This window comes from Pinus tabuliformis, chromosome 8 (genome assembly GCF_031772625.1).
Source record: "Pinus tabuliformis cultivar Carrire ecotype Pingquan chromosome 8, CPIR1, whole genome shotgun sequence".
In the NCBI taxonomy this organism is placed as follows: Eukaryota; Viridiplantae; Streptophyta; class Pinopsida; order Pinales; family Pinaceae; genus Pinus; species Pinus tabuliformis.
Window position 1 is genome coordinate 63206983 of NC_142294.1, and position 62809 is coordinate 63269791.

The following is a 62809-nucleotide window of genomic DNA, read 5'->3' on the forward strand; positions in this document are numbered from 1 at the left end:
GTTTGCCAAGTTGCTCATCAGTGTTCTTAATATAACATTTGCTCCCAAAGATTTTGAAATGCTTCACGGAAGGAGTTTTACCACTCCAAAGCTCATGAGGTGTTTGAGTGCTGTTTACTCGGACATTTGTTTTGTTAAGAATGATAACAGCAGCATGTGCGGCTTCTCCCCAGAAGGTTGCAGGAGTACCTGATTCATCGAGCATAGCACGAGCCATTTGTTGGATAGTTCTGTTCATTCTTTCCACAACCCCATTTTGCTGAGGAGTTCTAGCTGTAGAGAATTCTCTTCTTATCCCATGTTCATCGCAGAAATCAAAAAATTCATTTGATGTGAACTCCCCACCTCTGTCAGATCTGAGGCACTTGATTTTGTGTCCTGATTCATTTTCGGCCAATGCTTTGAAGGATTTGAATTTTTCGAATGCTTCATCTTTGTGCTTCATAAGCCCTAACCAAACAAACCTTGAGAAATCATCAATGAATAATATCAGATATTCTTCTCCTCGAGGTGACCTTTTCCTAAATGGACCACATACATCTGTATGGACTAGCTCAAGAGGCAAGCTAGCTGACCCTTCCTTCTCTGGAAAGTTAGTTCTGGTCTGCTTTCCAAACTGACAAGATTTGCATATGGTGTTGTCTGGAATTTTGATATCTGGAAGATCGCGAACTGCCTGATATTTGCATGCTTTCCTTATTTGTGAGAAGCTTAGATGTCCCAACCTTCGATGCCATAACCAGTGCTCTTCATCCTTGCTAAGATAGCATTGTTGTTGTTCTTCTTCAAATATGTACAGATTATTTGGAGTTCTTTTGCCTTTGAGAACTGTTTTACCTGTATCAAGATCACGAACAAGACATCCATTCGATCTGAAAATAACCTCTGTTTTTTGATCACACATTTGGCTGACACTTAGAAGATTATGTTTCAATCCATCAACATACAAAACATTTCCAGCCTTGACCTTTTCTTTTAAAGGAGCAATACCTTTTCCTTTTATAGTAGCAGGAGTATCATTTCCAAAAGAGACTTTCTTTCCCTTTTCTAAAGTAGAATAAGATTCAAGTTTTTCTTTATCACCTGTCATATGTTTCGAACATCCACTGTCAATGTACCATAGATTTTCCTGTCCTTCTGCATAAAATGCTATCCCACATCTTTCTGTTTGAGGTTCCTTTATTCTCCATGTTTTGGTGCTTGTGGCTTGTTCCTTTTTCTCCTGAAACCTGCTCCTGCATTCAGAGTCTTTATGACCAAAATTATTGCAAATAGAACATTCAACTTCATTTTCAAGCACCGAAAAGTTGTTATAGGTCCTTTTTGTAATCCCTGTCATACTTCTTTGTTTTTGAGCTTCCCTAGTCATGATTGTTTTATATGCAACACATTGAGCTGCTCTGTGACCAAAGTTGTGGCAAGAAAAGCATTGTCCATTGAAGAAGCTTCTGCGGTTATTGAATCTACCAGCCAACTGATTGTAATTTCTATTTTCATCTGTTCTTGAGCCAAACTGAGAAGATTTTACCTGTGGTTGGTTGTAGCTTTTGTTCATCCTTAAGGAGGATTGTCCCTGATAGTTTCTGTTTGTAACTCGTCCCTGCTTTACCTAATTATCTTCATTGTTCTTCCGCTCATTTCTCTTGCTGCATCAAGATAATTTTTTGAGGTGGATGCTTGAGAGGTTTCTCCATTATAGCCCAAACCTGTTTTGTTTAGAGGAGACCGCTGCACACTAATAATCTCATCCAAGGTTTCAGATCCTTTGACAAATTTAAGATTAATAGTTTTTGTTTTCTCAATTTCTTTTCTGAGACCAACAATTTCACCTTCTAGTTTTTCAAGATGTTTTTCCTTTTCATCAATTTGAAATTGCAAAGTATCAATAATCACATTCCTTTCTTCTATGCTTCTCTTGAGTCTAGTGATTTCATTATAGAGATTATCCACATCTATAGCATCCTCATAATCATCATCTTCAAATGCCATTAACAGCTTATATTTATTACCTTGTTCATCTTCATCACTGTTTGATAAGCCATCACTATCTTCATGGGTGTAGTAGCTTTTCCTATTTGCACTTTGTTTCTTGTTCCATCTAGCAGGTTCTTTTCCTTTATCCTTATAAGGACATTTTGCAGCATAATGACCTACTTTCCCACAAGCAAAACATTTGAAAGGTAGCTTACCTCTGAACCTTCCAGAACCCCTTTGAAGATTTCTGACAAAATTTGATTCTTCTTCCTCTTCTTCTGGAACATGGCTTGCTTCATAGTAATCTTCTTTTCCTGATGCCTTAAAAGCAGCTTCCCTTCTGTCAGATGGACCTCCCTTTCTCATTTCATAAGCGGTTAGAATTCCATGTAGCTGAGACATAGTGAGAACACGGAGATTTTCCTTTTCTTCTATTGCAGATACTTTAGATTCAAACTTGGGGGATAAAGATCTTAGAACCTTTTGAACTACTATAGTTTCTCTTATTTCTTCACCCAAGTTTTTCATACAATTAACAATCTCATCTACCCGGAGAAAATAATTAGCCACACTTTCATCATTATACATCCTGAGAGTCTCATATTGAATCCTGAGTGTTTGAAGTTTAGCTTCCTTTACCTGTTCATCTCCTTCATAGCTAGTGATCATTTTGTCCCATATTTCTTTTGCTGATTTGAAGTGCATGACCTTCATGAATTCTGTTTGAGATATACTTCCTAATAGGGTAGCGACTGCTTTTGCATTTGTTTCATATGCCTTTTTTTCATCTGGATCTGTAGGAGTAGCTGAAGGAAAAACATAGCCTTTTTCTACAATGTCCCAAACTTCTGTACCAAGAGATTGAAGATATGCAGTAACTCTTACCTTCCAATAATTGAAATTTGTTCCATCAAAACCGGTGGCCTGATTGATGCTTCTTTCTCGTAGTTGCTCATGATGAATGATCTTCCTTCAAGCGATCAAGCTTCTCTGAAGGACCTGCTCCGATACCAATTGTTGGAAATAATACTGAGAGGGGGGGTGAATCAGTATTATCAGATTAATCAAACTTTTCAAATGCTCAAAACATATACGCTACTTCAGTTAAGTGAACCAGCGTGTACACGCTACTGTGACGAAGTAAAACAGCGTATAAGCAGAAAACTCACAATTTAGTTGGCTTATTCTTCAATTAAGTGCATCAGGACATTATTCATCATATTAACAGTAAACATGTGCAGTATAACAGAACAGATAAAAAGCCACACACATGAACACCAAGATATAAGGTGGAAACCCAATGTGGGTGAAAACCACCTGCTGCAAGTTGTCTCTATCTTTCTTAATATGAAACTTCAGTTTACAATCTTTTGTACTGGTGCAGCCTTATACCAGTACGCAGGCTACAACCTGCAGAAGGCTTCAACCTTCTCTCGTTCTCCAAACTTCCTTGGAAGGGAGCTCCAACCCCTTTTGCTTTTGTACTAGCCAAGATACTAGTACGTAGGTGCTGACCTACAATCTTCCTTCTTCCAGGTATCACTTTTCATACATTTTCAGACTTGGATATTCCTGAAGCACAACATTACAATCTGAAGACCACAATTCATTCAATTTTCACAACAGATCATTGAAGCATAAAACAACCAACTTTGAATCACTGAACCACTGAACCCTGTCAATCACCAGTTACCAGAACACAGAGCAGACTACAGAACTCTGTAATAACAGTCAGATCCCACTGTAAACCCAAATCAAGCTTCAAAAGATATACGCTACTTTAATGAGCAGAAACCGCGTATACACGCGCTTTTACCGAAGCCAACCTGCGTACAGATCTAAAAATAAACTTTCTCAACTTGCAGCTGTACCAGATATTAGTTAGACTCAGAACGTAACATTGCGACAATATGCAGATCTAGAAATACGCATAATCAACCATAACATGATAGTGCATTTCAAACCATTTGATCCCGATCTCTCCTTAGATCTAGTTCTCCATCAACCGATGAGATCTCTCCTTAGCTCAGATCAACCAACTCAGAACCTGCATATCAGATCTCTTTCTCTCTTAGATATTCATGCCTTGTCGAAAGATGATTTTTGTCTAATGATCTTCTTCTCCTTATATAGCCTTAGGCCTTTCTCAATACCAAGAGCCAAAACCATAGTAACACAATACCATCAACTTTAAAACTAGGGATCGACACGACCGTCGAGACATAATGGTCCGAAATCATAGGCACAACTTCCAAGGTCTAACCACCATGAACCAAAGGAACCTTTCCACATACACGCGCTTTTTCTGAATCGAACTTGCGTGTACACGCGACTTGGGCTTAACGAAACAGCGTGTATGAGCTTTCTTGCCATGCTGTACTGAGATCTGTCTTCTGATTAAGTTGCCATCACCTGTACTAACCTTTGAGCACCTGTACCATCCACTGAGTGAGTTGCCATCAAGGACAACACTTGAACCATAATGCCAACAGTATATTTATGTGTTTTAGAATTCGTATGCAGGTAATTTCTGTATGGGGTTAAAACCTACACTAGTAAAGTTTTGGCTCACCATGAAGGAGTCAAACTTCATGTACCATGGTCTAGGAGACTGCCTCAAGCCTTACAATGATTTCTGGAGCTTGCAAACTATTCTTCTCTTGTGACCTTGTACAAAACCTTTAGGTTGTTCCATATAAATCTCTTCATCCAAATCTCCATGAAGAAAAGTTGTTTTAACATCTAATTTTTCTAACTCAAGATCAAGTAATGCAATTAGTGCTAACATAATTCAAATAGAAATAAGTTTTACAACTAGTGAAAAAATCTCATGAAAGTCAATACCTTCAACCTGAGAATACCCTTTTGCTACCAGCCTCGCCTTATATCATTCGATACTCCCATCGAAATTTCACTTCAATTTGAAGGCTCATTTGCATCTGACAACACTTCTTCCTTCAGGATGTTTTACAAGATCCCAAGTTTTGTTCTTAGTTAAGGAATTCATTTCTTTGTTCATAGCCCTTTTCCACTGTTTGTTATTCACATCATCCACTGCTTCATGATAACAAGAAGGTTCCCCATCTTCAATAATCAATGCAAAAGATGAAGCAAAATCTTCATACCTTTTAAGTGTTCTTCTCTCCCTTGTAGTCCTCCTCAGCATGACTGGTTGTTGAAATGGTTCCTAAATTTCTACAACTTCATTTGCATCTTCTTCACCTTTTTCTTCAGAAGTCTCTCCTTCCTTTTGACTTTCCAAAAATGGTTTAGCCTCCAACTGAATTTCTTGATTCAACGATACATGTTCCTGTTCAAATTTTTCAACATATGATTTTAGAATAGAGGATTCATCAAATGTTACATCTCTACTAATGACTATTTTTCGTGAAGAAGGATCCCACAACCTGTATCCTTTCATCGCATAGTCGTGCCCAACAAAGACAACATTTTGCTTTTGGGTATAACTTTGAACGTTGATTCTTTAGAATAGGAGCATAAGAATTACAACCAAATATTCTTAAATGTGAATAATCACAAGACTCACCCAACCAAAATTCTTCAGGAATTTTACAATTAATGGCAATTGACGGTGATATGTTTACCAAATAACAAGCAGTAGATTCTACTTCACCCATAACTCCTTTTGCAGGTTAGCATTGTTGATCATGCTTCTGCCTCTTTCATTAAGAGTGTGATTCATACATTTAGCAACACCATTTTGTTGAGGAGTATAAACAACATTTTTATGTCTAACAATCCCTTCATCCTTGCAATATTGTTCAAATTCTAATGAAGTAAATTCAACGCCATTGTCAGTTCTTAAACATTTAATTGATTTGCCTATTTCTTTTTCCACCACAGCTTTAAATCGTTTAAAAACATTAAATACATCGGATTTTCTTTTCAACATATAAACCCAAACTTTCCAGGAGAAATCATCAATAAACCTTACAAATTATAATGCACCTCCATAAGATACAATAGGAGATGGTCCCCAAAGATCAGAATGAACATAGTCCAAAATGTATTAACTATTATGACTTCCAGATTTAAATTTTTGTTTACATTGTTTTCCATATACACAATGTTTACAAAAATCCAACCTCGAGGATTTAGAATTAGGAAGCAATTTGCGATTCATCAGTACCTGAAGAACCTTCTTGCTCATGTGACCCAGTTGTTGATGCCATAGGTGAGTATTTTCTTTTGCCTTCTTAGATACAGTCACTGCCTCACTGACCTGAGTACTTCCCTTGAGTCTATAAAATTTTTTGATCTTCTCTGGCTTCATAACACCAGAGTGCCCTTTGAAACTTTCAGCACTCCATTTTGACCTGTAAAATCATAACCTTCCGAGTCAAATACTCCCAAAGAAATCAAATTCTTTCTCAACTCGGGTACATGTCTAACATCAGTTAATGTTATAACTATATCATCGTACATTTTAATTTTGACATTTTCCATCCCAACAGTCTGAAAAAATACATTATTACCCATAAACACAGAACTACCATTCACATCTTCATATGAGGTGAACCAATTTTTGTGTGGACTCATGTGATGAGAAGCACCAGAATCTAACAACCAATTTTCATAATTCTGGGAGACATTGCAAATTGGTAAAGCCTCATCTACCATACCTAATTCAGCAGATAAAACTTCATCAATCATACCCGACTCAGCTTGATTTTCTTCCTTCTTTGGGCTTTCAACGAACTCCTTTATTTTCCAACAGTCTTCCTTGTGATGCCTTATTTTGTTGCAATACCAACATTTGGCTTTACACTTCTTTCCTTTTGATTTTGATCTTGCATAAATTCTTGCTTTCTCCCCTCTTTCCCGCGATCGACCTCTAGCTACCATGGCTTCTAGTGCGGAAGTTTCAATGCTGGAATTCCTTCGTACTTCTTCAAATAACATAGCTCCCACCATGGAATCAAATTCCAAAGATTCAGTTGTGATCAAATGGATAGAAGTCACAAAGTGATCCTAAGACTCAGACAAGGAACACAACAAGGTAATAACTTTTTCTTATTCCTAAAATTTAACTTCTATATATGATAATTGTCAAATAAGTATATTAAAAACATTTAAGTTTTCTGTAATTTTAGTACCCTCCTTCATCCGAAGGCTATATAGTTGTTTCTTTAAATAAATTATGTTGGTTAAAGACTTGGTCATATACAATGTTTCCAATTTTACCCACAAACATAATGTTGAGGTTTCTTCAACAATGTTGAAGAGAACTTCATCTACCGGGCACAACCTAAGGATAATGAGAGCTTGAGAATCCAAGTCCTCCCAATCCAAATCTGTCATGCCAACAGGTTTCTTTTTAACCCCATCTAATGCTTTTTGCAACCCTTGTTACACCAGCAAATCCCTTACTTTCAATTTCCACAATGAAAAATTATTCTTGTCGGTGAATTTCTCCACCTCAAACTTAGCATTTGTCATTTTTTCCATTTCTTCCTACTTTATTAATGATAAAATTTTGTCGAATCCTCCAAGGGTTTTCCCTTTTTTTTTTGCCTTCAATTACGGTTTTTTTCTAAATTTTCTTTTTCTTGTCGTTTTAACTAGGGTTTGTTCTGATTCATTTAACTAGGGTTTCTCCCTCTTTTTAAAAAAACTTCAAACCCCCTACTTCAAATTTCTTCCAAGAAATTCAACAATTTTCAGAGACAATTTTATGAATCTACTCTTCTTTTTAAAAAACCAATAACAACACTTTCACCAAATGACTTTGTCTGCTATGAACAAAACAAAAAATAATTACCTGGAAACAAGGTGGGCTCAACACACGACGTCCAAAATTCTGCTTCAAAATCCACTGCAAGGGTTGCCTTTTCTATTTCTATGTCGATGTATGCAGAGCGGGGGTGCTACGCCAGCTTTGTTCTTCGACCAGGGCTTCGGTGGCTCAACGATTGGCTTCACAAAATAGTGCCTTTACCTTTTTCTTGCACTGACTGGCCTCTGCTCAGTGGTCTTCACAAAAACTCCTAATTGGTCTCTTCAACTAACGACAATGTTTTTTAAACAAAAATTTTCACTACATTTTGGCGGTGTCTTTGTTACAAAATATTTGCACTAGTTCTACCAAGGGATTGTAATTCTTATTGCTCAAGATGACTCTCCAAGTTACACACAGCCTCTCTGGAAATCACCAATCAATATGGGCTACTTCATTACATAACTTCCTTTCTTTATAAAACTGACTGAATGGTAAAGCAAATTTTCTCATATAATTATTATTTGCATTAATTTGTTGACATCTTTTAACACAAACCAAGCCTCATAAAAAATGTTTTTGTTTCAAATCCATTTTAGATTTATTTTTACATGAGATGAAACCAAGTAATAGGATTTCCTTATATTTTTTTCTCATTTGTTACCATTGCCGATGATCCATTCAAATTTAATTCTTCACAATCTTAATCATTTATAATTGTCTATTGCAAAAAAATATTTTTCTTTAATTTGATGTGCCATTGTTGTAACATCTCTCCAATACATTGTAGTTGTTTGTCTCTAATATATTATTTCAAGTGATGGTTATGTGGTGTCAGGTCTCATGAATATCATTGATTTTTCCATCTTATTCCTTGGTAATGTTGATGTCGGTCTTCTATCTTTGATTGGAAACGTTATTGGTAATGAGGGTGTCAATATGGTTTCATCTTTAATGGTTTTCCTTCATTTTTCACACCCATATCATCATTGTTCCTTTTAAATATAATTGTATCCTCTATCATCTATTTTTGGTCTTTAAGATAATACCATCATATCTGACATGTACATCCCCAAGAATCTTCTAGTGAACTTCTTCAACCTTGTCTTCATTTAACGTTGCAATGTGATGCCAATCACTAAATTCTTACATCCTCCTTCAATTCTAGATTACATTTCTAATTTTACCTCTTCAATATTGAGGGCTTCTTCAACTTTGCTATTAGGGTCCTATAATCTAGGAATCAAATGTGTTTGCCTCTTACTATTCATCTTGGGGTTCTAATTGTCAATTTTAGCCTATGAGTTGCTATATGTCATAGTTTAAAGGTTTGTATGAAAAGAAAGTCAAAAGAGCTAAGGTTTTGTAAATATATGTGCTGTAAAGGGGGTCTTTGAACCCAAAATCGAATTTGTGAGAGTCTAAAGTTCATGAGGGGGTCATAAATTGTACTCATGGAGGGAAAATGAGTCATTATGAGGGTTCAAGGGGTCATTTCATGGGGTTTCAGTTAGTTAAAGTTTGTTATGGGTCTGTTAGTGATGTGTAATTCCCATCATTGGAAGATATCCTTATGTTACCTCACTTCCTCTGCTCAAAATTCACCATAATGACATGAAAGAAGGCATGTGGAGGCATAAATTTCAAATTTTTGCAAGTTTTCTTGATTCTTAATCCATTGTAATCCAAGCTCTGAGAAGGTTTAAGAGGTTGCAAAGGTCGGAGGGAGGCATTTGAAGCTCAATTGAAAGAGGGCATTGTGCATCTGCTGTGAAAACCACCATTAATACGCAACTGCTACGCACAAATCTCAGAAGCCCATGGACTATTAGTTAGATTAGCAGAGCTTACCTAGAAAGGCGACATCTGCCATGAAACGTTGATCCAATGAACACCGGGCATTTTGGATTTTGAATAACATACTAAGATGGAAGAAAAACACATCAGCAACGATCATCCTCATAACCACCACCATGATCATCATAAGCAGCAGGAAGCTCCTTCAGGGACTGAGAACCATCATGCAAAAGAACCTTATGGTGTATGGATTTTCCACCGGTGTGGGTGGACAGATCCTAATCCACTTCCAAGTGCTAAGCATTGGAGGAACCATAAGAAGCATTGTGGAAAAATAGAGGGCTTTCTGTTGATCACTTCAGAGGACAGAGAAACTCAAGGAGGTTCATCAGATGAAGAGTCAACAGATGATGAACATAAGGCAACAAATCACCAGAAGCATAAACCTACTAAAAAAAATATTATTTCGCTTCAAAGACAAGCTTCAACACCGACATCCGACTTTCATATAAAAAATCTTGATATAAAATCAAGTGAAGCTGATCATGGGAAAGCTGGTCCAAAACAAGGGGCTCCTGATGCGATTTTAAATATCCTTGAAGCAAAAGAAAGTGATTTAGGTAAAATTGATCAAACCCTAAGGAGGCTACTAAATCAGTTTTAGGTGATGAGGGAAATGGATTGAATTTATCTTGCACTGCAAAACCTTCAGATAATTTTAACGAACATGATTGGTTCAACTTTGAACAAGGTGATGAGGTACATGGATTGAAGTTATTTGGCACTATAAAACCTTCGTATAATTTTAAAGGACATGATTGGTTCAACTTTGAATATAAGTCAAACATATTTCTCAAGGAGGTGTCGGATATAGACATCAGGCACAATACTAATTGGAGACATTAATGGGCCTCAAGAATTTCTAGTTAAAGACTCTCAAACAATGTCAAATTATGCTGAACTAAAAAGTGAGAATAACCAAAAAAGATAGATTTATGCATGTGCCAAAGGACTTTAGTCCACCTATTGTTCAAGACCATCTAGAATCTAGTAATATTGTTGATGGACTTGGCTTCCAAATCATGAATGACAGGGTTAAACAACACATTGGATTGACGATGAATGGAAAATTATTTTGGATGAAGTAAAAAAAATCAGTTGTGAAAGCATAGGATATAGGTTATACTAAACAACCAAGAACTTTCAGAATGCCAACTACAATTCCAATGCATGTCACACAGGAGCATGACTTGGGAAATAATTCGAATAAAGTTGGTATTGCATCAATTTTGGAACAAACTGCTTCGAAGGGAGAAAATTTAGATGAGTCAAATATCAAAGTTCCTTTAGCTGAGAAAACTCTAGTGTCTGCTAACCAGAAAACTTACGAGCTATTTCAAATAGGTCATCAAGTTTCTGGCAATACAAAACAAAATGTCTCTAGTTTCGAACAAGATATGATACATGATGTGGCATACCCTTCTGTTTGCGATGAAGGGTCCCATACAAAAAATATCCAGGATCTATTCTAAGTCAGAAAGAAGACCCTCAATCTTTGGCATATGGACCAAAAATAGGGTAGATGCTTTGATCTGATATTCACCCTATGAGTGACATGAGTTAAAGATTTATTAAACTAAGTTATTACAAACTCATGTGCTGGTGTGTGTTCTGTGTTATTGAAACAACGGATCGATCAGATTGCCAATACAAAGACAAATAAAATGGAAAGACATCAGAGAAATACAATAAGCAATCATAAAGACACAAGCAATTTTAATAAGGAGTTCACCCTATTCTCCAGGGCTACGTCTCTGGTCCAGCTTGAGTGGTGGCCTTGTTTTATTGTGTCTTTAAGCAGATAAATTACAATACAGGGACTCAATGTGAGTTCTCCTGAAGTAGATTTTGCTTGGCAGGGTGGTTCTTGGATTCCCCAAGCCACTTAGAGTGCACAGACTCTTCTTCTTCCTACCAGCTCTGTGACCTTTTGGTCTACAGTGGAAAGTGCCAAATGTGATGTTGTTAGGGTCCCACCCTAACCCCCTTATTTATGTAATGGGATCGAGTCATAGTCAAGAGTCAATAAAGCCCATATTAATAATTGTAAGTGGTTAACCCGCAATTAATGACGGGACCACAGTTAGTTGCAAATGGGTCATAGTATTAGATAGATGGTATTAATAAAACCCATGGTATTGATCCTTGGTATTGCATGTATGAGTCATATATAAAGGATAGAGACTCCCTGCGAGGAGCATCGTGTCTTATTTTTGAATCGAGCTCTGCTCTATTGGAGGTTTCCCCCTCGAAGAGGCCAGTGAACATTGCTTTCTGAATAATAAAATATTCGCTATTGTCTCTCTCTATTCTATGTTCTGTGTATCTTTCTTCGCATATTCTGTATTTGGGTATCTTTTTGCAGGTTAAGAGCATAACAAGTGGTATCAGAGCACTTTCTTTGGTAGACTTTGGTGATTTTAGGGAAAGAGGGTGTAGAAGGGACCTCTGTGTCTTTTTGGCTAGGAGTTGGCTCAATATGGGTTGTTTCTTGAGTCTTTTCCCCTTTTTAACAGTATTTGGCCTTCCTCTTCGATTTTTAGGGGGTTGAGGTTGAAAATCTCCCCAAAATAGGAAGTGGCTCCAGGTTCTTCCTACCTTGGCCAACTGGTTTTCAATCAACAACTTAATGAGGGCTTTATGGTATACAAAATGGCAACAAGGGTCGGTTTTGGCCCTGAAACAAGCTTCCATATGTCTGGGACTCTCCAATAAATAGAAGTAGGCGTTCATCCTAACCTGGCCAGCTAAATGTGCAAGAAAATGGTAATGATAGAGGTTTACCCGGTTGAATCTTCCTTTGCATGTGAAACACTGCTGAGAAATGCAAAGAAGGCCGTGTCATTTGTCTTGTAGCCAGTCCCTCTGAACCCTAGTTCTCCAATTGTGATTCTTGAATTCTTCCTTCAGAAAGAAGGGCACATCAACCCCTACCAACACATGGCTTCTAAAAACTCATTCTCCATCTGTTGGCAAGGTTGTAGCCTCTAATATCAGTTGCTCTATAATAGGGAAAGAGAGCCCACTGACTTCCACCTGGTTCCCATCGAAATTTTGAGTGAATGAACGAGCCACGACATCGTGGTAGTCAGTGCAACGGTGGAAGAACTCACTCCAACCAGCCTGCTGAAACTATTGTTGGATATCGAGATAAATGTCCAACAAATCTGGTGCTTTGGGCTCAACCTGGTTAGCTTTTCCACCTTTCCCCATCACAACCTTTAGCTGGAAAACTGAAAACCCCAGGATTTGATCCTAGATATTTGCGGGAGAAACCGAATGATATCTTGCGAGTCGTTACCAAATTAACAATGGTGTAACCAAACTTACAAATAAAAACATGAATTTACAAAATGAAATGGAAATCATTATAATTTAGGGGAATCGTTACGATTTGGGAGAATCATTATGATTTGGGGAAATCACGTTTTAAACCATGATTAGTCAACAAACCATACACCAATGGCGACAGACAAATCTATGATTTAACATCACACTTACCCATGGCACACTTGCACACCTCATCATTGACGCAAATGTGGTCATCGTAATTCCAAATTTTAAATTTTAAATTTGTGTTTGGCACTAACAATCTGCGTGTCAATTTTATCGGAAACACCGATAAGCCCATTGCCAACGAATTTATTCAGAAAAAAAAAAAATAATAATAATAATAATAATAATAATAAAAATAAAAAATAAAAAAATATAAATATAAATATTAGAACACTTAAACACTGTTATCCCTGCTATCGATAATTTCCCTGTTTATTACAACTAAAATGTTGACACTTAAATTGTGAGCATTTTCTGAAATTTTTTAGAAACATAGTTAATGTGATAACATATAACACGATAATTTTTTGGGGAAAACCACAACTAAAAACCCCTGCTATTGTATATTGCATTAATCAGAAAATATGAAAAGATTATAATGCTTTGCTCAAGCTCGAGCAACCTCTGCACTATCTCAATCTCTCACTGTTTCACAAACCAACTCCTACCAATACTTAGCCAATTCTGCTTCTTGCCAAGCTCCTATTTCCTTGCGCAATTTCCTAGGGAATTAATCCATATTTAATTGGGAAATTCCTCATCCATAACTACGCAATCCATCATAGGCCTTCCTCTGATTGCATTGTTAAGAAACCAGCTCACAAAAAGATAGAAAAGATAAATCAACGACTTCAAAATTAGCCTCTTCGAGGGGGAAACCTCCTTTACATTACACAAATGAATAATTCTTGGATGATACAAATGACAAAACCTCCTTTCTATATATGGGAGTCTAATGGGTCACAATATAATCAAAGCCGACATAACAATAATAATATAAGGGCACAACAATAACAATAGTGGGCTTCTATGGGGCACAATAATAACAATATGGGGACAATAGGGGCACAACAATAACAATAAGGGTTGCAATGACAATAGTAATGGGGGAATCACTAGTATTATCGGAACCTAGCATGCATCTCTCCTTCAAAGAAGTGTTGTCCTCAACGCTTGAGTAGTTCTGGATGCTTCTGTATAAAATTCTCATCCTCCCATGTGGAATCTCCAGCGGGTAAGTTCTTCCACTTAACGAGATACTCCAAAATTGATCGATTCATAGCTGTTGAGTTCTTGTTTCTGTGACTGCTTTAGGTTCCAATATCATTTTTCCTTCCTCGCCAAGTTCTGGCAATATTGTTTGAACTGGGAGCTTGTCACCAATAACCTTCTTTAAGCATGAAACATGGAAAACTGGGTTCACTCGGGAAGCTGCAGGAAGCTCCAATTTGTATGTCATAGTACCAATCTTTTGCAACACCTTGTATGAACCATAATGCTTTGGTGATAATTTATTATCCTTATTTTTTTTCCCCTAAGGAAAAATCGTAATTTTCATTTATAGTAAGAAAATTACATATTGTAGATGTTGTGTCGCATATGCTATATAGTGAGGCGATTCGCCCATCAAAAAATATATCATAGGTCTATGTGGCTCCATGCAGGGAGTACAATTTTTCAAAAATTCTTCAAAGTTCAAAAATGTTCCATGCAGGGAGTATAGTTTTTTAATCTGCCTTTATATACAACTAATATAAATGAGATATACATATGTACTGACAAATTAGGTAGAAAAATAAAAACCATGTAAAGGCAAGCCCCTCCGGGCCCAAATTATGCTCTCAAGTCCATGTATGGGCAGTGGTAGTATTGATAGTGATCACCGTCCCTCTACTCTTGTATCATCCATGTACCTCGAGGCTGGTTCGCAGCTTCCTTGGAAAGATGATCGGAAATCTGGTTGCGTTCCCTATATATATGGCGACAAACAAAGTGATCAAAAAGTGTTATGAATCTGTGTGCCTCTTCCAGAATGGGTCTCAGAGTATAAGCATGACAAGTAGATGTATTGTTTATCCAGTTGATAACGATCTTTGAGTCCCCAAAAATTTGTATAGTCCTGCATTGTTTTTCTAAGGCAAAATGAAGGAGATGTCTAAGAGTAATGAGCTCGGCATAGTTATTGGTGCCCCTTCCCAACCCCATTTGAATAATTTATTATCCTTCTTATCTTACTTGAGGTACATTTGTTTATATGGTTGTAACCGTAGAAATACCCAGTCACCTACATCAAAACTTTTTTCGCTACGATGTTGATATGCATGTTGTTTCATTCTATTTTGTGCCAAAGTTAGCTTATCCTTTAAGAGTAGGAGAACTTGTTGTTGATGCTCGATGTGATTTTCCACTGCTTGAACCTTAGAATTTTCTCTTAAATATGATGTGATGGATAGTGGGTGATATCCATAAAGTGCCATAATTGGGGTCATTTTTGCTGCAGTATGGAAGGAAGTGTTATACCACCATTCAGCCAGAGGCAACCATTTGACCCATTGTGTTTGTTTATCATATACAAAGCAACGAAGATATCCTTCCAAACATTTGTTTACTATCTCAGTTTGCCCAGCATATTGAGGATGATAAGATGAGCTATGAGCTAACTCAGTACCAAGACAAGAAAATAATTTTGTCCAAAAATTTCTAGTGAAAATGGGATCTCTGTTGCTTACAATAATCTTTGGGTTTCCATGTAGCTTTGAATATTTTCCATAAATGCAGTAGAAACTGTATTGGCTGTAAATGGATGAGATAATGCACAAAAGTGTGCATACTTGGTAAGTTTGTCAACTACCACCATGATGACACTCTTTCCTTCAGACTTGGGTAAACCTGTGATAAAATCCATTGAAACCTCCTCCCAACGTTGACTTGGAATGGATAAAGGTTTTAATAGACCTGGGGTCTTAATTGTTTCAACTTTATTTTGTTGGCAAACCAAACATTGTGCCACAAACTTTTGAACATCAGATTTAAGGCCATCCCAAAAAAATTCCTTCTTAACCCTGTGGTAAGTTTTTAAAAATCCCAAGTGCCCTCCTAAGGGAGAGGCGTCCAATTCCATAAGAATCTTTTATTTGAGTTGGGAATTTCGACATAGGTATTTGACACAGGTATAAGCAATCTTTGTACCATAACGAATCATTTTTCCAGCTAAATGTATCAGATGTACTGAGATCTTGTTGTAACTTTTGGATTAGTGCCCACACTTCTTTGTCGTTATTTCATTCATCCCTTGCTTCGTTTATCCAAACTGGTTGGAGAAATGGCACAAAGCAATGCTTCCACATCCTCATCCTTTCTTGAGAGTGCATTTGCCACAACATTTTGCTTCCCTTTTTTGTAGATGATTTCAAAGTCATAACCCAACATCTTTGTGACCCATTTTTGTTGCTCTTCTGAAGATAATCTTTGTTCTAAAAAGTATTTAAGACTATCATGATCCGTTTTTACCTTGAAGTGTCTTCCCATTAGGTAGGGTCACCATTTCTTAAGTGCATGTAGTATTGCCAACATTTCTTTCTCATAAATAACTTTGTGTAAATACTTTCCTTTGATTGGATGACTTTCAAAAGCAATGGGTCTTTCTTCTTGCATTAAAACAACACCAATTCCATTTTCTGAGGCATCACATTCCACAATAAAGGTTTTGTGAAGTCCGGCGTAGCTAAGACTGGTGCTTGGCACATTGCCTCTTTAAGATGTTCAAAGACCTTCGTTGCTTCTGGAATCCATAAAAATGCATCTTTATTCAATACTTTTGTTATAGTCGTTGTTATTCTCCCATAATTCTTATCAAACTTGCAATAATACCCTGTCAACTTGATAAATCCTCGCAGATGCTTTATGGATGTGGGGATTTTCCATTCCTTAATGGCTTTAATTTTGTTAGGGTCCATCTTAACACCTTCATGAGATACAATATGACCCAGATATTCCACCTCTTATACTCCAAAGAAACATTTGGAGCTTTTTGCATATAATTGTTTCTCCTCCAATAGTTTGAGCACCATGTCAACATGTTGAACATGATCCTTCCAAGACTTGCTGTAAATTAGTATATCATCAAAAAATACTAACACAAAATTTCTAAGGAAGGGTTTGAAAATGGAATTCATCAAACCTTGAAATGTATAAGGTGCATTGGTAAGGCCAAAAGGCATGACCAAAAATTCATAATGACCCTCATGAGTTCTAAAAGTTTTTTTCGGAATGTCTTCAGTCTTCATTCTGGTTTGATGATATCCTGAACGAATATCCAAGTTGGTAAAGTAAATTGATCCATGCAATTCATCCAATAGTTCATCAATGACATGACTGGGAAATTTATATTTAATAATGAGCTTGTTAAGCTCCCTATAACCTAGACACATGTTCCAGGATCCATCCTTCTTGTGCACTAATACTATTGGAGCAGAGAAAGAACTTTGACTAGGTTGAATTATACCAGCCTCTAGCATTTCTGCAACCATGCGTTCAATTTCACTCTTTCGGGCATAGGGATATCTGTAAGGCCTGATGTTTGGAGGAAGACTTACTGGAATCAAATGAATAGCATGATCATGATCATGAATAGGTGGGAGACCTTTGGGAGTCTCAAATACCTTGGAATGATTGTCCAAGACTTTTTAGAGATCTGGAGAAATAGATGATTTCGATGCGGGAACCTCTAGTGAACATAATTGTGCAATTATGCCTCATTTTTCTTTCTTTAGAATCTTTGTCATTCCATTAGAGTTGATTATCTTTCCTGGTTTCCCTGAGATACCTCTTCATTTAACTTCCTTTCCTTCTAAAGAAAATTTCATGAAAAGTTCTTGAAAATCAAAAGTTATTATAAAACATCAGCACCACCCATTGGAATGGAAAGCATTGGGCTATTCAATACATATTCTCCCATGGATAGCTTGATATTATGGCACTTTCCAGAGCAATTTATGGTTCCTCCACTTGAAACCATCACTTGACACTCTGGTGTTGGATATAGGAAGCAATTCAATTCCTTGGTTATCTTACAATGAATAAAATTATGGGCCCAAATCAATCAACACTATTACCTTTTTCTTCTTGATATGTCCTTCTATCTTGATAGTTTGAGGAGTGGTAATTCGGCCAATGCATTACAAGATATGGTCAAATTCATTTCTTCTTTCTCTATGTTTTGTTCCTGGTGTATATCCTCTTCTTTTGACATTTCTTCTTCATTTTCTCCCTCCTCTTCACAATCTATGTAAAATAATTTCTTCTCAGCACGCTTATGACGTTTAGTGTATTTTCTATCACAACTGTAACAAAGCCCTTTTGCTCTTTTTTCTTCCAATTTTTGGGGTGTCAACCTTGTAGGTTGTGGAAGGCTAGGGAAAACAATACTTCCATCCTTATAGTTGTGAGTGGTAGGCTTCCTTGTTGCCATAATTTTTCTTTCCATTTTTCTTGCCAACCTGAATGCCTTCTCCATTGATTCAGGTTCTTAAAGGAGAACCTCATGTTGGATGTTATCCTTTAAATTCACTATGAACACATCAATCCTATGCTCCTCTGTAATATCTTTTACCCTTATATTCAATTTTTGGAAGTCCTCAATGTACTCCATCATTGAACCCTTTTGTTTGAGGTTTATCAATTGGCTAAAAAAGGTGTTGCTTTTTGTATCCTCATAATGTGTTATCATTTATTTCATAAAAATTTCCCAAGTGACAATCCACCTATACCATACAAACTGATTTAGTTCCAAATATAAAGTTGCAATCCGTACCTTTTGTGTGTTTTGCACATTATAGAGATCGAAATATTGTTCCATCTGTAGTATCCATGCTACTGGATCCTTGCCATCAAACTTCCTCATATCGATCTTTGGAACATGGTGGGTCTTCAATCCAAAGTTAGAGTCTATGAAATCATGATTAACATTTCTTTTGTTCTCATCATGATTTTCATTTACTACCCTTTCACCATTAGTAAGCATTTCTTCTAGCAACTTAGTCAAATATATCTTCAAATCTTTCATGTCGCCTTTCATTTTTTCTTCTATACCATCCATCTTAGCATCCATGCCATTCATCTTAGCTTCCATGCCATCCATCTTAGCTTCCACGCCTTTCTTTAAACCATCAATCTTAGCTTTTGTTACCTTTTGTGAGAGTGAAATTTGTTGCAATTGGTCTCGTAATTTTGATATATCATGTTGCATTTCTTCCTCTTCTTCACAAGTCATGCTAGAGCTTTCAGGTTACTTACTAGGTGTTTCCATTTTCTTTCTTCAAGGCATCAATTAATGATAATTATGTTTCACTATGCCCTTTGAACTTCAAATTTTTTTTTCAACCCAAACTTATGCAAAATTTTAAAAAGACTACACACCTTTTTTCGCTTTGTAGAAGCTCGAAATTGAATCTGTTGTATCTCTGTAATTGCGGATCTTCAAGGTCTAAAATTGCTTCCTGTTGTAGCCCTCTGAGTCCTCTTTCCAATGCCACCAATCTGATCAAAATTGGATTCTCCAAGAAAGAGTTATGCACAATCTCCCAAAATGACCTGATTATATAATTTTTCAATAGAGCGAACTTGTACGATGTGCCAAGTGTCACTGTTTCGACCTTCAAATATGAAAAATATATACAGAAAACTACAGTCTGTACTATTTCTGTAACTTCTTATGAAATTTCAATATGATGCTCAGAGGGATTTATGACGATTTTCCCAAGGTCGCCTGTTTGGAATGTAATTCGGGAGTCTGCAAAAACCCTAACTTCCTTAAATCATATCTCCGAAAATATAGCGAGACAAGCTCTGAAATTCAGAACCGAGGTTCAAAATGATTTCGGCTCAGATGGGTTTTTTTAGCTTCTAAAACTTCGTAGACAAAAAGTTATAGCCAAAATTCCACGATGACCTGTTTGGAGCAGCGAAACCCTAGAATCCAAACCTCTGATACCAAATGTTAAGAAACCAGCTTACAAAAAGATAGAAAAGATACATCAACGACTTCAGAATCAGCCTCTTAGAGGGGGAAACCTCCTTTACATTACACAAATGAACAATTCTTGGATGCTACAAATGACAAAACCTCCTTTCTATATACAGGAGTCTAAGGGGTCACAATATAATCAAAGCCGACATAACAATAATAATATAAGGGCACAACAATAACAATAGTGGACTTCTATGGGGCACAATAATAATAATATGGGGACAATAGGGGCACAATAATAACAATAAGGGCTATAATGACTATAGTAATGGGGGAATCACTAGTATTATAGGGACCTAACATGCAAGCACCACCTGTACAATTCAAATGATTATACAATTGATAGTACATTGTCTTGAACTCCAATTTCAACTTGGTCTTTCTCTGATCTGACATGCATGAGTTAATTATTAGTGAATCTTCAGTTTACTGGTTGATCAATGCTAGTTACACCCCACTACTGGATCTCCCACTAATTCCTCCATCAATTGGAACTAGTTTAACTGAATTTAACTCAGTTAAACTAAATTAAATAATTACAACTCAAAAGAACTCAACCTGGGCCCCTAAAATTTAGGAACCACTCTACATGACTCTAGATAGACTCCCAACTCGAATTAACTGAGCCAACTAAGTCAAATTAACTTAGTTAACTATTAGAACTATGAGAATTAGAATTAGAATTTAATTCCTAATTCAATTCAAGGACAAAATTAAATTAGGATTTTTTTTGTTGCATTTTTCAACATCTACTTGATTATTTGTCATATGATCAAGACTCCATGAGTAATTGAACACTTTGTCCTCCTTGGGACCATAAAGTACCCCACCTACCATCTCTTAAAAATTATATATTTTTAGCAAAATTTATACCAAATTTTTGTTTAAAATTTTTCCTTAATTTTAAAAATAATTCATATCATTCTTAATTGAAAATTATAATTGCTTTTAAAATAATTTTTAAAACCAGATGTTTATTTAAAAACCATAATTTTTTGCGAAATTGTAAAGCCTTACTTGATTTACCAATTAAGCATAACTACTTACGAAGAAGTTCAACTTCCCACTAAACAACGACGATTTCAAAAAAAAAAACAAACAAACAAAAAATTACTTAAAATATATATGTATATCATTTGAAAAAAGGTTGTCTATCCTAGAAAGTCTTCCCACATTTTTAGGTCACTGCATTCACCCAGTGACATATAGTGATCCCGCTGCAACATTAGTCTTACCATACAATTTTTTTTGGAGATTTTTTAAGCTTTTACAAGGTTCACGTTAGGGTTAAAGGCCTCCATACCAATTTTTTTCATTGACGTATGGTCGTCGTCGACATCACCACTACAAAGCCTGAGGCCATACATCAACCGTCTTGTTTTGTCCCCTTCGCCTACATCTATAGTGTCTAGATGTAGATTTCGAATTAATGAACATGAAAAACTTAGATATTGTTAATCGAGATTTAATCAATGACCACTTTTTAAAAATCCTAACTTCTTGGTTATAGAACCTGCACTAAAACTATATTATTCATTCCAATCGAGATTTAATAATTTACAATTACCATAACTCTTTTTTTATCTCTTGGCACAAATCAATCTCTACTTTACTACCGTGTCCAGTTGTCAGTCTGTCGGCATTAAAATGTCGACTCACACACATTGAGTTCTCTCTCGTGCAAAGGTTTTGTTTGAAAGGTTTGGCTTCCAAATTCTTTAAAGATTGGTTTACAAACATATTTAAATCTATTAAACATTAGAGTTATATGATGTTTTATAATTATTAATTAAAAATTGAAATTATCGAAAGAATAGATTCAAATGTTTTTGGGTTTTATGTAAGCGAAGTCGAAAACCTTGTCCATATTGTCATCCATGTTAACTAATATTATAAGATTTCTAGCAAAGGTTAATTACACGTGTCTTTTTAGAATGGGTTCTTCATTGCCCTGCACGTCTTCAACTTTTCCATAGGCAATTTTAAAACTAGCAATTGCACCAAATGTTGCAAAGGAAACGTCGTAAGGCATAAACTTGAGAAGAATCGTGACATATAGAAGATCACTGAATATAAAAATTAATAAAGAAAATGTCATTCAAAGCTAGAAGATAAGAGAAATCACTTAGATTATGCCAAACTTACCTATTCTATAACCGTTCCAACATAGATTGTCTCTCCATCTTCAAAGATGCTCTTTCAATTTTCAATAACAAATATTTCATCAAAAATATGTTGTTTTTTCGATATTGAAATTTCTCACTTGATCAGAAGCTTACATTCATTTACCACTTGCTCTTAAGGTGATTAGAGTTTCCTTTGCTTATCCTTGTTTAACTTCTTTTGGGAATCATGATTGTTTTTTGACACTTCCATTCTCAATACTTTTAAAGATCGAAGCATTGAAATTGATCCCAATAACTCCTATAGATATTGGAAACTTGAAAGGTCTATTTCCTGCAAACTATTTCTTTCACAAACATTATAATGAATTGTATAATTGGGTCTAGTTTTAGTGGGCTTAATGATTAAGAGTATGTGTTTTCTCTTTACAGGTCATTTGTGTAAGATTAACCACATAGAGTTTATGTTTTTATCTTTATATTGAGTAAGATATCATCTCTATTACTTCTTTCTCAGAGTATGGGTGTATTGATGATTAGTTATTTTATGAATTATCATGAATAATATAAATAGATCTAGTTTTTAATGAGCTTAATGATTAAAAATATACGTTTCATTTTATAAATTATGTAGCTAAATCAACACAACAAAATCTATGTTTAAAACATTATAATAAAATTCAAAAGATAAAAGTCCCCCTACTAAAATATTTTGAATCTTTTTATATGAAATTCCTACCAATATTAACTTATAAACTATAAACACTAGCATGACAATTTTTTAATAAGTAAAAAGTTAAAATAAATAACATGAATGATATTTTAACCCATTCATCGTAACCTCTACGGAAAAAACATGGAAAAACATAGAATCGGGGTCGAGAGATTATTTAAAAGCAAACCATATGGAATCGGGGTTGGCACCTTGCTCACGGGACTTGTGGAAATGAAAAGATGGGCTGATTTCCAACTTACTTGTGGTTAGTTACTACTTATTTACTCTTACGACATTGCACTCAAAGCATCAAAACTCGACCTCACAATGCATTTAACACTTAAACAAATTACTATCAAAACTTTTAAAACATATGAACTTGTTATCTCTCCTTTAAAGAAAAATATAATGTGAATATGGTTGATAAATTAAAAAAGTGGGAAATAACTAACTTAAACGCCAGCTGCAATTTCAAGATCGCTCGAACGTCAACCTTTGCCAAGATGGGTCGGAGGTCGACCTTTTCCTTATGATTCTTGTCCACATAGAAGTTGACTTCCCGACCAAAAAGTCGGGCCCGACCTCGACTACAAGTTTCGTTTGAGTGCAAAGACACCCGAAAGACTGACATGGAGAGGGATGCACTTATTCTTAATTTGAATTCTTTTAAACGTACTGTTACAACTGTGGCTCAAACATTTTCGTTTATGTATAAACTTGAGAAGGAATGTATATTAGAAAATCTCACTGCTGGAAACTCAGAATATTGGTAGCATTAGTCTCGAAATTTCTCCAATATCGTTGAAGGGCATTAGTCTCGAAAGTTCTCCAATATCGTTGAAGGGCGACGGGCTGACATCACCCAAAAATTTCAAGCAAAGGGCTAATGTTCACTATAAAAAATTAGAAATTTTCCGCAATACAAACTAACTAATAGGTACAACCAGATAATAAATGTCAATGGGCCAGCAATGACATAATAAATGACTTTACATATTATTTACATTTTTTTGCTTTTGACTATTTACATAATATATGGATAATGTTTATTATTTGTTATATATATTTTTAAATTATATGTTGATGTGTCTTCTCATCCCCTCCACACACACACATATATATATAATGTCTGGAAAACTAAATAAATAAACGAAAAGCTTAACCTCTCCTCGAAACTTTTCCTTGGCTTCGTAGTCTCAACTACAGTCGGAAAAGTCAGAAACAATTTGTAAAATATTGATTCAAAACCAAACACTTGAACGAGAGATCCCCCTCCCATTAAACTGCACTGGGGTAGGGGTCGCTCAAACCGTTGGATATATGTTTGAGACACTTATGGTTTGATCGTCCTCCTAACATGCACACCAGTTAACTTTAAAATTTAAATTTTTCCTTTGCTCCCACCACTTTGCTATAGTTTGCCGACGCGAAGATTTGTTTAGAATAGACAGGTTTAATGGTAACATTACGCAGATTAACCAACTTGAGACAATTTGAGCCTCCAACAAATGTTTTGTGTCATTAGTGTGATCTTTATATCAGAGGGTCGTCTAAACAGTAATTAAATTATTTGAACTTGGTGTAAATGATCAGGTTGCAGTAGTAAAACATTGTTTGATTGGATCATTTAAATAAGTTAAGAGACTTCTAAAATCTCAAAATAGTAATTATCAATTCTTAAAATTTTCAATTCAATTTTAACATGTCTGTGTATTAATACAAACCTAAACCTGTAGAATGGATTCCAAGGTTTCCTTGACTAGAGGTTCAGAAACTCAACTTCCTACAGAAATCTGAATGACAGCATGTAGAATCCAAAGCTCTATGGTTTTTTCAGATGCAAGCTTCTCATTAAATACAACAAATAAAGATGTTAGCTTCTCATTAAATAAGATAAATAAAAGGATGCAACATTAATATTCGTCCATCGATGGTGCCTCCTTAGTATTGGGGATGTAAGGATATGGTAACTATGTATATGAATGGAACCTGACTATAAATATGAATGGAACCATGTATATGAATGTAACTATGTACATATTCCGTTGGGATGGGATGGTAACTATGGTAACTATGTATATGCAGGGATATAGTAACTATGTATATGTCGTTGGGATGGTAGCTGCACTGCACGGAATTATGGGCAGTGAAGACAAAGTCCGTTAGCAGAAACCTATTAGACTCAATATTCTCCACATTAATGCTCGCTACCTGCTTTCTAATGGTTTTCTAATGGTTACAGATTGGCATATCCCATTGTGATACGAAAAATCCAGACAAGGCATGTGTTTCATAGATCATGTTTGCATGTTCCACTGCTGTCAACCCTAGTGAAAGCCAACTGTTCATCAAAACCTTCTAAAGACTTTTCAAAAATATTTGTTATATAGTTTATTTAATTATAAACTGAGATGTGCCTTCTCATCCCATTTAGATGTAAATTTATGGATAAAATTATCATACGAAAAAACATGGGTTGATACGTTGATTTTAATCAATATACATTATTTTCACATAATTGTTACGATTATCAGGTAGAACACGAAAATGAAGGTAAAAGAAAAATATAATGTATATATCTTCATAAAGTAATACTATAGACAAGACAATTACATTTTCAGTGATTTTCTAGGAAACAATATCAAGGCAACTGTATTTTCACCATGATTCTCTACTCACAAAAGTTGTCATATGATATCAATCTGCCATACCATACATAAATTTAGAAATTAGAAAATGATTCATACATATAGAAATTAGAAAATGATAAATACAAATGCACAGCAGTTTAAACCGACATATTCAGATAATTCAACACAATTTTACTCAGTAACGATATAAAATGGATGTCGCTACATGCTTTATCTGCAAATATGCAAGGTCTCTCCCTATGCACATTCGAGGGTCTCCACGGAAAACAGGATATTTGTAAACAGATTGGCTCACAAAAACACCCTCATTATTAAGCCATCTCTTTGGCTTGAATTCCATGCAGTCTCTGCCCCAGATGCCTTCCACTTTAGCCATAGTTGTATTATGAATTTATTGCAACTTTATCATTGCAACAATCACAGGACTATGGATTCATTGCAAGGTTCAACGAATAAATAAGGAACATGGTAAACCTTACATACATGATTAACCAGTTTCAGTCTGTAACGATATAAAATGGATTCTGCCACATGCTTCATCTGCAAATATGCAAAATCTCTACCCATACACATTCGAGGGCCTCCATGGAATACAGGATATTTGTAAACAAAATGGTTCGCAAAAACACCCTCATCATTAGGTCATCTCTTTGGCTTGAACTCCATGTATTCTCTGCGCTAGATGCAAGTCCCCTGCCATGGAGACCACACAGTAAAAGTCCTGGATCTCATAGGGAAACTCATTTCTTGTGAAAACTGAGGGTACTGTATTTGAGCTCCAACATTCTATTTTCCCTTCTTCCTAGGGAGCTCGGGAATTGCACACAGCTCGAATATCTGGATCCCTGCCAGATCAATCTGCATGGCCCCATTCCCCTGGAGGTGGGTCGACTCACAAATCTCTCAGACTTGTCCCTTTATTCTAACTTTCTCACCAGAACCACTCCTCCCTCTAGTTTTGCGCTTCCGTTGTTAGAGGATATTTACTTGAACCAAAACAACTTGACTGGAGAAATTTCATCAAATATTGGAAATCTCAATGTTCTCTTCAGCTTATGGTTAGAAGAAAATAAATTATCAGAGACAATACCCGCTTCCATAACAAATTGTCGTCGCCTCTCAAATTTGTATCTCCATCACAATCAACTGAATGGAAAACTGCCAGCAAGTTTAGGCAGGCTACAGAGCTTGGCACACCTCTACCTTACTAGTAATATGTTTGAAGGCCCTATACCAAAACAACTTGCAATGAGCAGCGACAGTCTTATTTAGGTTGATTTATCAAATAAACGTTTCAATGGAGAAATACCATGGGAATTGGGCAACTGGAGCGGTATTTCAATGACTTCATTTTACCAAAATCAACTCACAAGATGCATACCCTCATGAAATAAAACCCAAGAGAGTATTGTTGACGTCTCTACTGGAGAAAACCCCTGTGATCGGTCAAAGAATTACATACCTGAATATTTTCACCTGGGAGCAAATATTTCAAAATTGAAATGAGAGAATTCATTTCTTTACGCCGATGTCTTTCATTCATTTTGTGCTTCCTTTTGTTACACGGGACTGAACCTCGAAACTGACCATCATTTGGTCGATTAAAACTATAGAATGCGGTCTTTAGAATAGGAATCGAAAAACTAGAATGACTGGATGTGGTTGCAGAGTTGCAGCCATCGACAAAATTACAAAATTACATAGGAGGGGTGATGGGTATCCATGACACCATGCTGTCTGCGGGCTTCCCGCCAATGTCAAGAAAGCGTCCATTGTGAACGGGAACTTTTCATCTGGCTGCTACGCCTCTTGATCTGATCGAAGCCTCAGAGAAGCCGCTGCAGGTAGAGATCCCAACAGACAATCCAAATATTTTCGAAACCGATTCAAATTAAATTGGTATTTGATGATGGTCGGGATGTGGAAATCTCTGATTATCGCAGATGATGGTTGTGAAAATTCGATGATATGCATCTGATTGTAACTTACCAAAAGCAGTTATCGGGAATTTATTTAATATATGTCCAAACTCCCAGGAAATGATACATCCTTTTATATACTGATTGTGAGGTTCTTATTTTCACTTGACAGAAATCAAGCAGGTATAAAAACAAAGGCTTGTCCAACAAAGAATGAAAAGCTCAAAATTGGATGCAGGATATGCCCCTGGCTTAAGGCCTATTCTACGACTAAGAATACATGTTAATTCATGACAGGCATCACTAACACGGTTTGATAGTGTTGATAAACTCACTGGGCTTTCAGACCCATAGGTTGAGATTGAGCCCCAGCCTGTTGCTGCATAATGTATATATCTTCATAAAGTAATACTACAGACAAGACAATTACATTTTCAGTGATTTTCTAGGAAACAATATCAAGGCATCTGTATTTTCGCCATGATTCTCTACTCACAAAAGTTGTCATATGATATCAATCTACCATAACATATAGAAATTTAGAAATTAGAAAATGATTCATACATATAGAAATTAGAAAATGATAAATACAAATGCACAGCAGTTTAAACCGACATATTCAGATAATTCAACACAATTTTACTCAGTAACGATATAAAATGGATGTCGCTACATGCTTTATCTGCAAATATGCAAGGTCTCTCCCTATGCACATTCGAGGGTCTCCACGAAAAACAGGATATTTGTAAACAGATTGGCTCACAAAAACACCCTCATTATTAAGCCATCTCTTTGGCTTGAATTCCATGTAGTCTCTGCCCCAGATGCCTTCCACTTCAGCCATAGTTGTATTATGAATTTATTGCATCTTTATCATTGCAACAATCACATGACTATGGATTCATTGCAAGGTTCAACGAATAAATAAGGAACATGGTAAACCTTACATACATGATTAACCGGTTTCAGTCTGTAAAGATATAAAATGGATTCTGCCACATGCTTCATCGGCAAATATGCAAAATCTCTCCCCATACACATTCGAGGGCCTCCATGGAATACAGGATATTTGTAAACAAAATGGTTTGCAAAAACACCCTCATCATTAGGTCATCTCTTTGGCTTGAACTCCATGTATTCTCTACCCTAGATGCGAGTCCCCTGCCATGGATACCACACAGTAAAAGTCCTGGATCTCACAGGGAAACTCATTTCTTGTGAAAACTGAGGGTACTGTATTTGAGCTCCAACATTCTATTTTACCTTCTTCCTAGGGAGCTCGAGAATTGCACACAGCTTGAATATCTGGATCCCTCCCAGAACAATATGCATGGCCCCATTCCCCTAGAGGTGGTTCGACTCACAAATCTCTCAGACTTGTCCCTTTATTCTAACTTTCTCACCGGAACCACTCCTCCCTCTAGTTTTGCACTTCCGTTGTTAGAGGATATTTACTTGAACGAAAATAACTTGACTGGAGAAATTTCATCCAATATTGGAAATCTCACTGCGCTCTTCAGCTTATGGTTAGAAGAAAATAAATTATCAGAGTCAATAGCCACTTCCATAACAAATTGTCGTCGCCTCTCAAATTTGTATCTCCATCACAATCAACTGCATGGAAAACTGCCAGCAAGTTTAAGCAAGCTACAGAGCTTGGCACACCTCTAACTTACCAGTAATATGTTTGAACGCCCTATACTAAAACAACTTGCAATGAGCAGCGACAGTCTTATTTAGGTTGATCTATCGAATAAACGTTTCAATGGAGAAATACCAGGGGAATTGGGCAGCTGGAGCGGTATTTCAGTGACTTCATTTTACCAAAATCAACTCACAGGACGCATGCGCTCATGAAAATAAAACCCAAGAGAGTACTGTTGACGTCTCTACTGGAGAAAACCCCTGTGATCGGTCAAAGAATTACATACCTGAATATTTTCACCTGGGAGCAAATATTTCAGAATTGAAATGAGAGAATTCATTTCTTTACGCCGATGTCTTTCAGTCATTTTGTGCTTCCTCTTGTTAGATAGGACCAAACCTCGAAACTAACCATCATTTGGACGATTAGAACTGTAGAATGCGGTCTTTAGAATAGGAATCGAAAAACTAGAATGACTGGATGTGGTTGCAGAGTTGCAGCCATCGACAAAATTACAAAATTACATAGGAGGGGTGATGGGTATCCATGACACCACGCTGTCTGCGGGCTTGCCGCCAATGTCAAGAAAACGTCCATTGCGAACAGGAACTTTTCATCTGGCTGCTACGCCTCTTGATCTGATCAAAGCCTCAGAGAAGCCGCTGCAGGTAGAGATCCCAACAGACAATCCAAATATTTTCGAAACTGATTCGAATTAAATTGGTATTTGATGATGGTCGGGATGTGAAAATCTCTGATTATCGCAGATGATGGTTGTGAAAATTCGGTGATATGCATCTGATTGTAACTGACCAAAAGCAGTTATCGGGCATTTATTTAAAATATGTCCAAACTCCCAGGAAATGATACATCCTTTTATATACTGATTGTGAGGTTCTTATTTTCACTTGACAGAAATCAAGCAGGTTTAAAAACAAAGGCTTGTCCAACAAAGAATGAAAAGCTCAAAATTGGATGCAGGGTCTGCCCCTGGCTTAAGGCCTATTCTACGACTAAGAATACATGTTAATTCATGACAGGCATCACTAACACGGTTTGATAGTGTTGATAAACTCACTGGGCTTTCAGACCCATAGGTTGAGATTGAGCCCCAGCCTGTTGCTGCTGGTTTTGCTGGTAATTCAAAGGTCTTCTGAATAACATGATGTGTGGCTCAGGATGATGAATGGCATAGTGCACCCATCCACGAGACTGCTGAACTCCAATGGCTCGCCATTCGTTCTGGACCAAAAAGAATATCAATTTGGTTAAAATTATTAATATGTTTATAATAATAAAAATAAAAAATAAAACAAACAAACAGATTATCGCATTAAAAATGGCATTTGAAAACAAATTAGGTGTTGATTACCACATTGGGAAGTTGGCAAAACAGATGCATTTGCATTAAAAATGGAATTTGAAAACAAATTAGGTGTTGATTACCACATTGAGAAGTTGGCAAAACAGATGCATTTGCATTAAAAATAGCATTTGAGAACAAAAATGCGGTGGTTACTTCATTGAGAAGTAAATATGTCGTTGGGATGGTAGCTGCACTGCACGGAATTATGGGCAGCGAAGACAAAGTCCGTTAGCAGAAACCTATTAGACTCAATATTCTACACATTAATCTCACTACCTGCGTTCTAATGATTACAGACCGGCATATCCCATTGTGATACTAAAAATCCAGACAAGGAATGTGTTTCATAGATCATGTCTGGATGTTCCACTGCTATCAACCCTAGTGAAAGCCAACTGTTCATCAAAACCTTCTAAAGACTTTTCAAAAATATTTGTTATATAGTTTATTTAATTATAAACTGAGATGTGCCTTCTCATCCCATTTAGATGTAAATTTATGGATAAAATTATCATACGAAAAAACATGGGTTGATACATTGATTTTAATCAATATACATTATTTTCACATAATTGTTACGATTATCAGGTAGAACACGAAAATGAAGGTAAAAGAAAAATATAATGTATATATATTCATAAAGTAATACTACAGACAAGACAATTACATTTTCAGTGATTTTCTAGGAATCAATATCAAGGCAACTGTATTTTCGCCATGATTCTCTGCTCACAAAAGTTGTCATATGATATCAATCTGCCATACCATACATAAATTTAGAAATTAGAAAATGATAAATACAAATTCACAACAGTTTAAACCGACATATTCAGATAATTCAACACAATTTTACTCGGTAATGATATAAAATGGATGTCGCTACATGCTTTATCTGCAAATATGCAAGGTCTCTCCCTATGCACATTCTAGGGTCTCCACGGAAAACAGCCTATTTGTAAACAGATTGGCTCACAAAAACACCCTCATTATTAAGCCATCTCTTTGGCTTGAATTCCATGCAGTCTCTGCCCCAGATGCCTTCCACTTCAGCCATAGTTGTATTATGAATTTATTGCATCTTTATCATTGCAACAATCACAGGACTATGGATTCATTGCAAGGTTCAACGAATAAATAAGGAACATGGTAAACCTTACATACATGATTAACCAGTTTCAGTCTGTAACGATATAAAATGGATTCCGCCACATGCTTCATCTGCAAATATGCGAAATCTCTCCCCATAGACATTCGAGGGCCTCCATGAAATACAGGATATTTGTAAACAAAATGGTTTGCAAAAACACCCTCATCATTAGGTCATCACTTTGGCTTGAACTCCATGTATTCTCTGCCCTAGATGCGAGTCCCCTGCCATGGAGACCACACAGTAAAAGTCCTGGATCTCACAGGGAAACTCATTTCTTGTGAAAACTGAGGGTACTGTATTTGAGCTCCAACATTCTATTTTCCCTTCTTCCTAGGGAGCTCGGGAATTGCACACAGCTCGAATATCTGGATCCCTCCCAGAACAATCTACATGGCCCCATTCCCCTGGAGGTGGTTCGACTCACAAATCTCTCAGACTTGTCCCTTTATTCTAACTTTCTCACCGGAACCACTCCTCCCTCTAGTTTTTCGCTTACGTTGTTAGAAGATATTTACTTGAACCAAAACAAATTGACTGGAGAAATTTCATCAAATATTGGAAATCTCACTGCGCTCTTCAGCTTATGGTTAGAAGAAAATAAATTATCAGAGACAATACCCGCTTCCATAACAAATTGTCGTCGCCTCTCAAATTTGTATCTCCATCACAATCAACTGCATGGAAAACTGCCAGCAAGTTTAGGCAGGCTACAGAGCTTGGCACACCTCTACCTTACCAATAATATGTTTGAAGGCCCTATACCAAAACAACTTGCAATGAGTAGCGACAGTCTTATTTAGGTTGATCTATCGAATAACCGTTTCAATGGAGAAATACCATGGGAATTGGGCAACTGGAGTGGTATTTCAATGACTTCATTTTACCAAAATCAACTCACAGGACGCATACCCTCATGAAAATAAAACCCAAAGAGTACTGTTGACGTCTCTACTGGAGAAAACCCTTGTGATCGATCAAAGAATTACATACCTGAATGTTTTCACCTGGGAGCAAATATTTCAGAATTGAAATGAGAGAATTCATTTCTTTATGTCGATGTCTTTCAGTCATTTTGTGCTTCCTTTTGTCAGACGGGACCGAACCTTGAAACTGACCATCATTTGGACGATTAGAACTGTAGAATGCAGTCTTTAGAATAGGAATCAAAAAATGTAAAACAAATGCGATAGAGAACAGACTTACTCCAAACACTTAAGCGATAAAAGCAACACAAGATTTCAAGTATTTAAAGATAAAATGCATTAGATGTTTTTCATAAAATAAAACCCTAAAACCTACCGCTACAGACTGTAAAGGCCGAGAAGAATTAACCACTAAATTGTTCTACCGTGATCAATTCAGAGCCTGAAATACAGAAATTTAAAAAGGTTTTTTGTAGATCCGAAAAATGTGGGTAAAGGGTTAGTTAATGCCAACCTGGCGGATAACAGACAGGTCGAATTCCGCCCTGAGAACTTGAAATGCCCTCCAAACAACAGTGGAAAGCTCTGAGAAAACCTTTGAACCGAAAATTAGTGAGCGAGAACCTGAGATTGGGCGAATGAGACGGCGCGTAAAAGGTCGAAATGACGAACTTAATGAGGAATAAACTAAGCAGCTCGCAAGGGCAGAAGGAATACAACAGGAGAATGACAGGAAAACTGCTTTTAATCGTTCGGCTTCCAATTGAATTCGACACTGAGAACTCTGGTCCACTGCGATTTCCACAAGCAGCCGAGATTTCAAAATGAGAACAATCTTTGAGTCGCAGGAACCGAGAAGCACGGAACACGCTTCTTCATTAACCGTTTTCATAACTTATTTCAGTTTTGGATCAACCATCAAACTTCGTTCAATCGTCTAACACCACAAATCCACGGTCAACAATAGGACACAGCATCGGCTGGGGCAATTCATTTCAAAGGGAAACGCCTTACAGCGTAAAACTAGCAATTGTCCCAAAAGGTACAAAGAGAGGCCGATAGGATTAGTGAAAGGAAGAAAGTTTTATAGATAGTCAAGCATATATAAAGGTATGTAGTGACGAAGGCAATAACCACGTTGACCATCTTTGATATTAGAAGAACAAAACCAAAACCAAACCATTCATATTAATATAGTAAGTGTAGAATACGTTCATACTTAAAGCTCAATACGTTCAATAGGTTATTGGCAGCACGGTTTTTTTCTAAATAAAAAGTAAATTACAACGTTGTACATGGTAAATGAAAAGTGGAGAAATTTGTGATTTGCAAATGTTAAAACAAATCACTTACATTACTGGTTGACAGTAGAAGTAAAACATTAACATTATTAAAATTTTGAAACCGATTTTAAATTCATGTATTGTATTTTTCAAAGTATTTTGTTTTACATACTTAAGTCCTCAAATATAGTGGTTTTAGATTCCATTTTGGCAAACCCACCATTCAAAACACTATGTATTTCTCTGGCCCTCAAAGCAAGCTTTTAGCACTTATTAATCTATGCTCTGTCCAAGATACAATTCAAACTTTCATTTTCAAGCATTTTAAGAGGCAAAACAGTGCAAATATTTTAAATGTTCTATTTACTTGTCTGAATTTCTACAAATAAAATATATATCTTATATCCCCACCCCACCTTTAAGGGGTTTAAAAAGAAGAAAGAGCGCTCTCAAAAAAATTAGAAACCTTTAATATAAGGTGAATTTTTAAAAATTTACATCAAGAATTTGATTCTGGAAATTTCTGCAATCCCTACACATCTTTCCTTTAAAGGGCATTTTACAATTTGGCTTTCCAAAAATGGAAATAGTCTCAACCAAAATTTTCAGTTATACTTTAATCTGTGTCTCCAGATAACAACTCCCAATGATCGCCAGTTCACACAGAACATTGGTCACACACCAATTGCCCCCACATAACACTGCTTATGCATCACTCATTCGCAATAGGTTAACAAGTTTCTTTGATATCCAATTCTAACAATAGTTTTAGACCATCTTTGTGTTTTGCTTCCTCACATAATCTGTGTCTCCAGATATTTTTCCTTCTACACTCCCATACTCCCATACACTCGTTTTCCTTCTACTCACACCAATCATCTTCAACTTTGATTTCAAACCAAGAAAGGGGTTCAAGGTTTCTACAATTTCAAATTCAATTAAAATGATTTCAGTTTCTTGGAATTTTCTCTGGAGCAATCTTTGCTGCCCCAAAACTGTTTATACCCTTTTCCATAAGTAGGATACATACGCAGCGACATTTTCCACTCAAACCCTGAAAAAGAACAAGCCTTCAGGGAATTTCGTCTGGATCTTTTATCATTAATGTAAACAAAGAAACACAATCTAAAAATTCCCACTGTTTTCTTGAAAAAGGAATCAGAAGAATTTACATTTTAAATGGCAAATATGAATACTTTCGAAATTGTGATGAGTTTCTTCTTCCGTATCTATCACATAAGTAGTTTTAGTGCCACCCCATTGTTGGCCACTCTTCACCGCTACATCTGTAACCTGGACACTTTGCCTACTTCAATCGCCCTGCACAGTTCAGATCTCTCTTGCTACAGGATCTACGCATCAATTCTGCACTCAATGGCTCCACAATTATAGCCCCAAGCATAATTTGTCAGGGATTACCCTAGATTTGTCACGGTAACAATCTAGAAAGCAAATACTCAAAACTAATTGATTGAATATATCTCAGTCCCAGATGAAACATATAAAATTAACATTAATGGTAAAACTTAACAACATTTGAATCCTGCAAATACAGGCAGGGATTGCCTATAAGTTACAGCCAAGAATAATGCCTTGTTCAGGATGATATACAATAGAAAAATTCATTATGGAATGAAACGGTTTCATTATGTCTCAAGGATCAAATATGTAGAAATTTTGCATTATGTAATGAAACGGCAGCATTTCATCTCAATGATCAAAGATCTCTTAATCAAAATAATGGTTTCCATTAAATGAACGTCATTACAAATTGCAGGAAGAATAGTTAGGAGCTCTTTAATGAAGAGCAGATCCCCATAATAATCACATGGTCCAGAGAGATATCCCGCAGGTATGTACAAGTAGTTGAGAGTATAAATGAACAGAACATATGTACAGGTAGTCTAATAATCAGGAGCTATGACCAAATCAAATGACTCACTAAACAGAGACAACTCAGAAAGTTGTTGCTTCATCTAGATCAGTAAGTCCTTTGTGTTATGGAAACCAACGGAAGATAAATAAAATCAACTATACAGTTAGAAGAACATATTGTATTTCCAGGAGATGAATGAAGAAGCTTTATGGGCTTTCTAAAACAGTTTTTTTTCTGCCAGTAGCAGGAACTTTATAGATAGCCCATAACAGTCAACATGGGATCGGTAATGGAGAGGCCATAACTGTTTGCAAGGCCGGACAATAGACACCTACACAGTCTATGATAAAATTTCATCAGGCATAAATGTTAATATGAGAGGAATAATCAAGGGTCCCAGCTCCTTCCCATCCCATCCATTCTTCCCACTCGTCCCAATAAGCGTTATTGATTCCCATCATGCCCTCGACAGAGTAATCAGCAGAATAGCTTTGCTGCTTTGCCTTTGCTAAACTGGACATTAACGTCTGCTCATTATCACAAAAGTAACAACAATCAGAAAACCGTGGGCCTGCATAAGAGTCCCATATTACAGAATGAAAATGCATATAGATAAAGATTACTCTTAGGCAGGCAATTTACCTCATAAGCCTGATTGATCTTGTGAAATTGAACCCCACGCACATCTCCTTTGCAAACATCCGGATGATACTGTAAGCAGATTATATCAACATATGAGTGCAATATTAATGTTTTCTGACATTATATATGACCAGGGATATTGCCAGACAAATTTTCTTAAAAATTCTCAAGAATGTGTGAAGTCTGACATTTTTAATTTCTATTTCAAACCTGTATCTCTTTTTCTATTTGCTTCAGAAATGGAAGATTTATTGAAAATATCTGATCTTGAAAGTAAGATACATAGCTTCAAATGGATACTTGCATACCTGCAACACAAGGCGACGGTAGGCTCTCTTCACATCTTTTTCAGAAGCCCCAGGGCTCAATCTCAGCGTCTCATACTGCTCTTTCATCCCAGGAAAAGCAACAGAGGCCATCACAGTTACATTCCTCCTGCCTCCCATTTGTAATAGAATACAGATTAATAGCAGTGTGCAACCCATTGTGAGTGTCTGGAGCATCTTCCATAGTAGAGAAAACAAGGGATCTATCTTATTTGTGAAAAGCACTCACCATAATCCCCAACTCTCTGACAGAATTAAGTCTTCTTGTTTCATGACACATGTACACACTTGGCTCACAAAAGTTTGAATGATCCATAGTAATCTATATCTACCAGAAACAATTGCAACATAGCAAAATCATCCTGAACCAAAAACTATCACACCTCAACAATACAACTCAACAATGAAGTTACACTGCCAAATTAGCAGGCATATGGTATTCTACAAAATTATAGCATTCAGTTATACACTCTTACAAAAATGCAAAGCGGTCATTGGTTTTTGCAAACCACCACTCAACCATTGATCAAGAAATTATGCTCCATCATGTATCTTTTTTCCAGGGTTCCCATCATGTATCTTATGAAACTGTTTCTGCCTTTTCTGCCTTTTTTTATCAGATTTTGCCTCACCGTCTATTCTTTTAGACTGTCGGGCACGGATATCCATTAGCTTTGATTTTGCATCTTTGAATGGAGCATCAGATCTTTCTGCAAGTAATTGCTGCAAAGCATATTTCAAATATTAAATAATGAGAGAATATCAGCAAAACCATCAACAAAAAGTGCCAACGTAAAATTATGGTTTAAGAATTTCTGCTAAATCCCCAAAGACGTAATAAATTAGCAAGGTTTCCGCTAGAATCACAAATATGAAATACCTTAAGGTGATCCATTGCTGCAAGATTAAAACCCAATATATCTTTACACCCCTGCAGGAAGACATGATAGAATATATTTAAGTAGGAGAAAACCAGATTCAGAAACAAAGAATCCAAAATGCATCAGGGAGAGGTACCTTGACCCTACTACGAAGAACATCCTGCAGAGAAGTCAGGATAGCCCTAGCTGATGGAGTCGAAATAAGTTGGTGATGATGTATTTGAAGAAGCAACATAGCAACACGACAGACAAGCTCAACCTGCAAGATTCCATAGGAGAGAATTTTAGGAAAACATATCGAAGCAGGGGACTACATTGTGTTTTTTTGGCAGGTATCATACTGATTGAAGCAATAACAGAATAAATATCATAAACCTCTTCTCCTAAAACACAAAAGATGGAACCTTCCAACAAATATCATGAACCAATTTGTGCACAACTCCTTGGGATTAGAGAAAACGATATTACCTTATTGCCATCTGAAATCCACTGCTTCAAGAACGAAAAAAGTTTCAAAGCATTAGTGAAGGGTAAAGCCTGCAAGTCAAGAAAATGTAAATTAAGACAAAACTATTCCATCAAGAGTGTATACTGTAATTTTTCAATTTCCGATGGTGTGAAAGGTGCTTCATAAAAACTTGGATAAATCTTTGTCCTCCTAAAAAGAGGACAGAAAAGATGATAATCTATGATGGTTGCACAATAAAACAGATGAAAGAAAACATCTTGATTAATAACTGAGCAATACAAAAATATCTCGTGGGTTTTATGAAATGAAAATTTGCCACCTTTTTCTAGTGTAAATGCATTCCAGGCCTTTGACATAGAGAATTACTCAATAAAAATAAAAAATTAAGCCTGAGCAACCTTAGGTGGACCACAAATGCCTGCAAATCTAGCCGTAGTAACAGGAGATATCTGATACATAGATTGTATATATTATATACACACATCTTATGTACTTCACATAAAAGCATAATCCGCCACTTGTCTTCCTTGTGATTTCTAAGACAAAAATATATCACAACTACAAACCCAATATTCCGACATTAGAACCATGCTTTTGCACATTAGTTGGAAAATGTTGAGAAATTGCATTTAGTATTTTGAGGGCAAATTGGAGGGTTCTCAATAGTATCATGCTACTGGTGAAGTTGAATATGACATAAAGGTTAGGCTATCCTATCTGTTAAGATTGTCGTCTTCAAAGTCTTCCAAGATTTCACTCAATATGCCAAGAGAGCAAAAACTTTGGCTTAGTTATCTTCAACTCAAAGCTGTAACTAGTTTCCAGAGATAAATATCATTTTGCTAGGATAAAATAATAAGCAAATGTCTAATACCAACCATAAACAGAAGCCAAAAATACAAAATTCAAAAAACTTCAGAACCCTCCAACTTCCATATATATCGTGAAGTTAAAATTCTATTATACTATACATATTACAAAATCAGTTCTTTTAACATATCAGTTCTCCCCTATTTCATATACTGCTACATGGAAAAAGATTCTCTGTTTAGCAAATTAATTACATTATAAGGAGGGCAACCCAAGAGGCAAACGTCATTCTGTCAGAGCATCCAAGATTGTCTGCCACATACTACTTCCAGCTTCACCATCCCTATCAGAAACAAAGGTGGAGGTCTTTCATTTTTGTATATTGAAGGTAGACAGGTGATTGAGACACCACCTCAAGCACTAATACAAGTCAATAAGTTGATTGAATGGAACCTTCCTGTCTTCCAAGATGTGATCGACACCTATCTGCTGTTTATCCAGAAAGGGTTACTGCAGCCCTTTATAGCTTTTGCATGACTGGTCCACGAAACATCCTTCGTCAATCCCTTTTAAAATCCAATGTTAAATCTTCAGGAACTGACAGGAAGGTTCAAAGAGGTCTTTCAGTCAGACTGCCACTGACAGTGTCACCAATGAATCAAATTTTGCTTGCATCCAAACATAACAAGCATGCTGACACTCATCCATTTTATCAACTAACACCACTACTTTCTTGAACAAAGAGATATCTAAACGGTTAGCTTCTCCTCCTTGGAGAAAAGACAGATCCTTAAACAGTCAGAGACCCTTTTGTAGGACAGAGAAGGCAAGTTGCATTCATTGGTGAATGGACTTGCCATCGAAATGCATCATGACATGCATTCTCAAAAATTGCTTACTGGAAGACATGAGTGAAGTTTCTTTGAACCAATGACTCTGCTGTTAGATGGTAATCAGCACATGTATGACATCTGATTAACTCCATTATGTTGATATATTTTCAGGCTGCTGCTTTACATCGTCCAAAATGTTCCCAATTTCAAACTCAATAACTCATCCTTCCTTCTATAATGTCACAAGGATGTCGTAAAGATGAGAATGGAGAATCTCTTCCAACATAGATCCAAATCCTATACTCAAACTAAAGTTCTCCTCCATGAAAAAATAAACACCGCTTTCATGCTACAAAGTAGTGTAACATCATCATCCACAGTCAGTATGAATCCAAGATAAGAAGAGTCCTGGTGGAACACACCCTGAGAACCCGGGTGGGGTATGTTCCGAGAGAGCAATGATGAGGGTGTCTATACATCATTGGTCTCGCCAGCATTGTGCTCAGATCTCGTGGATAGATAGAGCTGTTAGTCAAGGCCTTGCTATGTGACAATGCTGGTTGATATGATGCTATACAGATGGGTTACCAATCTTATTCTTCTTATGAGAAATTCTTCAGATTGAGAATGACCAAGTACCTTTATGAATACCTCCCTAATTAAGAGGGAGAATTGAAAAGTAACTAGGTTCGGTCTTGATGTAACTGTGATTTTATGTAATTGATGAAAAGGAAATTATTATTGTAGTGCTTGTCTCATGGGTTTCATGAGCAAGGAATTTTATTTTAGTGATGGCTCCCATTGTGAGCATTCAAGATCTGTCATCTAGTCATAAAAGTCAATTTGAGCCTATGTCATGTATGAAGGACCCTTCTTGGGCATATTGAACTTGTGTATGAGTCAATAGAAATGTCAAGTAGCCCTCCAAAGACCAAGCACAAGCATTAACCTCAAGTCGGCTTCAAAGTGGAATTAATTATCTCTCCAACTGACATGTCGGCTCAGCTTGATATCAACTCAGCTTATTACCTTGGGAAACAACTATATATAGTGCAGTGCGTCTTCATTTCAGAACAGAATTTCGGTGATCAAGTCTGAAGCAGAAAAGTGTGAAGTACAGCGAGGTAGCTTATAGTACAGCAAAGGAAAGAGGAGTATAGTCCGAGACATAAAATTCCCATAAATTCCAGGGATTTATGGTGCTGGACGTGTGTTATTTCTGAAGGAAAACCATAGTTTCTGTTTCAAAGCTGCATTGGCAGAAGGTACCAACTACTGGGCATTACAGTAATAAGATTACACACCCACCGATGCACCTCAAAGATCAACCACAAGATGACTATTGGTCCCAGGTTTCTTAATTAAGTACCTCGTGCAAACAACTTAATTCTGACCTTTTTGACTCAGAATCCCTCGTATCCCACATGACTCTGCTCTGCCCTGACAAACGAGAATAACAAAGTTAAGTGAAATTTACGGATTATTTAAAAGTAACCGTGAAACACAGGCTTGAGCAGAGTTCTGTTAGCTCTACACTCAGTTACTCCATTGTTTTCATAAGGGTAGGCAGAGAGAAAGTGAGAGAAAGCTACCAATAAATAAATCACTATCACTGAGAGCTCTGACACTGTGTTTTATATGGCAAGAGGTGCTTTTTACGGCACAATATGTTCTTAGTATGGTCCATAACAAGGTTGAAAATGACCTGAAGTATCCAATCAAAAGAAAATTTAAAAAAAAAGGTCCTTCACATATATAGAAAAGTATGGTATATCTTAGCTTTTGTACTATTAAAGGTATTGAAGATCTTAGCTTTTGTACTATTGGAAAAGTTAGTATATACTCAAGGGATTTGATTTCCATGTTTAACAAATATGGAGTTAAGATGAAACTGTGGTGATTATTCTTTGATTTCTATGTTTAACAAATTTGGAAAAGTTAGTATATACTCAAGGGATTTGATTTCTATGTTTAACAAATTTAGAGTTAAGATGAAACTATGGTGATTTGGATTTTGTTTTCAGCTTTTTATTATTTGTCTAATTTTTTTTTGTTATTTGCCAGAATTTTAAGTTCCATATGTTTACTTATTGAATTCAAAACTATATATATAATTTTATATATAACTCAAAATTGTATACATGTATGTATATGATGCAATGAATAGGACTACGTTTATCACTGGTATTCTTACCTGGGATATTATTGTGTTCATGCCTGCATACACATAATGACAACAACAGAGAGAGAGACAAGGCTACTTTAACAATACATGACTGAATACAGGGGAAATTTATGTACCTCCATAGCTCTCTCCTGAAATGTAAAACTCTCTATTTTTATATTGAGGGAATCTTTCCAACCAGTTGAGCAAGAAGTTGAGTGAATCTTCAGCTGCAATTACAGGGTTAAAAATATTTTAATCTACCTTGAAAGTATCCACTGCAAAACACTAAATGGTAAACTAAACTGTAAGCACCATACATCATACCAGTTCGTTTATCTCCAGACTTGGATATATCTGAAGAAGTGTTGGTGTAGGAAAAACCAACCCCAGCAGGGGAATCCAAGAAGAGTATATTCGCCACTGCATGCAAGCAAATAAAAAAGAGTTGATACCAAAAATGACTTGCAGATAAATGGGTCAATTTCAAAACAACAAACAAACTGTATTGCAAGCAAATAAAAAAGAGTTGATACCAAAAATGATTTGCAGATAAATGGGTCAATTTCAAAACAACAAACAAACTGTATCATTCATTCTGCATGAATTCAGGGAGAAGAATGAAAGTAGCCAAGTTCATAAATACATACATCTATTCCATGAATATGGGTTAAGGTGGAGAGTTTTCCCATCAGAATTAATGTGAAAAGGCCCAAGCTCTTCTGCTTCCCCATATCCCACAGAAGAACACCCAAGACCTACAATCCAACCAAATCGTTGCAGAATAAGTCTCCATTGCAATTATTCGATTTTGGGTAGACAAAAGAACAATTTTGCAGAAGATATTCTATAATGATACTACAAGAGTACATTATTTGATTTTCTAATAGTCATAGTTACCTCCATTCAACCACAAGACCAGAGGTTTAGAAGATGGGTCTTCTGTGGCTTCAATGAGCCAGTAGAAAAGGGCTCTGCCAGCGTTTTTGTCTACAGTTATGTAGCCAGAATATTGGGCAAAGTTCGCATTTGAGGGCAGACCAGGGAGTTCAGTGATTTTGTCCCTGGCCTGCTTATTTCTCCAATCAATCTCATTACTCTCCTCCCATGTGGCTGTGGATTGCAACGTCAAAAGCAGAACCAGAACCAGAAGCAATCCCAGATAAACTTCGCACCTGCTCATTGTAAGTCTGCTGCCAATGCTCCTCCAAAATGATTGTAACGATAATATCATACGCACAGTCCCAACGAATAGGGGGGTAACAACTGACTAAAATGACCAAAGGAGAGAGACGTGTGCGATCAGATTTGAGTTCTGGCAGCCTTGGAGATGAGGAAATCTGTACCCAGATCCACTTGGCTGAATCTTGCGAAACAATAATCCTGGAACTCCGGCGTAAAATGGTAACAACTCCCTGTAAAATCGGCTGCAGAAACCACGTGTCATGACAAAATTGCACGGGAGACCAAGGGAGAGAGAAACCGATCGATGGCTTAACTGTCCACGTGTCCGCACAAGAGACAAAGGAACGACGAAAGTCTGTTCCAAAGGGAAGGCCTATCGGCCTAACTAGCAATTGTCCCAAAAGGTACAAAGAGAGGCCGATAGGATTAGTGAAAGGAAGAAAGTTCTATAGATAGTCAAGCATATATAAAGGTATGTAGTGACGAAGGCAATAACCACGTTGACCATCCTGTACCAGTAAATTTGATATTAGAAGAACAGAACCAAAACCAAACCATTCAATAGATTATTGGCAGCACAGTTTTTTTCTAAATAAAAAGTAAATTACAACGTTGTACATGGTAAATGAAAAGTGGAGAAATTTGTGATTTGCAAATGTTAAAACAAATTACTTACATTACTGGTTGACAGTAGAAGTAAAACATTAACATTATTAAAATTTTGAAACCGATTTTAAATTCATGTATTGTATTTTTCAAAGTATTTTGTTTTACATACTTAAGTCCTCAAATATAGTGGTTTTAGATTCCATTTTGGCAAACCCACCATTCAAAACACTATGTATTTCTCTGGCCCTCAAAGCAAGCTTTTAGCACTTATTAATCTATGCTCTGTCCAAGATACAATTCAGACTTTCATTTTCAAGCATTTTAAGAGGCAAAACAGTGCAACTATTTTAAATGTTCTATTTACTTGTCTGAATTTCTACAAATAAAATATAGATCTTACATCCCCACCCCACCTTTAAGGGGTTTAAAAAGAAGAAAGAGCGCTCTAAAAAAATTAGAAACCTTTAATATAAGGTGAATTTTTAAAAATTTACATCAAGAATTTGATTCTGGAAATTTCTGCAATCCCTACACATCCTTCCTTTAAAGGGCATTTTACAATTTGGCTTTCCAAAAATGGAAATAGTCTCAACCAAAATTTTCAGTTATACTTTAATCTGTGTCTCCAGATAACAACTCCCAATGATCGCCAGTTCACACAGAACATTGGTCACACATAACACTGCTTATGCATCACTCATTCGCAATAGGTTAACAGGTTTCTTTGATATCCAATTCTAACAATAGTTTTAGACAATCTTTGTGTTTTGCTTCCTCACATAATCTGTGTCTCCAGATATTTTTCCTTCTACACTCCCATACACTCGTTTTCCTTCTACTCACACCAATCATCTTCAACTTTGATTTCAAACCAAGAAAGGGGTTCAAGGTTTCTACAATTTCAAATTCAATTAAAATGATTTAAGTTTCTTGGAATTTTCTCTGGAGCAATCTTTGCTGCCCCAAAACTGTTTATACCCTTTTCTATAAGTAGGATACATACGCAGCGACATTTTTCACTCAAACCCTGAAAAAGAACAAGCCTTCAAGGAATTTCGTCTGGATCTTTTATCATTAATGTAAACAAAGAAACACAATCTATAAATTCCCACTGTTTTCTTGAAAAAGGAATCAGAAGAATTTACATTTTAAATGGCAAATATGAATACTTTCGAAATTGTGATGAGTTTCTTCTTCCGTATCTATCACATAAGTAGTTTTAGTGCCACCCCATTATTGGCCACTCTTTGTCGCTACATCTGTAACCTGGACACTTTGCCTATTTCAATCGCCCTGCACAGTTCAGATCTCTCTTGCTACAGGATATACGCATCAATTCTGCACTCAATGGCTCCACAATTATAGCGACAAGCATAATTTGTCAGGGATTACCCTAGATTTGTCACGGTAACAATCTAGAAAGCAAATGCTCAAAACTAATTGATTGAATATATCTCAGTCCCAGATGAAACATATAAAATTAACATTAATGGTAAAACTTAACAACATTTGAATCCTGCAAATACAGGCAGGGATTGCCTATAGTTACAGCCAAGAATAATGCCTTGTTCAGGATGATATACAATAGAAAAATTCATTATGGAATGAAACGGTTTCATTATGTCTCAAGAATCAAATATGTAGAAATTTTGCATTATGTAATGAAACGGCAGCATTTCATCTCAATGATCAAAGATCTCTTAATCAAAATAATGGTTTCCATTAAATGAATGTCATTACAAATTGCAAAAAGAATAGTTAGGAGCTCTTTAATGAAAAGCAGATCCCCATAATAATCACATGGTCCAGAGAGATATCCCGCAGGTATGTACAAGTAGTTGAGAGTATAAATGAACAAAACATATGTACAGGTAGTCTAATAATCAGGACCCATGACCAAATCAAATGACTCACTAAAACAGAGACAACTCAGAAAGCTGTTGCTTCATCTGGATCAGTAAGTCCTTTGTGTTATGGAAACCAACGGAAGATAAATAAAATCAACTATACAGTTAGAAGAACATATTGTATTTCCAGGATATGAATGAAGAAGCTTTATGGGCTTTCTAAAACAGTTGTTTTTCTGCCAATAGCAGGAACTTTATAGATAGCCCATAACAGTCAACATGGGATCGGTAATGGAGAGGCCATAACTGTTTGCAAGGCCGGACAATAGACACCTACACAGTCTATGATAAAATTTCATCAGGCATAAATGTTAATATGAGAGGAATAATCAAGGGTTCCAGCTCCTTCCCATCCCATCCATTCTTCCCACTCGTCCCAATAAGCGTTATTGATTCCCATCATGCCCTCGACAGAGTAATCAGCAGAATAGCTTTGCTGCTTTGCCTTTGCTAAACTGGACATTAACGTCTGCTCATTATCACAAAAGTAACAACAATCAGAAAACCGTGGGCCTGCATAAGAGTCCCATATTACAGAATGAAAATGCATATAGATAAAGATTACTCTTAGGCAGGCAATTTACATCATAAGCCTGATTGATCTTGTGAAATTGAACCCCACACACATCTCCTTTGCAAACATCTGGATGATACTGTAAGCAGATTATATCAACATATGAGTGCAATATTAATGTTTTCTGACATTATATATGACCAGGGATATTGCCAGACAAATTTTCTTAAAAATTCTCAAGAATGTGTGAAGTCTGACATTTTTAATTTCTATTTCAAACCTGTATCTCTTTTTCTATTTGCTTCAGAAATGGAAGATTTATTGAAAATATCTGATCTGTATCCCTAAACCAAACAGTGTAGAGTCTGATTGGGATTCTACACCGGGGAGATCCCCTAGCTGTTGGCAGTAAATTCCAGCCCGTCAACAGATACCTAAAGGCATAATTATATCAAATCCATAGCAAAAGTTGGTTCACAGAAATTAACCCCCCGAGCACATGGAATCACACCATGACAAAGAATATGTATGAAAATAGTGAATTTCTCATTCTAGCCACAATCAAACCATTGCTTCTTGTTTGCCCAAACTAAATCAAGGATGAAGTTAATAGTCTAATACCTAGAAAAATTACAAGTTCATAGCCAACCAGGGAGTCTTGTTGGTCCAATCAAACAACGGTACCATCTCATAATTGCTCATAGCTCCTACCATAAACGTTTTGGGCCATAACCAAATTCAAAATGGGGAATATCACAATTCACATCACTTCTATGTCTTGCTCAGGACTCCAATTATGCCAAAGTAAGAACTCTTGGATCCGACAATCGATCAAGAGCATTGACAGGATAAACTATAGCAGACCTACCGAATAGATAAAAATCAAATGATAGAAAAGTAACCCAGCCTAAGAAAGGCCATCTTAATGCAACGACTAATTCTCTATTAGAACCACAAAGTAACATAAACCTTCAAGTTCTTCAATTATTCTAGAATTTGACTGAAGCAAGGGGAAGGGAAGGGCAAGAAGAACGCAAGCCTCAAGTGAGGGAGGAAAACCCATACTGAAGGTTAAAGTGACTTTCTAGAAAGTTTAATTGAAATTCCTTGCATACCTAAGGATTAATAGGCTGAATAAAAGAAAGTGACAAGCAGAATATTCCAAGGGTAATTTTTGGCAAAGTAAGAGAAGTTATTAATAGGCAATGAGAAGGAACATCATTAAGAAAGACATTGAGTGTCACAACAGATTATTTTTTCAGCAAGCCTCCTATTTGCCCTGTGACCCCAGTTATCATTCCCAAGTCCATAGCTAAGCCCTTAGGCACTATAAGAGCAATCTAACCATTTGTCTTTATTTAATGGATTTGTATATACAGCTCTACACGTACAAGACCCTAAAACAAAAGATATCAAGCCATATTAAAAATACCTAAATGTGGACATACACCACAAGTTACAACTACAATGTTTTGAACTTTGCTCCCTTACTAAAGAGATTAGGATAATTTTTATCGAATCTCTCCAATTACAAGAATTGGGCATCTCACAGCTTTATATATAATGGAGGGCATCCTGCTGCATTTACATTTTGACATCTCATACGTATTATGTACAGAGAATAGGCGGTGTATCATTGTCTTAAAAATAATCAATAAAAATATTGCCAATATTGTTGATAATAGTCACCCTTGCTCTCCTACTTTTTTCATAAGAGATGTTTTCTACCTTATTTTAGACACAATCTTTGGCAATTTGGCACTTATTAGCAAATTGCAATAAGACAACATATACTGTCTTCAATAGTGGCTCATAATGGTAATGGGATGTTAAGTTAGTGCAATATATAATGTCATAAAATCATCTACGTTATCTTGCACTCCCATAAATAATCAGTATTGGCAATTGTCACCAGTCTTTTCCTATCATTATACTTTCCCACAAATATTTTCTCCATTATTTCACTAATCTTTGATGTTATACAGCCACCTTGTTCCTTTCAGGTATAGTTCACTCACATTTCACATAGTTCCTTGGACATCTAGGAGAATATATAGCTATTTGCAGCAAACAATTCCCCAACGTGATGGCAAAGAATCTTTTACTTAATAATACCAGAACAACAGATAGATATTATGTAGAAAAGTATTTCATCATTCAGAGTTACAAAGTTGTACTTGAGGCTCATTAGAAAGGCATCTAGGTAACCCTTTTGGCTGCATTCTATTGGACAATAGAGATCTTGCAGATTCAGCTCCCTGCTAAGATTGGGCTTTAAAACAGTAATTCTATTCTTTAGGTTGTCACATGTCAAATTTTGTGTCACTGAATTCAATATCGAGCATAATTGAAAAGAAATTTAACCAACCCTAGAATGTATGATGTTCACCTCGTTTGAAAAGAACAGTAAGCCAAATTTATCATAGATTATGATTACTTAAAAAGGGCATATCAGTTTTGCTTAGTACTTACATGTATAACAAGTACTGGGCATTTCACATGTTCAATCTTGTTAAGATTCTGCAAAAATAAGAGAAAATGTTATTAGAATTTCTGCCTAAGGTTTTGAATGTTTCTAGAGATGAGAAAGTTTCAATACAACAAAAAACCATGGTTGTAAAAGTTTTGATGAGAAGGAAGCTTCATTGGTTTACTTTGTAGATATCAAACCAGAATGTAAGTTTCACTCGGATGAGCACGCGTAGCCCTGATAGTATAGCACTGTGAAGAATAACACCCCTCAACCTTGGTAAGCGGGCTGCCAAGTGTAACGTGGGTCCGCTACCAACAGACTGCCCATACAAAATCAAATGCTCCTGCCCAACTCCATACTCTCTCTCCAGACATTCATAAACTGCTTCTATGTCTGTATATGTGTGGTGCTCAGTAGGCTGTAAAGAGCAAAAAGCTATCTCAAAAACCCGAGCTTCAAACTTTATTCAGAGAAATCGTAAGACAAGTACAAGTAACAAGAGAAAAGAACCATGCTACCACAATCAAGCTCTTGAATCACACATGACGCGACGATTATAGTGGGTCTGCCAGCTGAATCTATCCAGAGGTGCCAAACAGAGTTTTTACAAATTGATTGCAAATGGACAGCTATGAAATCTAATCTCTAGGCTATGCAGTCTCCGTAGGGCATCAAATAGGGCTATCTGAAGATAAGTAATCTATAGCTTTTCAGTTTTTTATAATTTACCAACAGGTTAGTCAAAACTCCCCCCAAAATAAAAAATACTGGGATTGTTTTTCCAGAATCAGATCAAGCAGAAAAACAGAATCATTTTTTTCTTCTGAGGTGAAAATAAAAACAGTGAATACAGCTTTTGGCCCACCCAACAGACTACTTGAAATTTGTTTAATAGCAAAGAAAGCCCTGGAATTCTTCTTGAACCCAATGTTCTTCGTTTTCCTCGAGCCGTGAAACTAAAAACACATTTTTTTCCCTGGGGAGAATCCTTATCGAATACATGTATGCACACTGCAATCTAAGTGACCAAAGAACACAAAATTCCACAGTGTTGCATAAAAGTAACTTACCTTGCCAGTGGAAGCTCCATAACCTGAATAATCATAACTGCAAAAAAGAAAAGCCATCATCATAAGCCCTTGAAAACCGATTCAACGACTCCAATGTATCATAATTGCAAACATTAAAAGCATGCTTCCCCAAATTCATAAAAAAGATCTTAAGATGGACTCACAGAAGAATTAAAAGAAATGGCAGCATTACCCAATATCATGTGAAAACAATGGAATGACCTGAATGGAAAAAGTAATGATTAAACCGAACAGGATGCCCAACCCAAATGTATATAGGTCTCGTGTGAATTCTATGATAGGTGCAACAAAATATATAAGAGTTCAGTTTTGCAGAATCAAAGGCCCACTTCCTTCAGAACTCTGATCAGGTAGAGAATTCTCAACAGCTTCAGATACATCAGAGGATCTGAATTCTCCGGCAACGTCATCACAGCCATAGACTCCAGGGAAGCAGAGGCTTGTTCAAGCTCATAATTAACAGCCACTAAAACATCCTCTATCAGGCTCTCATCAGCCCAACCATACAAGGCCTTCAGTTTCTCTACTGCAACCTTTTTCTGATTTGCATCATCTGTCGCACCCTGCAGCATAACAGTGCTAGCCAGGGTTGTATTAGGATAAGGATCAATAAATTTCTCTGGCCTAACAGCAACTTTTTCTATTAATTGAGAAAATCCTTTCCAGGGTTTGCCTCTAGAATCTCTCAAGCCATCAATGAGGGACTTAACCTTCCCGTGGTATTTCTGTTCCCTCTTCATGAAGACTGAGACTGCGGGGATGTCCTAGAAGAGGAGACGCTGCCCCAATATTTTTCCGAAACCTCTGCATGTGCCACGTGTCAAAACAATAAACTTAACACCCTCATCTAGCAATATACTGATGGCTGGTTTGAAAATTTCATAGATTGCTTCAACATTCATTTTCTTGCCATCATTCTCCAGGATTTGAAGAGACTGAGACAAATTTAAAGAAGATATTGACTCTGCCATAGCAATAAGTTCAGACTCATTAGGTGAAACAAAAGTGACCTGCACAGCAATTCAAGCAATGAGTTAGGGCATACTAAATATTTCCTCGAAGATGCAAATCTGCAGGAGGCACAAAAGGAAAATAGATGGGCTGCAACAACCTCAATGAAAGACAATTTGCAATACATAAAATTACTCATTACTTACTAAATATTTCCTCGAAGATGCAAATCTGCAGCAGGCACAAAAGGAAAATAGATGGGCTGCAACAACCTCAACGAAACAGAATTTGCAATACATACAATTACTCATTACTTACATATTTTACAATACTTCTGACTCTAGCTGATTTGGCAAATGATACAGGCTCAAACCAAACAGGTGTATTTGATTCCTTGGCCACTGCAAATCAAGAGAAATCTGATGCATAAGATCACTGTTGCCCATATAGATGTAAGTACAACAGCATCAAAGTCTGTAAACTTACAATTGCAAGCTGCCTCAAGGGCCAGAGGATGTAAATTTGCATCAATCATCAACAAAGGTGCAGAGCCAAAATAGCTCCTAAACTGATTTATCCATTCTGCTGTCAAGGATTCTTCCTGTCATCTCAAACGGTCATGAAAAACATGAATTATGAAATTTAACAGTACACTCTTTCTGGCATTCTCCCAAACCGCTTTAGAGAGGATGTCTACGAAAAGAATTATTTTCCATGGTCAGTTGTAACTTACAACTGCCTGCACGTCTGCAATAGCGGATGCTATTTCTCCTGCACTGTCAAATATGTTTGATACAACAGGGGTTGCTACATTCTTACACTTGCGGATTCCTGAAATTCCAATACAAAATAACATGTTTGGACTACTAAGCAATGAGTTAGGGCTTACTAAATATTTCCTCGAAGATGCAAATCTGCAGGAGGCACAAAAGGAAAATAGATGGGCTGCAACAACCTCAATGAAAGACAATTTGCAATACATAAAATTACTCATTACTTACTAAATATTTCCTCGAAGATGCAAATCTGCAGCAGGCACAAAAGGAAAATAGATGGGCTGCAACAAACTCAACGAAACAGAATTTGCAATACATAAAATTACTCATTACTTACATATTTTATAATACTTCTGACTCTAGCTGATTTGGCAAATGATACAGGCTCAAACCAAACAGGTGTATTTGATTCCTTGGCCACTGCAAATCAAGAGAAATCTGATGCATAAGATCACTGTTGCCCATATAGATGTAAGTACAACAGCATCAAAGTCTGTAAACTTACAATTGCAAGCTGCCTCAAGGGCCAGAGGATGTAAATTTGCATCAATCATCAACAAAGGTGCAGAGCCAAAATAGCTCCTAAACTGATTTATCCATTCTGCTGTCAAGGATTCTTCCTGTCATCTCAAACGGTCATGAAAAACATGAATTATGAAATTTAACAGTACACTCTTTCTGGCATTCTCCCAAACCACTTTAGGGAGGATGTCTACGAAAAGAATTATTTTCCATGGTCAGTTGTAACTTACAACTGCCTGCACGTCTGCAACAGCGGATGCTATTTCTCCTGCACTGTCAAATATGTTTGATACAACAGGGGTTGCTACATTCTTACACTTGCGGATTCCTGAAATTCCAATACAAAATAACATGTTTGGACTACTACTTGCAGTGCCAAAAGTGATCGCATAAATGAAAATGACCGTAGTAGCAACTTGTTATTCTTAATGTGAATACGTATAACGAAATCAAAAAACTCTTGGGTTCAATTCCCATGATCTTAAGTAACTAATATAATACACAAATAGATACAAGAAAGATGCAGCTATTGACGTAGAAATGCATCCTCGACCAAATGCATACCAGTTTGTGAACTTAACGCAACTAAGCAAATTAAGGATGAGAGTTAGTTTGAACTTACCATCTATGGACAAACCAAGGGACTTACAGTTTTCAAGCAATGTTTTTCCTGCACAAGACAATACAGACAGAATCCATAGAACATCTCGAATAAATCGACAAGTTACCAGATAGATGACTAAGCAATACGGAACCATACCTGCCATGTCTTCTCCAACAACACTGATGATAAAGGGCTTAACTCCGAGTCTTTGCATACACTCAGCGACATTTCTGGATACTCCCCCGCTTAAATGTGACCTGCAACATATGCCTGAGACTATTGCTGATTCAAACTTCGACAAAACATTCAGAAATGGGCATTACATAAATTTGAAGCTAACTCATTTCTTACAACATATTTTCAGAGAATAATTCAATTTTTTGTCTACTGATTTGAACAAAGTAGGAAATGCTAAAATTCAAGAAACAGTTTTTTGAAATAAGTGCTTCCTTTAAACTTGAGAAGTATTACAGGTAACTCAGATATGTTAAGCAGCAAGGCAAGAACCAGAATGCTTGCTTCCACGTTGAGGGAAATCGTCTGGTTCTCCTGCTGCGCACCAACTCCAAGCACAGCGCACCATATGACAACAAAGGTCATCAAATGCCTCAGAATTCCATACATTTCTTCCATGTTCAGATTTTAACGAGCAATAATAGCAAGAACACACACGCCAGAACAAAGCCGAGAAGCTCGAAACTCAGTTCAACTCGTAAAGTGCCTGACCACAGAATTGATACAAATACAGCAATCTTAGCATTCAGACAACGTTATACACTAAAATATGTCTATTCAGGGCCTCAAATTACAAAACAGACACTCGAAATACAATCTTCAAAGATTTCGAAGGTTTCCGTGTTAAATCCGTCTACCCTTCTTTAAATTCTTGCCGAAAAATTCTGAAGCTGTTACTTACAACCGCATTCCCTGAAATTGAGAACAGACTTCTAAACCCTATCGAATGCAGAGGGAGGAGTGAGTTTGTGCAGACAGGTGCATGTACCTGGACTTGGGATTGTGCTGCACCACTGGAACTCCCGCGTAAAATGGTAACAACTGACTGTGAAATGGGCTGCAGAAACCACTCCGCCAGGTGTCAGGAAACCACTCCGCCAGGTGTCAGCCTGATAATCAACCATGAACAAATACGAAGCAAATTGCCATCCTGCCAGGTGTCAGCATGAGGAACAAAGGGACGACGAAAGGTCCCTTTCAAAGAAAGGCCTATCGGCCTAAATATACAGAATTTGTGTGGGACAATTTAAAAAGACTCGAACTTCAAACATTTCCCACTATTTCTACATTTCTCACTTATAGTGAGATATTGTAAAATGGCATTGTTATGTTATATTATTTTGATTTAAAATTGATCATTATAATTATTAATTAAATATTATTTTTAAATTATTAATTAAAATTATTTTTCAATAAAAAATATATAGAGAATTTGTGTGGGGGCAATTTAGAAAGACTTGAACTTCAAACATTTCTCACTTATAGTGAGATATTGTAAAATGGCAATGTTATGTTATATTATTTTGATTTAAAATTGATAGTTAAAATAATAATTAATATATATATATATATATATATTATTTTAAAATTATTAATTAAAATTAATTTTTTAATAAGAAAATATAGAGAATTTGTATGGGGCAATTTAGAAAGACTTGAACTTCAAACATTTATCACTTATAGTGAGATATTGTAAAATGACAATGTTATATTATTTTGATATAAAATTGATAATTAAAATATAATTATTAATTAAAAAATTATTAAATATTATATTTTTAATAAACAAATATAGAGAAATTGTCTTGGGCAATTTAGAAAGACTTGAACTTCGAACATTTTCCACTATTTCTATATTACTCACTTATAGTGAGATATTGTAAAATCACAATGTTATGTTATATTATTTTGATTTAAAATTGATAATTATAATTATTAATTAAAAATTTATTAAATATTATTAATTAAATTTTTTATTTTTTTTTTTAAATATAGAGAATTTGTATGGGGCAAATTTAGAAAGACTTGAACTTCAAACATTTCTCACTCATAGTGAGATATTGTAAAATGGCAATGTTATGTTATATTATTTTGATTTAAAATTATATTAAAATAATTATTATAATTAAAAATTTTAAAATTATTAATTAAAATTGTTTTTTTTTAAATAAAACATATAGAGAATTTGTGTGGGGTAATTCAGAAAGACTTCAAACATTTCCCACTATTTCAATTTTAAAGGTTGCATCATTGGCTATGTAAAAAAATGAACTTTTAGCTTGAAAGAAAACCTTATTATGGTGTGTGTGTGTGTGTGAAAGTAATAGTTAAGTAGGTATAGAGTAGTTGGTGATAGTTGTTATAGATAAAAAATAGGAAATTAATAACTAATGAGACATAGAGAAGTTGGTGACAGGGTGTTCTGTTAAGGCACTCCATGGTGAAAAAGTCATTGATTTGAAACCTTATGGCTATAAATCCAACCATGAGTACGAGTTGGTGTGGCTCGGGTTGGGTGAAATCCTCAAGTAATTTTGATAACTTAAATGCCCCTAGGTTACAATTTCTCAAACCACAACTTAGTCCTACCAGTTTGCGTAATCATTAACAAAAATAAATAAAAGGAAACTAATAACTTGTTTGTTAGGTCTCTTTACTACTAGTGTAACCCCTTGTTCTTATTAGTGCAACCCCCTTATTATATTGTTGTGCCAATGTAGTCTCCATATTTTTATTATTGTGCCCCATAGAGGCCCACTATTGTTATTGTTGTGCTCTTACATTATTATTGTTATGTCGGCTTTGATTATATTATGACCCCTTAGACTCCTATATATAGAAATGAGGTATTGTCATTTGTATCAGCCAAGAATTGTTCATTTGTGTAATGTAAAGGAGGATGCCCCCTCGAAGAGTCTGATTTATAAGTCTTTGATCTATCTTTTCTATCTTTTTGTGAGCTGGTTTCATAACATTTGGTATCAGAGCTTTGAATTCTAGGGTTTCGTTGCTCCAAACAGGTCATCGTGGCATTTTTGCTATAACTTTTTTTTCTGCAACATTTCAAAAGCTAAAAAAAATCCCATGTGAGCCGAAATCTTGCTAAACCTTAGGTCCAAATTTCAGATTTTTCTCACTATATTTTCAGAGATATGATTTGAGGAAGTTAGGGTTTGTGGAAGCTCCAGAATTCCATCTCAAATAGGTCATCATGGAATTTTCGCTATAATTTGTTTTCTACGAAATTTTAGATTCTAATATTAAAACCCATTTGAGCCGAAATCTTGATGAAGCTCAGGACTGAATTTCAGATCTTATTTCGCTATATTTTCAGACATATGGTCCAAGACATTTAGGGTTTCTACAGGCTCTCGAGTTACATCCCAAACAAGTGACCTTGGGAAAATCGTCATAACTTTCTCTTTGAGCATCAAATTGAAATTTCATAAGAAGTTACAGAAAAATGACGGACTATACTTTTCGGTGTATTGTTTTCAAGTCTGAAGGTCGACACAGTGACACGTGGCACTTTGTACAAGTTCGCTCCACTGAACCAGTCTATAATCAGGTCATCGTAGGAGATTTGGCATATATCTTTCTTAAAGAATCTAATATTGCTCAGACTAGTGGGGTTAGAGAGGGGACTCAGAAAGCTAGCACATGACGCAATTTCATAAATTGGAGATCTGAAATTACAGAGTTACAGTTGTTTCAAGATCGAGCTCCTAAAATCAAGAAGAAGTTTGATGCAAGGATCCGGTAAATTGGATACTACAGATGGAGAAATATTTTGATCTACATGGTGTACAACTGTTACAAAAGGTACATATTACATATTTATATTTAGAACCGAATCAATTTTTATGGTATAAAGGGCTTTATTCTCGTAAACCACTTATCACTTGGTCAATTTTCACAGAGGAAATGATAGCACATTATGAGGATACAAAGAGAAACACCTTATTTAGCCAATTAATAAATCTCAAACAAAAGGGTTTAATGGTAGAGCACATTAAGGAATTCCAAAAATTGAATATAAGGGTAAATGATATTCCAGAGAAGAAGAGGATTGATGCCTTCATAGGGACTTTAAAAGATAACATCCAACATGAGGTTTTCCTTTGAGAACCTCATTCATTGGAAAAGGAATACATGTTGGCAAGAAAAGTGGAAATAAAAATTCTGGCAACAAGGAAGTGTACCACTCACAACTATAAAGATGGAACTATTGTTTCTCCTAACCTTCCACAACCTACAAGGTTAACACCACAACAATTGGAAAAAGAAAGAGCAAAAGGGCTTTGTTACAATTGTGATAGCAAATACATTAAAGGTCAGAGGTGTGTCAAGAAGAAATTATTTTACATAGATTGTGAAGAGGAGGAAGAAAAAGATCAAGAAACGTCAAAAGAAGAGGATATACACTGGGAACAAACCCTAGAGAAAGAAGAAATGAATCTGACCATATCTTGTACTACATTGGTAGGAATTACCCTCGTCAAACTCTCAAGATAGAAGGACATATCAAGAAGAAGGTTCAAGCAGTGAAATATCAGGGAGAAAAGGATCAAGAAAGGTCAAAAGAAAATGATACTCACCAGGAACCAACCCTAGAGAAAGAAGAAATGAATCTGACCATATCTTGTAATGCATTGACCAGAATTACCACTCCTCAAACTATCAAGATAGAAGGACATATCAAGAAGAAAAAGGTAATAGTGTTGATTGATTCGGGCAGTACCCATAATTTTATTCATTGTAAGATAGCCAAGGAATTGAATTGCTTCCTATATCTAGCACCAGAGTGTCAAGTGATGATTGGAAGTGGAGGAATCATAAATTGCTCGAAAAGTGCCATAATATCAAGCTATCCATGGGAGAGTATGTATTGAATAGTCCAATGCTTTCCATTCCAATGGGTGGTTTTGAAATTGTACTAGGATTCCAATGGCTACAATCCTTGGGTACAATAGCTTTTAATTTTCAAGAACTTTTCATTAAATTTTCTTCGGAAGGAAAGGAAGTTGAATTAAGGGGTATCACAGGGAAACCAATAATTAGCTCTAACAAAGTGACAAAACTTCTAAAGAAAAACAACAAGACGTAATTACACAATTATGTTTGGTAGAGGTTCCCACATGAAATCATCTATTTCTCTAGATCTCCAAAAAGTCTTGGACAATCATTCCAATGTATTTGAGACTCCCAAAGGCCTCCTACCTATTCGTGATCATGATCATGCTATTCATTTGCTTCCAGGAAGTGTTCCTCCAAACATCAGGCCTTACAGATATCCATATGCCCAAAGGAGTGAAATTGAATGTATGGTTGCAGAAATGCTAGAGGTGGGTATAGTTATCCAACCAAATTCAATAGACGAAGCAAGGGATGAATGGAAGAATGACAAAGCAGGTTGGGAACTCATTCAAAAGTTGTAGAAGATCGCAGTTCAAACAATATTGCCAGAACTTGAAAAGGAAGGAAAAATCATATTGGAACCTAAAGCAGTCACAAAACCGAGAAATCAACAGCTACGAAATGGATCAATTTCAAAGCATCTCATCAAGTGGAAGAACTTACTCGCTGAAGATTCCACATGGGAGGACGAAACTTTTATACAGAAGCATCTAGAACTACTCAAGCATTAAGGACAACACCTTTTGAAGGAGAGGGGCATGTTAGGTCCCTATATTACTAGTGTAACCCCTTATTCTTATTAATGCAACCCCCTTATTATATTATTGTGCCCATGTAGTCCCCATACTGCTATTATTGTGCTCCATAGAAGCCCACTATTGTTATTGTTTTGCCCTTACATTATTATTGTTATGTCAGCTTTGATTATATTATGACCCCTTAGACTCCCATATATAGAAAGGAGGTCTTGTCATTTGTATCATCCAAGAATTTTTCATTTGTGTAATGTAAAGGAGGTTGCCCCCTCGAAGAGGCTTATTTCTAAGTCGTTGATCTATCTTTTATATCTTTTTGTGAGCTGGTTCCATAACATTTTTAAAGTGATTTATGCCAGGATTATGATCAAACAAATCAATCATCACTATAATCCAAGATTATATCTAATAGTCCATAAGCCAAATATATCTTATGATTCAACAAGGACTAAGACCTCTGGAGACATAATCGTGTAGGTGACCCACCTCCGAATGATTCGAGCTATTACCCCTCGATTCAAGTTCATGAAATGTTACAAGCAAATAATCTATTGAATATACAAGTGAGACATAGACTTCATGCTATATAAAGTTCCTACTAGACTAAAAATGTTGACTTCCTATTAGCAAAAACTCAATAAAAACTAATTTGTCTAATTATTACAATAATATTCTAAAACCCACAAAAAAAAATTACTTACATAAAGATATTATATTCTAACCATTAAATCATAGCCTAACAAATATAAATAACTCTAAGTTTGAATATTAAATTATGGAAGGTCAAATATCTTCTCTTGCACTTCTCTTACACTGACCAAATATCTTCTTTATAATACACAAGGGCTTTACACCCAACAATATTTGAACTTAAATTATTTGCGTGCTAATATTATATTGATAATTTACCTTAATTGAACTCAATTTAATGAATATAAATCACTGCACTCATTACTAGTTTAGGAAAAATTTAAAAATCTATTATTATTTTAAAATAATTCTTTTTTAGTAAATTTCATTTTATATATATATATATATATATATATATATATATATATGTCTCGAGTATGTTTTAAAATTATTTTTATTTGGCTAAGAGTTCATTTGCCTTCGACTTAACGAAATAGGTTAATGGCCCAAGACCCAAAGGCATTTGGCATGTGCGAAAACTTGAACTCTTATGGACCACCAATGGGTCATTCCAAGTGACATGGTTGGTTTTCCTTGAATGATAGTGATGAGTCAGTCTACATTTGTTGATAACAGCTATAAATGTCTCTTCGCCACTAATTTTGACAAATAAATTATGTGATATATATGTGTGTGTGTGATAATAATAATAATAATTATATAATTTTTAACATAAAATATTTTCATATTATAAAATTTAGATAAAATATTTTTAAAAAAAATTGAATAATTTTATTTTAAACAACATAAATAAATTACCTCTAAAATTTTCTTTTCTAATTCAAATTTATTACTTAATATATTTTATTTTTTATTTTCAAAAAATTCCAAATAACATGTTTTAAGTTTGTTGTAGTGTTTTCTTCTCAAAGATGTACGAAAAGAATCCACTTAAGATTGTGGATGACAAACAATATTAACAATATAAATGGTTGTTAAACATTGTAGATTTGCACAAACTGATAGAAACAAAACTTGCTAAAATTCTTATCTATGCCACAATCATAGTTAAACAACAAAAAGAAAGTAATAACTCCAATCGTCCAATGGAAACCAAATATACAAAGAATAGTTTTATTATAACACATGTGAAGGGAACAAATAAATGTTACCAATACCCCTCTATGGGATGGGTTATTGGCTATTCTCAAACGTCTTCAGCTTGTGTAGAGTCTCTCTCCTCTGTAATGTGTAAACCCAGCAAACATATGGTGTGCGACAATGAAAATAATGAGAGTTACAACATCGAGTGCAACGATGAAAATAATCAAAAGTGAATAATGAATGGAAAACCTTTCTATTTATAACAAAATATTGAGTTATCCTCGAATAATGAGCAATAATAAAATATTATTAACCCCATTTTTGGAATAACCACTTGAAATATTTTATTATATTTGGTTAGGAGGGAAAAAGTATTTAAACTTTTATTTAGAAATAATAAATAACATCTCAAGGAATTGGTTAAAGAATAATAAATAAATAAATAAGGATTTATTTAATTATTCCTAAGGGATTTAGTCAAATTTGACAAAGAATAATAATTAATTAGCGATTAATTAATTATTCTTAGAGAAAATAATATAATTAATGATTTATCTGTTTATTTTTCATGATTTGGTCAAATATGAGAATGAATAATAATTGAACAATCGTTTAATTAATTATTCCTAGAAGAAAATCAAATAAATAGTGATTTGTTTAATTAGTCTTCATGGGTTTCATTATAAATTACTTAACAAATGTGGTTTATTAAGTAATTTCTCATAGTGAAAGCAATTTACTATGGTAAAATTGGCTTTACATGGTGTACTTCAATCCATCTAGTAAATTAGGTTAGATGATCAATTTTTTGGTGATAACATATTGCCCCCCAACGTATGAGCGTTAGGAGAAAAACGTATGACCGAAGTATGTTGTAAAGACACAATCATTAGACAACACAGGGGGGAGAGAGAGAGAGAGAGAGAGAGGAAACTGAATTGAAAGAGGATAGAGACAGAGGGGGCGAGACTAATGCAAGTCTCCTTTTATGTTGTGGTACCATACCTCAATGAGGCAGGGGGGCATACCCATACCCGCCAAGATAACTTAGTACAAAAATAATGGTTCGCCCAGAAATATAAAATTGAGCAATGAAGTACATGTTGGCATAACAAAGCGAGAAAATAACACAATGTGTCCCATATACATAATGCACTTGGAAAAATATGAGCCAACACTGAATATAATAATATCTGAGTACATGATATATAAAGGCCCTTCCCTAAAAAATAGGTGGGAGGGAGGGTAGAACAACCGGAGAAACCCTGTTGAACAAGGAAGGGCTCTGCAAAACTGAATGGATCATCTGGAGGAAATGTGCATGCTATGAACACTGTGATCGGTAGAAACCGAGCCCATCAACTCTGTGGACCTGCATCTGAGACCGTAGCATAATAGGAATGCATCTGAGCATGTGGGGGGCTACCTAAAGGGCGACCCCCTCATGAGTTCTGAAACATCTCACACATACCCGGGAATCACTGATACAATATGCTGCATCACTAGACCATCAAGTGTATGAATCATGAACATGAAACAACCAAGTCAAAGGGCAATAATGAGTCCCTCTGCTTGATCCAAGGCGCCGAACAAAAATGGGAGCTAGAACCATGATATACCGCCCTCTAGGTCGTTCTTAAATGAGCTGATGTCGACAGAATAGGGCCCGCGATAGATGAGGCAATGGGGATCCTCAATCTAAGGCACGAGGGAAAATAGTAATGTGATTGATGGACTGACACCAGGGATAATGGGAAAAGTGGTACTGAGGGACAAATAGACGAATTCCCTTGTTAGAGCATAAAGTGCATGGTTAACCTGGCAGTGACTGACTTAACTCCGGAGGGGATGGGGACAGTATGTCTGGAGGCTAAAATGGAAAACACAGGATGAACGATATGCAAATATGGATTGGATATTGTGACATGATAAAATGAATAAGCTGGAATGCTCTTGTCCCCTCGACCTTCAGTTAGTTGTTTGGCTTGGCCATAGGTGGGACTTTAGAAGCTTGCCGGGGGTGACCTAGAAGGTTGCCAAAAAGGAACATAAGAAATACATTTCTTCAGATTCAGAGAGATGCTTTAGGTGTTTTGCTGACTGCCCCGGAAGGCTTACCATGAGGGGCCTAGTAACCTACTTCTCCCTCATCCCCAATTCATAAAGATATCTAGGCAAGCAAGGGTCAGTTCGTGAAACAAACTCCATGGATGCAAGGGTGACTCATTGTGGATGCTCTGAACAAGGGTGACTCGATGACACTACCACACAGAATAGGCTCGGTGGGGAACATCAAAACATGAGTAAATGATGGTTACTCATGATGAAAATCGACACATTGTATGACAAGTACGTAGAGGAGGAGGAACTCAAAGTACAAGTGTCGCTTTATGATGAAATTCGATTTTGAGAGGCGACGAAGTGACCCTTCTTGAAAAAAAGTGACTTCCTAGTGAAGTGTCAAATCATCAAAAACTGAGGAAGACCCATTATAGAGCTCGATGAGAGATTTCCAACGGCGCTGACAGTTAATCACACTGAGCTATGGTTTGGTTGAAATGGGTGACAAAAAACTGTGGGTTTTCCTATAAAAGGGTGTTTTCCCTTCAATTTGAGAGGAGGAGAAAGCCCTAAATATTGTGGAGATCATAGCAGACAAACTGACCATCGGAATCGAGATCTACGACTTTTAGGAAAGTGGCCTTACTTGTCTAAAGATGGCCTTAGTGCTTTTTGGAACGATGGTTCCTGGTGAAGAATTAAGGGAAGAGGAAAATGACAATGAACTACTAGAGGAGATCTAGAATCATCCTCACCCACAAAGTCAAACATGGGGACTATGTGGACATAGAGTAGAATATTTGAAGATATGGTATCAAACGTCTACGATATGCGATGTGCATATGGCTCGTCGGAGAGGTCGGTAGGATAAACTATCCAAGGAATGGGAGGATAATCGACCATACCTAGATTTGGTGGGATCTAGGCCGAAACTCAATTGAGAAGATGGCTAGGGGAAAATCATCATGCCCCCAAGAATGGGATATTG

The 62809-nt window shown here is 36.1% G+C and overlaps 4 protein-coding genes and 1 pseudogene across 14 annotated transcripts; 1 reads left to right on the forward strand and 4 right to left on the reverse strand.

Moving 5' to 3' along the window:
* Nucleotides 1-27963: 27963 nt before the first annotated feature.
* On the reverse strand, nucleotides 27964-32703 carry LOC149234166 (cyclin-dependent kinases regulatory subunit 1-like). Its single transcript, XM_089371764.1, has 2 exons — nucleotides 32491-32703; nucleotides 27964-30226 (listed from the first exon to the last, which is right to left on the reverse strand). The coding sequence occupies exons 1-2, from the start codon at nucleotides 32569-32571 to the stop codon at nucleotides 30059-30061; spliced, it is 249 nt and encodes an 82-aa protein (XP_089227890.1). The 5' UTR covers nucleotides 32572-32703; the 3' UTR covers nucleotides 27964-30058.
* On the forward strand, nucleotides 31711-32496 carry LOC149234167 (uncharacterized; annotated as a pseudogene).
* Nucleotides 32704-35432: 2729 nt separating the features above from the next.
* On the reverse strand, nucleotides 35433-36917 carry LOC149234168 (chaperone protein dnaJ 8, chloroplastic-like). 3 transcript variants are annotated; one of them, XM_089371771.1, is made up of 4 exons: nucleotides 36780-36917; nucleotides 36533-36659; nucleotides 36225-36293; nucleotides 35433-36109 (listed from the first exon to the last, which is right to left on the reverse strand). In XM_089371771.1, the coding sequence occupies exons 1-4, from the start codon at nucleotides 36821-36823 to the stop codon at nucleotides 35939-35941; spliced, it is 411 nt and encodes a 136-aa protein (XP_089227897.1). In that variant the 5' UTR covers nucleotides 36824-36917; the 3' UTR covers nucleotides 35433-35938. The 3 variants fall into 3 exon arrangements, with proteins under 3 accessions (XP_089227897.1, XP_089227898.1, XP_089227896.1); XM_089371772.1 differs by having other exon boundaries at nucleotides 36533-36663; nucleotides 36780-36913; XM_089371770.1 differs by lacking the exon at nucleotides 36780-36917 and having other exon boundaries at nucleotides 36533-36727.
* LOC149234169 (serine carboxypeptidase-like 27) lies at nucleotides 36844-48652 on the reverse strand. Of its 4 annotated transcripts, none has more exons than XM_089371767.1 (8): nucleotides 42608-42741; nucleotides 42358-42465; nucleotides 42035-42130; nucleotides 41845-41937; nucleotides 37900-37968; nucleotides 37568-37690; nucleotides 37431-37481; nucleotides 36844-37273 (listed from the first exon to the last, which is right to left on the reverse strand). In XM_089371767.1, exons 1-8 carry the CDS (start codon nucleotides 42611-42613, stop codon nucleotides 37085-37087), a joined length of 735 nt encoding a protein of 244 aa, XP_089227893.1. In that variant the 5' UTR covers nucleotides 42614-42741; the 3' UTR covers nucleotides 36844-37084. The 4 variants fall into 4 exon arrangements, 3 of the variants coding, with proteins under 3 accessions (XP_089227893.1, XP_089227895.1, XP_089227894.1); XR_016246078.1 differs by lacking the exons at nucleotides 36844-37273; nucleotides 37431-37481 and adding exons at nucleotides 48395-48442; nucleotides 48577-48643 and having other exon boundaries at nucleotides 37615-37690; nucleotides 42608-43401; XM_089371769.1 differs by lacking the exon at nucleotides 37431-37481.
* An 813-nt stretch (nucleotides 48653-49465) lies between these two features.
* LOC149234170 (pseudouridine kinase-like) lies at nucleotides 49466-53564 on the reverse strand. Of its 6 annotated transcripts, none has more exons than XR_016246076.1 (13): nucleotides 53343-53562; nucleotides 52811-53060; nucleotides 52496-52596; nucleotides 52358-52405; nucleotides 51966-52063; nucleotides 51719-51833; nucleotides 51551-51633; nucleotides 51439-51463; nucleotides 51171-51268; nucleotides 50924-51038; nucleotides 50756-50838; nucleotides 49659-50496; nucleotides 49466-49502 (listed from the first exon to the last, which is right to left on the reverse strand). XR_016246076.1 is itself a non-coding variant. In XM_089371765.1 (13 exons), exons 3-13 carry the CDS (start codon nucleotides 52551-52553, stop codon nucleotides 50477-50479), a joined length of 768 nt encoding a protein of 255 aa, XP_089227891.1. In that variant the 5' UTR covers nucleotides 52554-52596; nucleotides 52811-53060; nucleotides 53256-53564; the 3' UTR covers nucleotides 50340-50476. The 6 variants fall into 6 exon arrangements, 2 of the variants coding, with proteins under 2 accessions (XP_089227892.1, XP_089227891.1); XR_016246074.1 differs by having other exon boundaries at nucleotides 53256-53562; XR_016246075.1 differs by having other exon boundaries at nucleotides 53212-53348.
* Nucleotides 53565-62809: the final 9245 nt, after the last annotated feature.

Bases quoted from the DNA above. Each gene is read 5' to 3' on its own strand.
- LOC149234169 (XM_089371767.1), bottom strand. The intron at 41,938-42,034 runs GTATGATGTATG...CTGTAATTGCAG, and splicing joins GTCTGGAGATAAACGAACTG to CTGAAGATTCACTCAACTTC. The intron at 37,691-37,899 runs GTAATATCGTTT...GGAATCTTGCAG, and splicing joins GGATTTCAGATGGCAATAAG to GTTGAGCTTGTCTGTCGTGT.
- LOC149234170 (XM_089371765.1), bottom strand. From the start codon at position 52,553: ATGCAAAGACTCGGAGTTAAGCCCTTTATCATCAGTGTTGTTGGAGAA. The intron at 52,064-52,357 runs GTAAGTTCAAAC...TTGGAATTTCAG, and splicing joins CCTTGGTTTGTCCATAGATG to GAATCCGCAAGTGTAAGAAT. The intron at 50,497-50,643 runs GTAAGTAATGAG...ATTGCTGTGCAG, and splicing joins CATCTTCGAGGAAATATTTA to GTCACTTTTGTTTCACCTAA.
- LOC149234168 (XM_089371770.1), bottom strand. From the start codon at position 36,727: ATGCTCCAGACACTCACAATGGGTTGCACACTGCTATTAATCTGTATT. The intron at 36,294-36,532 runs GTATGCAAGTAT...ATCTGCTTACAG, and splicing joins ACCGTCGCCTTGTGTTGCAG to TATCATCCGGATGTTTGCAA. The intron at 36,110-36,224 runs GTAAATTGCCTG...GATAATGAGCAG, and splicing joins AGATCAATCAGGCTTATGAG to ACGTTAATGTCCAGTTTAGC.
- LOC149234166 (XM_089371764.1), bottom strand. From the start codon at position 32,571: ATGACTGAAAGACATCGACATAAAGAAATGAATTCTCTCATTTCAATT. The intron at 30,227-32,490 runs GTATGTAATTCT...TTTTTGGTCCAG, and splicing joins TCCCAGGTGAAAACATTCAG to AACGAATGGCGAGCCATTGG.